The sequence below is a fragment of the Scyliorhinus torazame genome, chromosome 1 (genome assembly GCF_047496885.1).
Source record: "Scyliorhinus torazame isolate Kashiwa2021f chromosome 1, sScyTor2.1, whole genome shotgun sequence".
NCBI lineage: Eukaryota > Metazoa > Chordata > Chondrichthyes > Carcharhiniformes > Scyliorhinidae > Scyliorhinus > Scyliorhinus torazame.
Genome location: NC_092707.1, coordinates 287929771 through 288001600, shown reverse-complemented (window position 1 = coordinate 288001600; position 71830 = coordinate 287929771). Strand labels below are relative to the sequence as shown.

Sequence of the window (71830 nt, the reverse complement as noted above, 5' to 3'; positions counted from 1 at the left end):
TTTGGACTGTGGGAGGAAACCGGAGCATCCGGAGGAAACCCACGCAGACACTGGGAGAGCGTGCAAGCTCAGCACAGATCCGAGCCGGGAATTGAACCTGGGACCCTGGAACTGTGCTGCATCTGTGCTAACCACTGTGCTACCATGCCGTCGAGGACTCTGGCTGAGCAGGGAGACAATGCAACATATCTGCCAGATGATTGCACACCTGGCACCACGGGGGTATGGGAGAGGACACCTGCTCCCGGTAGCCATCAAGGTGACGGTCACCCTGAACTTTTACGCCACGGGGTCCTTCCAGGTGCTGAGTGGGGTCCTGTCCAGCATCTCACAGACTTCGGTGCACAGGTGCATGCGCGCAGTCACAGAGGCCCTGTATGCCCAGGCGGCTCATTACATCCATTTCAATGTGGACTGAGCCCATCAGGATGCCCAGGCAGCGGGATTCACCACCATAGACAGGATGCCCGGGTACAGGGGGTCATCGACGGGATGCATGTCGCCCAATGAGCACCTGCAGATGACAGGCCGCTCTACACAAACCACAAGGTGTGCTACTCGATGAACATGCAGCTGGCATGTGACCATCAGCTGCGCATCCAGCACATCTGTGCCCGATATACGGGCAGTGTGCACGCCGCCTTCATCCTGGCCATTCGATGATACCTCACATGTTTGAGATGCCCTCCTGGCTGGGGTTTGGCTCCTGGGTGACAGGGATTATGCCCTGCGGTTGTGGCTGATGACACCTATCTGGAGGCCACAGACCAACGTGGATAGTAAAACAATGCCCATACAGAAACCAGGAGCGTAATCGAGCGGTGCTTCGGGCTGCTGAAGATGCAGTTTAAGGTGCCTGGACCGCTCTGGGGGGGCCCTCCAGTATGATGCTGAGAGAGTCGCCCACAGCGTGGCGGCCTGCTGCATCCTCCACAACATCACACAACAGAGGGACATGGTGCTGGAGGAGGATGAACACCAGGCCTCCGACGAGGAGAATGCGGGGGAGAATGGGCAGGACATGGGGCCAGGCAGGCACGGAGGCCGCATGACATGTGCACCAGGGCCAACTTGCACAGGATGCTCTGATCGTCTCCAGTCTCTCCAACTGGGGGAGGGACTGGCCAGGGGCACGGACAGCACATCCCACCTCCACACACACTCTCCCCACCCCCCAGCCACCCCCTCACCTGCAACCCCCTCCGTGATACATACCTGATTATGGAGTGGAGGCCCTGGCTTGTCAATAAAGGGGAATGAAGGGGTTAAAATGGAGGAGGCAGGAGGGGCGAAGGGGAAAAAGCAGGGAGGGTGGGGTGGTTAGGTAGTTATTTATTTGTTATGAGGTTTCCTGCTGGTTCTTAATCTGGTTTTGGTTGTGCTTAATGTATATAAGAAATGCCTTAATAAAAAAATATATTTTTTAAAAGAAACCTGAAACCCATCTGGACGGCAGCTAGTCCCTGTGCTCGGTCCGCCCTCTGACCTTCCGTCCCCTCGGGTGTTCCTACCTCCACTTGCTGTACCGGAGCAGCTGTGTGGTGCGCACCAGGTAGTGTCCCAGGAGCGTCTTCACTAAAATGCCCAACCGAGGTGAGTGTCTCTGGGATGGTGGAGGGTGTTGGAGACAGCTGTGATGGAAAATCACTGTCATCCTCCGACCCGAGCTCCTGAGTCTCAGGCGAAGGGCTGGTGTACGAGCTGCTCTCCTTGTCAGTGCTCGGCTCACAGTGGGGGTGGGGGGGGGGGTGGGGTTGCTCCGGCTGTGGCACTGGCTGGGGGTGGGGGACAGCAGATGGGCTGTCCCATCAACGGCAGGTTCAGTAAGACACGAGAAGACGCGCAATTAGACCGCGGGGTGGGGGGAAAGAGTGGTGAGGGTGGCAATGAGGGCGGCTTGGGGGGTAGTGTGGGGATGAAAGTAGGGGTGGGGTGAGGGTGTTGTGGGGTTGAGGGGGGCATGAGTGTGGGTATGGGTGTGAGGGTGGCGATGAGGGCGGTTTGGGGATGGTATGGGGGTGAAGGTAGGGATGGGGTGAGGGGAGGGGTGAGGGTGTATTGGGGGTGCGGGTGTGAGGGTGGGGGTGAGGATGGTGTTGGGGTGAGGATGCTGTGGGGGTGAGGGTGGAGATTAAGGTAGCTTGGGGGAGGGGGGAGGGGGAGAGTGGTGTGAGGGAGTGGAGGAGGGGGGAGAGTGGTGTGGGGAGGGGGAGAGTGGTGTGAGGGTGATGGGGTGAGGGTGGTGTGGGGGTGGGGTGAGGGTGGTGTGGGGGTGGGGCGAGGGTTGTGTGGGGGTCGGGTGTGGGGGTGAGGGTGCTGTGGGGTGGGGCGAGGGTGGTGGGGTGGGGCGAGGGTTGTGTGGGGGTCGGGTGTGGGGGTGAGGGTGCTGTGGGGTGGGTCTTGTGGGGGTGGTGTGGGGTTGGTCTTGTGGGGGGGGGGGGGGCGGGGTTGACACATGTGTTGGGGAAACACAACTCAGCAGGGTCTTACGTCCTCGTCCATGGCCAAACTTCACTCGGCGACCTCATTTTCTTCTGGGCCTCTGCTCTCCCATGGTGAGGGGCCGCAGGTCCAGCGGACCCCCTCCTGCCTTCTCCCACTCCCTGCGGTTGTGGGCGGCCTTCTACTGGGGGGGGGGGGGGAAGCAAACAGAAAATGACGGTGTTGGACTGTCTGACTCATGCAGCCCAGCGGGTGGGTAACTGGGGGCCTCAGTGGCCAGGGCACCCGGCAGCGGCGGTCGGCATGTGGTGCAGGGTGGGGGTTCGCCAGCCCTCCGCAGGGTACTGTTACAGGTGTGTGGGATGGGGGTTGGTGCCAGGTTCACAGTGCTGCCTATTCACCCTGGCTGCCCTGAGGAGGTTGTGCAGTTTTTTCCGGCACTGCTGGCCGGTCTGGATGGTGTTGCCCACAGCGCTCACCGCTTCTGCCACCTGCGCCCAGGCACAGCAAATGGCGGAAGAGGGCAGCCTCCTTCCCGGGCTGGGGTACAGCGTCATCCACCTCTCTTCCACCGCGTCCAGGAGGGTCTCCAGCTCGGCATCTGTGAAGCGTGGGTCTGCGAGACTTGCTGCCATCTTGTTAGCTGGGGTGCAAAAGGCCAGCACGGAGGCACAGTGGGTTAGCCCTGCAGCCTCACAGCGCCGAGGTCCCAGGTTCGATCCCGGCTCTGGGTCACTGTCCGTGTGGAGTTTGCACATTCTCCCAGTGTTTGCGTGGGTTTCGCCCCCACAACCCAAAGATGTGCAGGTTAGGTGAATTGGCCACGCTAAACTGCACCTTAATTGGAAAACATTATTTGGGTACTCTATATTTATTACATTTTAAATGAATGCTTGCGTGGGGATGGAAAGGTCTCGGGGTGGGGCATTGGTGTCAACTCAACCGTGCTGCCTGGTGTATGTCGTTGACCTCCTTACGACACCATAGGCCGGTCCTCCTGGTCACGCTCACTGAGCTTATGTCCGCCGCCACTTCGTTCCAGGCGGCACTGGCTGCCCTGTAGGGCTCTCTCTCTGGGACACTCGGGGGAACAGGACATCCCTCCTGGCCTCCACTGCATCTCGGAGCCTCCCCAGCTCGGCATTGCCAAATCTTGGGGCCGGGTGTCTCGGCACCATGGCTGCGAGCTGGCTGGTGTTGGCTGAGCAAGCACTGCTTAAGTGCTGATTGACCTTGTTAGTGGGGTGTTGGCGAGCACCGTTCCGGCAAATCAGCTGGCAAGTCTCCATTTGCGGCGAGAAGCCCATGAGGCCTCGTTAAATGGACCAATTAACGTTGAATAGCGTCGCTGGGCCGAGCGCCAGAAAGCTCGCGGCAGTTCCTGCTCGCTACCACACTTAGAAATCTTTCCGCAGAATCGCGCCCAATTTCTAATAACGGCTTCAAACTGTACAAAAGCAGTGTGAAAATATAACAATACTGTCCTCTTGTGGTCAGAACTGGACATTCACTTGGCCCAATGCGTCCGATATATTTGCAGCTGGCATGTAAGAATTTCCTGACATAACTCAATGGGCTCCATGCTGCGTGCAAATTCACCTTTGGCATAGAGCATTTAAATGAGCTCCTTTTCCTCAACATGCTAATTGTAGAATCTGAAAATAGGTAATCTAATACGGCCGATTGCAAGCTGACCTTCGCTGTTTGTGTTGGGGTTTCTATAGTTCTATGATCTATAAGGTCTTATTGGCAACCTTGTAAATGGGGCCCAAGCCCTTCCCCCATCGTGCAAGCTTGATACTGAAATAGGGTCACATCAAAGCATAATGGCTACCCTGATCATATCTCATTGCTCGGTATATATCTCACAAACTCATGATAGGCCGAAAGCCACTACTTTTGGTCCTGAAAGGTGTCCAGTCTGCCTCATTACCCAGGTGTCTCAAACATTTGAGCAACAAGTGAAGCTAGCTGTTTTACACTGCTCCTATGCAGTAACAACACGAGTGGTATGCTCCACTAACCGGATGCTGCCGTCATCCAAAAAGACATTCTGGGGGGGATTCACCGTTGGCCATCGCCGGGATGCCCCGGGTCCAGGGGGTGATCGATGGCATGCATGTCGCGGATAACAGGCCTCTATACACTAACAGAAAGGGGTACCACTCCATGAACGTCCGGCTGGCTTGTGACCAACAGATGCGCATCATGCAGTTGGCGCCTGATACCCGGGCAGTGTGCACCATGCATTGATCTCGACACACTCGGTGATCCCCGACATGTTTGAGGAGCACTCCCCCGGCTGCGGCGGTTACCCTCTGCGGTCGTGGCTGATGACGCCTATCCGGAAGCCATTGACTGACGCGGGGACCTGATACAACGATGCCCATACAGCGACCAGGGCTGTGGTTCGAGTGGTGCATTAGAGTCCTGAAGATGCACCTCAGGTGCCTGGACTGCTCTGGAGGGGCCCTCCAGTACGAGGCTAGGAGGGTTGCCCACATCGTGGTGTCTGCTGCGTCATCCACAATATAGCCCAGCAGAGGGGCGATGTGCTGAAGGAGGATGAGGAGGAGCAAGGGCAGGCCTCGTCTGACCAGGAGGATGCGGGGGAGGGGGACAATGAGCGGGACATGGAGCCCGGGCAGGCACGGGAGGCTGCACGATGCCATCGCCAGGGCAGCGCGCACGGGGCACCCTCATCGCGACACGTTTCAACTACTGGGGGGGGGGGGGGTGGGGGTGTCTTGGAGGCCCACTCTGGTCTCGACCAAGGCCTGCATGTTCGGGGCCAAGGAGCACAGAGGGTGGACCATCTCCATCTGGGACTGTGCCACATCACACTGCGATTGTGCCCCCACCCTGAGGGTCTGTGCCACATCAGCCAGTGACTGGGCCACCTCCCTCTGGGACTGCACAATGCTGGCCAGCACCGCCGATGCTCTCAGCCATGGCCGGCTGTGATTGAGCCATGCTGAGGAGCGCCGCTGCAATTTCCAGGTGACTCTGCCACATGGCTGCCTGTGTGGGGGCAGCCCTGTCCTGGGCATCGACCCCCCCCCCCCCTGTACAGAATGCCCCTGACACTGGACACTCTGACCCATATCTGACACCGTCGCCCCATTGCCTCCACCGTGGGCTCCACCCGTGTGGTGTCGGCCTGGGTGGCACGCATGACTGGCACCATCCCCTGCTCCTGCACGCAGATGGACTCCTCCACCTGCACCCACAGGTGCTGGATGCTCGCCGTCATCCCCTCATGTAGTCCCTGGGTCTCTGACTGCATCTGCACTATGGGTGGGATTGGATGTTCCAGAAGCCCGGGACCCATCTGGATGGCAGCTGGTTCCTGGGGCTGGCCTGTGGTACGCACCAGATAGTGTCCCAGGAGCCTCTTCACTAATGTGCCCAATCAAGGTGATAGTCTCTGGGATGCTGGAGGATGTTGGGGGCAGCACGGTAGCATAGTGGGTAGCACTGTTGCTTCACAGCTCCAGGGTTCCAGGTTCGATGTCCGGCTTGGATCACCATCTGTGTGGAGTTTGCACATATAAAATTATGAAGGGAATAGATAGGATAGATGCGGGGAGGTTGTTTCCACTGGCGGGTGAAAGCAGAACTAGGGGGCATAGCCTCAAAATAACAGGAAGTAGATTTAGGACTGAGCTTAGGAGAACATCTTCACCCAAAGGGTTGTGAATCTCTGGAATTCCGTGCCCAGTGAAGCAGTTGAGGCTCCTTCATTAAATGTTTTTAAGATAAAGATAGATAGTTTTTTGAAGAATAAAGGGATTAAGGGTTATGGTGTTCGGGCCGGAAAGTGGAGCTGAGTCCACAAAAGATCAGCCGTGATCTCATTGAATGGCAGAGTAGGCTCGAAGGGCCAGATGGCCAACTCCTGCTCCTAGTTCTTAGGTATGTTCTTATGCTCCGGTTTCCTCCCACAAGTCCCGAAAGACGTGCTGTTAGGTAATTTGTACATTCTGAATTCTCCCTTTGTGTATCCAAACAGGCGCCGGAATGTGGTGACTTGGGACTTTTCACAGTAACTTCATTGCAGTGTTAATGTAAGCCTACTTGTGACAATAAAGATTATTCTTCTAAATTCAGTGACGCAAAGAACAAAGAACACTATAGCACAGGAAATGGCCCTTCGGCCCTCCAATCCTGTACGGGCCATGATACCAACCTTTGCTAAAAGCCCTCAGCACTTCCTTGTGTCGTATCCGTCTATACCCATCCGATCCATGTGTTTGTCAAGATGCCTTTTGAACGCTGTTAATGTATCTGCTTCCACAACCTCCCCTGGCAACGCATAGCAGGCACTCACCACCCTCTGTGTAAAAAATCTGCCTTGCACATCTCCTCTAAACTTTGCCCACAATCCTTAATCCTACGCCCCCTGGTGACTGACCACTCCAGCCTGGGAAAGAGTGCCTGCCCATCCACTCTATCTATGCCCCTCATAATCCTGTAGACCTCTATCAGGTCACCACTCAACCTCCGGCTTTCTAAGGAAACTAGTCCAAGTCTATTCAGCCTCTCCGCATAGCTAACACCCTCCAGACCAGGCAACATGCTGGTAAACCTGGCAAATCCGAGCCGAGCTCCGGGGTGTCCTGAGCCTCGGGCAGAGGGCTGGTGTTCGGGCTGCTCTCCCCGTCAGTGCTTGGCCTTCTGGGGGGCACTGGCTCCTGTACTGGCTGCAGGCAGGGGTCGCCGGATGGACTGGCCCCATCTCCGGCAGGTCCTGTAGGACACAAGACAACATGGATGGTTAGACAGCAGGCCTGGGGGGCGGGCTGTTTGGGGGTGAGAGGTTTGGGGGGGGGGGGGGGGGTAAGAGTGAGGGGGTGACAGGGGTGTGGGCTGAGGAAGGTGCGGGTTGAGGGGGGTGAGGGGGAGGGTGTCATGGAGATCCGCAAATAAGTGGGGTCTCACTTGCGTGCCCGCCGCCGACCTCCACCTCAGTGACCTCCCTTTCCTCCGGGCCGCCGACCACGACCAATGCCCTCTGCTCGGGTATGGTGAGGGGGCCTAAGGTCTGGTGGTCTCTCTCTGGTCTTCTAACGCTCCCGGCGGTTGTGTGCGGCTACCTCCTGAGGGGGAGGGTGCAAACACAAACAATGAGACTGTTAGAAGTTCCGACGCAGGCAGTTCAGGGATTGGGTAGATGATGGCATCAGTGGCCAGGGCACCCGGCCATTGCAGCTGGCATGGGTGGTGGCATGTGGGACAGGGTGGGGGTTCGGCCATTGCCTGGGGGAGTGAGGGGCGTGTTGCGGGTGTGTGGGTGGGGGGGCAGGTTTAGTGCCAGGGGCACAGCGCTGCCTACTCACTCTTGCTGCCCTGAGGAAGTCATGGAGTTTCATCCGGCACTGCTGGCTAGTCAGGGCGGCATTGCCCACAGCAATGACCGCCTCTGCCACCTGCGGTCAGGCACGGCGGCACCTCAAGACCTGCCTCCCGGGCTGGGGTACAGGGCCATTCTTCTCTCCTCCACGGCATCAAGGAGGGTGTCCAGCTCAGTGTCCCTGAACCGGCATAGAGATGACATTGGTTGTGCTAGCCTGGATGCTGTTGGGTGGGTATTTGGGGATGGTGTTGGTGGGTATTTGGGGATGGTGTTGGTGGGTAGTTGGGGATGGTGTTGGGTGGGTAGTTGGGGATGGTGTTGGGTGGGTAGTTGGTGATGGTGTTGGGTGGGTAGTTGGGGATGGTGTTGGGTGGGTAGTTGGGGATGGTGTTGGGTGGGTAGTTGGGGATGGTGTTGGGTGGGTAGTTGGGGATGGTGTTGGGTGGGTAGTTGGGGATGGTGTTGGGTGGGTAGTTGGGGATGGTGTTGGGTGGGTAGTTGGGGATGGTGTTGGTGGTTAGTTGGGGATGGTGTTGGGTGGGTAGTTGGTGATGGTGTTGGGTGGGTAGTTGGGGATGGTGTTGGGTGGGTAGTTGGGGATGGTGTTGGGTGGGTAGTTGGGGATGGTGTTGGGTGGGTAGTTGGGGATGGTGTTGGGTGGGTAGTTGGGGATGGTGTTGGGTGGGTAGTTGGGGATGGTGTTGGGTGGGTAGTTGGGGATGGTGTTGGTGGTTAGTTGGGGATGGTGTTGGGTGGGTAGTTGGGGATGGTGTTGGGTGGGTAGTTGGGGATAGTGTTGGGTGGGTTGTTGGGGATGGTGTTGGGTGGGTTGTTGGGGATGGTGTTGGGTGGGTAGTTGGGGATGGTGTTGGGTGGGTAGTTGGGGATGGTGTTGGGTGGGTAGTTGGGGATGGTGTTGGGTGGGTAGTTGGGGATGGTGTTGGGTGGGTAGTTGGGGATGGTGTTGGGTGGGTAGTTGGGGATGGTGTTGGGTGGGTAGTTGGGGATGGTGTTGGGTGGGTAGTTGGGGATAGTGTTGGGTGGGTTGTTGGGGATGGTGTTGGGTGGGTTGTTGGGGATGGTGTTGGGTGGGTTGTTGGAGATGGTGTTGGGTGGGTAGTTGGGGATGTTGTTGGTTATGTTGTTGGGGATGGTGTTGGTGGATAGTTGGGGATGGTGTTGGATGGGTAATTGGGGATGGTGTTGGTGGGTAGTTGGGGATGGTGTTGGTGGATAGTTGGGGATGGTGTTGAATGGCTTGTTGGGGATGGAGTTGGGTGGGTAGTTGGGGATGAGGTTGGATGGGTTGTTGGGGATGAGGTTGGGTGGGTAGTTGGGGATGGTGTTGGGTGGGTCGTTGGGGATGGTGTTGGGTGGGTAGTTGGGGATGGTGTTGGATGGGTTGTTGGGGATGAGGTTGGGTGGGTAGTTGGGGATGGTGTTGGGTGGGTAGTTGGGGATGGTGTTGGATGGGTTGTTGGGGATGAGGTTGGGTGGGTAGTTGGGGATGGTGTTGGATGGGTTGTTGGGGATGAGGTTGGGTGGGTAGTTGGGGATGGTGTTCGGTGGGTTGTTGAGAATGTTATTGGGTGGGTAGTTGGGGATGGTGTTGGATGGGTTGTTGGGGATGAGGCTGGGTGGGTAGTTGGGGATGTTGTTGGGTGGGTTGTTGAGAATGTTATTGGGTGGGTAGTTGGGGATGGTGTTGGATGGGTTGTTGAGAATGTTATTGGGTGGGTAGTTGGGGATGAGGTTGGGTGGGTGCAGGGTGGCAAGGGAGAGTTTGCTCTTAGTTAATTCATGGCAACCAAAACTCTTGAAGAAAATACAAACCCAGAAATATTTGCTCATTGAATATTTGACTGGTCTGCAAGAAAGCTAGTGGTTGCCATTGAGAAATTACATCATTCCATCGGACTAACAGATGCATTTGGCAGAGAGGTAACATTCAAAGTAACATATGAGCCATAATCCTGCCAGAAGTATCGCCTTGTGAAAGACAAGCATCTCTCCTGTACCTTATTAATGTGATTGGCAGTTGATCTGGTGTTTTATTTATTTCAAAATGGGAAAGTGAGGAGGTGATTCAATGAATTATTGATGGGTATTGACAGTGAATGTGAGTCTCCTGACTTTCGGATATGTGAGGAGATGGGAGAAACGATACGGTCATAGATAAATCGAACAATACATCCAGAGAAGGAGGCCATTTGGCCCATCCTGTCTGCTGGCTCTTTGACAGAGTTACCCAATTAATCCCACTCCTATCCCCTTTCCTCACATTTCTGCCATTGTTTCCCCTACAGATGTTTATCCAATTCCCAGTGAAAAGTAACGATTGAATTCATTTCCAACACCGACAGAAATGTTTGCAACCTGGGACGAAGTTACAATTGTATAGTACCGATCACATCCTCCGATTATTCAAAGTGCTTCATGTACAATCAATCACTTCTTTAAAGTGTAATGACTGTTGATATGTCATTCAAACTGGCAAAATGTGCACAGCAAGTGTGTGGGACAAGTGACTAGTTAATGGGCCGTTCATTCCAATGGAGTAGAATGTTAATGGGAATTTACATACATAATGTAGAATATCAATGGGATTGCCACTCCACTTGACGGTCCAGTCGATCCTATCCTGCCTGACCTTCTGACTCAGGCCAGGAAAGACCTGGACAGTGCAGTACGTCCCTGGGGCCTAGATCGAGGGCTGTATAGTCACGGGTAAGTAAAACATTGGAAGCATAAATCTTCTACAATCCCCTTTGCCGACAATAACTACAGATGTTCCTTGCAGCCAACTCAACATAGATCCAATCTTATGCTTTGAATCAAGAACCACACATCCTGAAACAAAAGCACCCAAATACTGTTCCTGCGGATCCTGCACAGGTGCTGACACATTGTGCTGGATCAGTAACGTGGGACGCCATTTCCTGGGGCCATTAAATTTCATGAGAGGGCCATAACGGGATTAGGGGCATAACGAGATTTGCGCCAGGGAGATCTTGGTTTGAGATCCTCCGTATCCCCGGCCGGTGACGTGATTAGGTTCACGGTAGCATTGTGGATAGCACAATTGCTTCACAGATCCTGGGTCCCAGGTTCGATTCCGGCTTGGGTCACTGTCTGTGCGGAGTCTGCACATCCTCCCCGTGTGTGCGTGGGTTTCCTCCGGGTGCTCCGGTTTCCTCTCACAGTCCAAAGATGTGCAGGTTAGGTGGATTGGCCATGATAAATTGCCGTTAGTGTCCAAAATTGCCCTTAGTGTTGGGTGAGATTACTGGGTTATGGGGATAGGGTGGAGGTGTTGACCTTGGGTAGGGTGCTCTTTCCAAGAGTCGGTCCAGACTCGATGGGCCGAATGGCCTCCTTCGGCACTGTAAATTCTATGATAATCCAGAAAGGAGGTGAACCTGATATCCATAAATTTAAATGCATTTAAGTATTATTAAACGGCGTTACGCCATAGTATCCAACCCTGTGGAATGCCCCCCCCCCCCCCCGCCCCCCCCCCCCCCCCCCCCCCCCCCGCCCCCGACCAGCTGCGTGACTTTACAGCAGTGCGATTCACTATTGCCAGGGGGCAGTGCCAGGAAACACTGCCGGGAGCACTGAGGTGAGCATTGTTATGCTATGTTATTGCTAGTAACATAAGCTGCCACTTGATGTCGGCTCTGCTGAAAGATGCTCCAGACTCGGGCATAGGTTTAATGTATTTATTGAACAATTAACAATTCTCCTAAATGAGTCTGACCCTCTGCTAATCTGCCTCTTTCACAACTCAGTCTATTCTGCTAACTATACATGCTTGTTCTTGACCACGTGCTAGGGTGTGATGTTGCTGTTCATCAACCCTGTCCTACTCTCTAGGTCTCTGATGGTGGAAGAGGCAGAGCCTGTGTGCCTTGTCCTTTTTATATGGGTCATGTAGTGCTCCTTGTGGTAATGCCACCTCTGCGTGTTCTGATTACCCATTGGTTGTGCCTGTTCCAATGACCCATGGTTGCATGTCTGCATATCATGACATCTCTGGTGCTCCCTCTAGTGGTTACTTAGTTGTAGTGTATTTACATTAACCCCTTGTGTATGTACAGTGATGCATATCACTACATCCCCCCTTTTTTCTTGTTACATATTTTCTGTACTTTGTTCAGGAAAATTGTACAAAACAGGTAGATAATTGATGAAATGTACAAGTTGTGATGATATTGATGACTATACAATACCAATTAATATTTATGAGTCCAAACTTTATGAATTTGTACAGTCGAGTGGCTTTCTTCTTTTGTTGTTGAAGTGGTGATGTTGATGTTGTCATTTCTTTGTGAACGTCGTCAATGTTCTTGTGTTTAAGTAACCAAGATGTCATCATGAGGTGTTCGAATGGTCGAATCACTTTGTTGTCTGATTGAGACTTTTTTTTCTGTGCTTGTGGTAACGATTCTGTATGTCATCTTTGTTGTCTGACCTGGACGTTTTCCTGTGCTTGCGGTATTGATTCTGCATGTCACTTTGTTGTCGTACTTGTTGCTTTTGTCGCGCTCAATGACTGTTCCGTGTGGATAATTCGAGTCATTCTCAAAGTTATTTGTGTCAGTGTCCTTTGTGGTATCTGATGTTTCATTGAGCGTTTCTTCTTGAGGATTGTGTGAATGATCTGACGTTGCATTGATCTTTGTGCCATCACTCCTTTGTGGTTGATGTGATTCCTCTTTGATTCCTCTTCTGGAGTCATTTCTGGTTCACTTGAATCATCATTGATGCCTTGGTGCTCCTTTTCTGGAGTCAAAATCTTCAAGGTTTCATTTTCTTGTGCTTAGGCTCGAGTGGATGAGGCTTTAATTGACGTGGTCTCACTGGACTCAAGTCGTTTCACTTTGATTATTGAGTGCCTCTGTACATACGAGCTGAGATCTGTCAATCTCGCTGTGATCTTGCACATATTGTATGGGAATTGTGATTTCTTCGTCACTTGTCTCACATACAGTGGGTAGACATTCAGTGTCTTCTCATTGGTTAAATGAACTGGGTAGACTTTCATAGTCTTCTTCTGGTGGCTCAAATAAGTCATAGCCTTTTACTTGTTCACGTGAGCTTGGTAGACTTTCATAGTCTGCTGTTGGTTGCTCAGATAAGGTTGATAGACCTTCATGGTCTTGTTCATGCACGGACTTCGCTATGGAGTCTTGAGTTGCTTCCATTGTGTAGTCTGTCAACGGGCTCCCTGTGGAGGCTTGTATCGCTCTCTCTGTGGAGTCTTTCATCGTTCCCTGTGTGAAGTTGTGCAGTGGTCTCACTGTGGAGTCGATCTGTGCGCTCTCAACGGAATCGTTCAGTTGCTTGTGTGTGGAGTCAGGGTCTTTTCGTGGTGCGTGGACCACTGGTTTGGCATCAGGCTGCAGCAGAATCCTGTACTCGTGGGTCAGGATGTCGTTGATGCTGGATTGAGGATCTGGATGAGACAGCGTTGTGGTGTAGACCCGTCAGATGAGGTTCAGTTGCTTGATGGCATGCGCACCTAGCGGGGACGCCCTATCTGGCTGAACAATCTCGAACCGTGGGCTTGTCTGTATGTGTCGGTTGGTCACTTCAAGTGGCAGGACCCCAGTGCCATAATTGCGTTGCCAGTGTAGTCCTGGAGTTTGCAGGCGGCCGGAAGGAGCTTGAGAGCCTTCTTGATTCTCGTGAAGTCCGACTGCGAGATCAGGTTGGCGGAGGCACCTGTGTGCAGTTTGAACTGCATGGGGCATTGGTTGACATCCATCACTGCATTCCATTCGTCCTCGAAATCCACGGCAAGGATTGACAGGACTTGTGATGTGCCCGATGTGGCGTATTCGCACTTCGTGATGATGCCTATTTGGCATGCGTTATCCAGGTAGTCATCATCTGGATCTGTAGCATTGCCTTGTTCCAGGGTGCTGCAGAGGTTATTTCCAACTGCTGGTAGAAGTTCAGGCATTGTTCTGTCTTTGGAGGTGAAAGAATTGTGTTCTGTGGCTTTAAAACTCTTCTTTTGATTTTCGGACATTTCCCCTTGAAGTGGGCGTGGTCCAGGGCCTCTGACATCATGATGTCATGACACTCGTGATGTCATGCGTAGGACTCAATTGCGCATGCGCACGCCGAGGTTCCTTTACTGTGCGCTCTTTTCGCAACTGCGCATGCGCGGCTTCTCGCATGCGCAAAACACCTTTTTGCCGGTTTGGCGTCTTTTAGGGAAGTGCGCATGTGTGGACAGGTCAGACTGCGCAAGATGGCTGCCATTCAAAACTGCCGTCTTCTTCTTCAACCCTGCCTCTGCCTCGTGGTGAGTATTCATGCCATTCTTACCTATTTTGTTCGTGTCCACCTCGCAGTGGTTGTCGAATTTGTCCAGGATGGTCTGGAATCTCGTTTTGTTCTGCCCTTCGGAGTACTGAAATGAGTTGCAGATCTCTATCGCATATTCACCCGCGATGGTGAGTAGAAGAGCTATCTTGCGAGCATCGGCCGCGCCATTCGGGTCGGATGCTTCCATGTATAGTTGGAATTTCTGTTTGAACTAACGCCAGTTAGCACTAAGATTGCTGGTGGTCCTGAGTTGATGAGGAACCTGAATCTTGTCCATTGTGCCTGGATTCGGTTGCCGTTTGTCTCTAACCTTGCTGAGTTGAACTAGGGAGATTGAGCAGTCACTCCTGTATCATGTTGTGTTATGTTACCTCGAGTAACATAAGCTGCCACTTGATGTAGGCTCTGCTGAAAGATGCTCCAGACTCGGGCATAGGTTTAACGTATTTATTGAACGATTAACAATTCTCCGAAATGAGTTCGACACTCTGCTAATCTGTCTCTCTAGTAACGCAGTCTATTCCGCTAACTATACAAGCTTGCTCTTGACCACGTGCTTGGGTGTGATGTTGCTGTTCATCAACCCTGTCCCACTCTTTAGGTCTCTGAAGGTGGAAGAGGCAGAGCCTGTGTGCCTTGTCCTTTTTATATGGGTTGTGTAGTGCCCCCTTGTGGTAATGCCACCTCTGGGTGTCCTGATTACCCATTGGTTGTGCCTGTTCTAATGACCCATTGGTTGCGTGTCTGCATATCATGACTCTGGTGCTCCCTCTAATGGTTACTTAGTTGTAGTGTATTTACATTAACCCCTTGTGTATGTACAGTGATGCATATCACTGCAGGCATAGCCAGGGGTATCCTTCCTCCATTGGGGGAGGAGGACCCTTATGTGTGGTGTGGGGGAGAGGGGTGCATGCTAACGAATGCACAGGGGGAGAGGGAGAACAGTGCCCCTAATGCTTCATTTGGGGAGTTGGGGGTCTCCCCAAAGCTTGAGGGGGTGGGGTCCCCTCTGGGCGTGGGAGGTTGATTCGCTTTCTCGCCCTTTAAAGATGGTGCCTCGATTTCTGTGTAGCTGGGCTTGTCAGTTCTATTAAGCCCTGTCCCAGCAGGAGATGTAGTCAGAAAACCTGGCTGCGTTTGGAGGGAAACACACCGGTTTTCAGTCAGAACCTGACACTGCCATCTCTTTGGAAATTTCCGCCCATGTACTGCCACAGGCTGCAACATGGGGTACATACAGGCGACTGTGGGAGGTGACACAATCTAGTCCGTTTGAATCTGAACAGCAGGGATTTGTATAATGGATGTTATCTTCTACAATACCACATTGTTACTGAAAAACTAACTTGCAGATCTATGGAATGCTGAGTTATTGAAATTCCTAATTACTCCTACAAAATACTGCAGTGTGTAGGACTGTTTAGCAATTCTAATGGTTAAATTTTGAATAATGCGGGCAGCACGGTGGCGCAGTGGGTTAGCCCTGCTGCCTCACGGCGCCGAGGTCCCAGGTTCGATCCCGGCTCTGGGTCACTGTCCGTGTGGAGTTTGCACATTCTCCCCGTGTTTGCGGGGGTTTCGCCCCCACAACCCAAAGATGTGCAGGGTAGGTGGACTGGCCACGCTAAATTGCCCCTTAATTGGAAAAAAATGAATTGGGTACTCTAAATTTATATTTAAATTTTTTTTAAAAATTTGGAATAATGTTTAGATTTGTTGCATGTTTAAAGGTCCAAACATATAGGTAGCTTTTGTCCAACTCCATTGAAGAGTATAACATGTTCAACATGCAGCCAGTGAGACTGAGAGTTACAATAACAAGAAATGACAGTTACTTGATATCAGCAGATAAAAATGTTAAGTGTTTATATGATCATTTTTCCTCCTCTATTTAAATTGAGGCTGTCAACAATTTAAGTAAACAATTTCATACCTTTGTTAATGCAGTGAGTTGGTCAAACAGTCCAGGCGGGATTCTCCCTCGGCCGAAACCTTAATCGGGAAATGCAATTGGGCGGAGAATTGGTTCTGATGCCAAATAAAATGATGAAGGTCGAGCAGTGGATGTGGTATATATGGATTTCAGTAATGCATTTGATAAGGTTCCCCATGGTAGGCTCTTTCAGAAAGTCAAGGGGTATGGGATGCAGGGAAATTTGGCTGTCTGGATACAGAATTGGCTGGCCAAAAAAAGACAGCGCCGTGTCCAGGAGGATCTCCAGCTCGGTTTCCTAAATCGTGGAGCTGCTCTCCTTGCTGCCATCTTGTTGGCTGGGATGGTGTGTGTGGGGAGTGAAGTGTGTATATGCGGCTGCAGCTTGTCAGCCTCCTGAGTGTCAATCATGAATCTGATGAATCCGGCACCGTTTCTCACTGGAATCGATTGTGTTCCACGTGGCATCAGTGCTAGCCCCTTGACAGTCGCCGAATCAGTCCAGGTGTTGCACCAGTTTTGCTGTCATGGAACTCTACAAATCCTCCACTGGCGTCAACACTTCGCCTCAGGAAAGGAGAATACAGCCCTCCTTGATTTCTTCCTCAGATCTTTCTATCTAGGGCAGCACGGTGGCACAGTGGCTAGCACTGCTGCCTCACGGCGCTGAGGTCCCAGGTTCGATCCCGACCCTGAGTCATTGTCCGTGTGGAGTTTGCACATTCTCCCCGTGTTTGCGTGGGTTTTGCCCCCACAACCCAAAGATGTGCAGGCTAGGTGGATTGGCCACGCCTAATTGCCCCTTAATTGGAAAAAATGAATTGAGTATTCTAAATTTATACAAAAACAAGAAATGTTTTGGTTGCATCGCACCCTAAATCTGGGAACCGGAGGCCTGGGTGAGCTCAAGTGGTCCCAGGTCGAAGAGGGTATGGAAGGCCTGGGGGCTGTGAGAGGGGCAATGGGGGTCTCAGTGGAGAGGCCAGATGGTGGGAGGTCCAGAGGCACTGGACCTTAAGATGGGAGCGCCTGACTTCATAAGGGGGCTTCTGGTGGTGGTTCCCTCCCACTCACACCACCCCCGAGATGTAACTTTGTTGTTTTTTGACCTACCCCCCCCACAGAGGTTCAATCTTTCCGCCAGCCTAGAGGTTGAGGCCATGGGGTAATGGCCCTCGTGTGGCCATTAACTGGCCAGTTAAGGCCCTCAATTGGGGCAAGGTCGGGCTTCCTGTCCAAGGCATTGTCTGCCCCAGCATACGATTGCTGTGTGGTCAGAGCAGACGGGAACCCGGAAGGAATTCCATCAATTTCATGTTCCTCAGGGCAGCATGGTGGCACAGTGGTTAGCACTGGGGCTGTGGCGCTGAGGACAAAGGTTTGAATCCCAACCCTGAGTCACTGTCCGTGTGGAGTTTGCACATTTTCCACATGTCTGCGTGGGTTTCACCCGCACAACACAAAAGATGTGCAGGTTATGTAGACTGGCCACGCTAAATTGCTCCTTAATTGGAAAAAAAACCTAATTGGGTACTCTAAATTTATTTTTTTAAATGTCATGTTCCTCTCTGCCTCAAAACCTGCCGGTGTTGTTGGAGCGTGAAATTCTGGCCTATTTAATTTGTCAAAAAAATGTTTCAAGGGTGAATAATTGTTTCCTCTGTGATGTAAACCCGGAACAAGTGAGGAAAATCTTAAAATTAGAGCAAAGTCACTTAGGAGTGAAATAAACCAGTCATGCTTTACAAGTGGCCCTGTCTGACTGAGTGTGCTTAGTTATGTACCTTGAAACCTTTCACTTTCTTCAAGGTGCTATATAAATGCAGGATGTTGTTGTTGTTCACAGCCTGTTTTGCGACAGTTGGAGAGATGTACTCAGGAGATCATAGAAACCAGCAAGCAGCACAGGGGTTTATGGGCCCAGGTCATGCCTGGGTGTAACTTTGTGGAGTAAAGGAATTTAGATGCAGAATTGTAACCAAGATTCTCCCAGTGAGACCCTTGTCCTGGAAGGACATTTTAATGGCTCCAGCCTCTGACTGAAAGCTGAGTTCTGGTTTTCTATCCCTCACTAATGGCCTGTCTGCTTCATGCCCCGTGCATCGCCACATCCAAATCACTCACCTTGAAATATAGGAGATATACTTACTGAGACAATTCAGTAGCAGATACAGAGTTGCAATGGTACACATTGCCAACCGACAGTGTAAGGTTCTTACTAGATACATTTACAGAAAAGATTTTGATGAAGCAATGTATCTTTGTGTAAAATTGTACGATACACAAATATCTTAATGATGATGAGGAATTTTAATTTTGGGTATTCCTATTCAGTCTTTGATTGCAGATCCATTACTGCTTAAACCAGGACAGGGATTTGTAAAATGCATATTATATACTACAACATCTAACTTGCAGATCTATGAAATGCTTTCAAGCAGAGATAAGAGCAGCTTTCATATTATGCGCAGAAATAGCAACACATCATTATTTCTTGATATGGGCTGGTAAATTGAGACATATGGACAGTTTATATCTGTACAGCCTATTAGATTAATCGCCGAGTTAGATAGATTAAGTTACTTCCCTGCAGTTTGTTTTGATAGCGAATTAACATGAGTGGTTTAACACTGATCCCAATGAGGCCTCTGACCCATTTGTACCAGTTATTGATCTGTGTATTAGCAGAGAAGTGTGAGGTGATGTATTTTGGTAGAACGGATAAGGAGAGGAAATATAGAATGAATGCAGAGTTCTAAAGAGTATGCAGGAGCAGAGGGACCTGGCGGTGCTTGGGATTCGATCTTTTGGAGGTAGCTGGACAATTGCGACAATGGTTTGGGGCAGCACGGTAGCACAGTGGTTAGCACTGTGGCTTCACAGCATCAGGGTCCCTGATTAGATTCCCGGCTTGGGTCACTGTCTGTGCGGAGTCTGCACGTCCTCCCTGTGGCTGTGTGGGTTTCCTCCGGGTGCTCCGGTCTCCTCCCACAAGTCCCGAAAGACGTGCTTGTTAGGTGAATTGGACATACTGAATTCTCCCTCTGCGTACTCGAACAGGCGCCAGAGTGTGGCGACTAGGGGCTTTTCACAGTAACTACATTGCAGTGTTAATGTAAGCCTACTTGTGACAATAAAGATTGTTACGTTATGAAGCATTTGGGATCTCCAGCTTCATAAATAGAGAGGGATCCTCCGTGTCACCGCGCCCGTTGGAAATTCCTTCAAAAAGATCCAGTTTTAAATCACTAACAACATCAAATGAATGTACATGTACACTAAAAACTAAAACCATAGCTGGGTAGTTATTGAATAAAATGATGAATATGTTTATCCTAATTCCTCTGATTCTGCTTTGAAATTTACAGTCCATTAGGAAACACGAGGAGCGAGATTCTACTGGTCGTGTTGGACCAGAAAAGCAGTGCGACACAACCGCTAGATGCTGGGACATCCCACATCCGGATCTACCCGGCTTGCCACACCTCATGACATCGCACTAGATCTCGCGAGACGTCATGATGTGAATCCTGTCCATTGTGGGCAGGATCACTTTCTGGCAAATCTGCATATTAGAGTGAGACAGATAGTGCTCACCCTCCAATAGTGTAGCATTCCCTTAGTACTGACTCTCTGACAGTGCAGCGTTCCCTTAGTCAATGACCCTCTGACAGTGCGGTACTCCCTCAGTGCTCACCTTCTGAGAGTGCAGCTTTCTCTCAGTACTGACCCTCTAACAGTGCAGCACTCGCTCAGTGCTCGCCCTCTAACAGTGCAGAACTCCCTCAGTGCTCACCCTCTGACAGTGCAGCTTTCCCTCGTACTGACCCGCTGACAGTGCAACACTCCCTCAGTGCTCACCCTCTGACAGTGCAGCTTTCCCTCGTACTGACCTGCTGACAGTGCAGCACTCGCTCAGTACTGACCGTCTGACAGTGCAGCACTTACTCAGTACTGACCCTCTGACAGTGCCGCATTCACTCAGTACCGACTCTGACAGTGCAGCACTTGCTCAGTACTGACCCTCTGACAGTGCAGCACTCGCTCAGTACTGACCCTCTGACACTGCAGCACTCCCTCAGTATTCATCCTCTTTCAGTGCAGCATTCGCTCAATACTGGCCCTCTGACAGTGCAGCACTCCCTCAGTACTGACCCTCTGACAATGCAGCACTCCCTCAGTGCTCACCCCCTTCAAGTGCAGCATTCCTACAGTACTGACCCTCTGACAGTGCAACGCTCCCTCAGTGCACACCCTCTGACAGTGCAGCACTCCCTCAGTGCTCACCCTCTGAAAGTGCAGCATTCCCCAGGACTGACCCCATGACAGTGCGGCATTCCCTCAGTACTGACCCTGTGACAGTGTAGCTCTCCTTCAGTACTAACCCTGTGACAGTGTAGCACTCCCTCAATACTGACCCTCTGACAGTACAACATTTCCTCAGTACTGACCCTCCAACAGTGCTGCATTCCCTCAGTACTGACCCTTAGACAGTGCAGCGCTGACTTGGTGCTCACCTACAGACAATGCAGCAGTCCCTCAGTACTACCCTCCAACAGTGCTGCATTCCTTCAGCGCTGACCCTCCAATTGTGCTGCAATCCCTCAGTACTGACCCTCAGACAGTGTAGCAGACTCCGAGTACTGACCCTCGGACAGTGCAGCACTCTTTCAGTACTGACCCTCAGATAGTGCAGTACTCCCTCAGTACTGACCCTCGGACAGTACAGCACTCTTTCAGTACTGACCCTCAGATAGTGCAGTACTCTCGCAATACTGACCCTCGGATAGTGCAGTACTTTCTCAGTATTGAGCCTCTGACAGTGCAGCACTCTCTCAGTACTGACTCCCTGACAGGCAGCACTCCCTCAGTACTGACTCTCCAACAGTGCAGCATTCCCTCAGTGCTGACCCTCTGACGATGCAGCACTCCCTCAGTACTGATCCTCTGACAGTGCAGCACTCCCTCAGGACTGACCCTCTGACAGTGCAGCACTCCCTCAGGACTGACCCTCTGACAGTGCAGCATTCCCTCAGTACTGACCCACTGACAGTGCAGCACTCCCTCAGTACTGAATCCCTGACAGGCAGCACTCCCTCAGTACTGACCCTCTGACAGTGCAGCACTCCCTCAGGACTGACCCTCTGACAGTGCAGCACTCCCTCAGTACTGACTCCCTGACAGGCAGCACTCCCTCAGTACTGACTCCCTGACAGTGCAGCACTCCCTCAGTACTGACCCTCTGACGGTGCAGCGCTCACTCAGCACTGACCCTCTGACAGTGCAGAACTCCCTCAGTACTGAATCCCTGACAGGCAGCATTCCCTCAGTACTGACCCTCTGACAGTGCAGCACTCCCTCAGTACTGACGCCCTGACAGTGCAGCACTCCCTCAGTACTGACCCTCTGACAGTGCCGCACTCCCTCAGTACTGACCCTCTGACAGTGCTGCACTCCCTCAGTACTGACCCTCTGACAGTGCAGCACTCCCTCAGTACTGACTCTCTGACAGTACAGCACTCCCTCAGTGCTGACCCTCTGACAGGCAGCACTCCCTCAGTAGTGACTCCCTGACAGGCAGCACTCCCTCAGTACTGACCCTCTGACAGGCAGCACTCCCTCAGTACTGACCCTCTGACAGTGCAGCACGCCCTCAGTACTGACCCTCTGACAGTGCAGCACTCCCTCAGTACTGACCCTCTGACAGTGCAGCACCCCCTCAGTACCGACTCTGACAGTGCAGCACTCCCTCAGTACTGACTCCCTGACAGGCAGCACTCCCTCAGTACTGACTCCCTGACAGGCAGCACTCCCTCAGTACTGACTCCCTGACAGGCAGCACTCCCTCAGTACTGACTCCCTGACAGTGCTGCACTCCCTCAGTACTGACTCCCTGACAGGCAGCACTCCCTCAGTATTGACCCTTTGACAGTGCAGCATTCCCTCAGGATTTCTCAGATTGTTGGCCGGGATTATGTGCTCTGATCCTACAGCCTTCTGACTCGGAGTTAGGTGAGAGTGTATCAACTGGTTGACAGATCAAGGATGTATGTTGTGCTGCTCTTCCATCCTTCCTCATCATAGATTACGCAGTGCAGGATGTGGTTCTTTGGCCCTTTGTGTCTGCGCTATTTCAAAGAGATATCGAATGAAACACCCATTAACTGTTGGAGCCGACATCAGTAATTCCTGTTCCTGTCATTTATCCAATTTCCTTGTGAAAATGAAGATTGAATCTGTTCTGGTTACGACCGGAAGCCCCATCCTGTGTGATTCTATTTTCCCGCAGGCAACGCACCCCTGCCCATGGGCTTTCCGGCAGCGTGGGGTGGCTTCAATTGGAAATCCATTGAAGCGAACAGCGCGCTGTCGGGCAACACAAGGCTGGGGAACAGGAGAATCCAGCCCAATATTTCAGATTGTTCACTTCCTGGGGGACTCTCCTGCCCTTTTTGGTTTTGTCAATCTCTTTAAATCCGAACAAGGGCGGCAAGGTGGCGCAGTGGTTAGCACTGCTGCCTCACGGCGGTGAGGACCTGGGTTCGATCCCGGCCCTGGGTCACTGTCCGTGTGGAGTTTGCACATTCTCCCCATGCCTGCGTGGGTTTCGCCCCCACAATCCAAAGATGTGTAGGGTAGGTGAATTGGCCATGCTAAATGGCCCCTTAATTGGAAAAAAGGAATTGGATACTCTAAATTTGAATCTGAGTTAATTCTAGCAGAGGCCGTTAGAACACAGAACAGTACAGCACAGAACAGGCCCTTTGGCCCTTGATGTTGTGCTGAGCTTTGTCCGAAACCAAGATCAAGCTATCCCACTCCCTGTCATTCTGGTGTGCTCCATGTGCCTATCCAATAACCGCTTGAAAGTTCCTAAAGTGTCCAACTCCACTGTCACAGCAGGCAGTCCATTCCAAATCCCAACCACTCTCTGAGTAAAGAACCTACCTTGGACATCCCTCCTATTTCTCCCACCCTGAACCTTATAGTTATGCCCCCTTGTAACAGCTACATCCACCCGAGGAAATAGTCTCTGAACGTCCACTCCTCTATCCCCCTCATCATCTTATAAACCTCTATTAAGTCGCCTCTCATCCTCCTCCTCTCCAAAGAGAAAAGCCCTAGCTCCCTCAACCTTTCCTCATAGGACCTACCCTCCAAACCAGGCAGCATCCTGGTAAATCTCCTTTGCACCCTTTCCAATGCTTCCACATCCCTCCTATAGTGAGGTGACCAGAACTGCATACAATACTCCAAATGTGAATTCTGTGAGCACAAGTCAGTCATCAATATCCAGGCTGCTCACTGCTCAGGGTGCACTGGACAGGATGCGGGGATTGTCGTGTTGGGTGTTCCGCTGTACAGACGAACCAACACGGTTGCAGATGGTACAACTCTGTTTTAGTACTATCAATAACATTGGTAAACTTATGACTGTGGTTCATTCTTTACCCTTTAACCTGTGGACCCAGCCCTAACACTATCTTAGAGAGGCACTCAGCACATGGTGTATGTCTGAGTGGCTTGCTGTGAGCTCTGTGCCCTGAGCTGTCTCCTGCTGGAATGAGCGGGAACTGTGGTGTTCCCCGTTTTATAGTGCGTGTGCTCTTGCTTGTGATTGGCTGTGATGTTGCATGTGTGTTGATTGGTCCGTTGATCTGTCCATCAATGTGTATGTGTGTTTGCACCATGATGTTTATCTGAATATCTGACATCCCCCTTTTTTTACAAGAATATGTGCCTATGTGGTAATAAATATAGATGTGTACTGAGTGCAGCTGAATGTATGTGTGCAATATCTACAACATGTACATGAGGCATAGGAATGAGGCATATACATAGGAAGGTGTCAGGTGCAACATCGCAATAAAGTTGTACCATAAACAAAACAAGTGTAATCATCAAACATCAAAAATGAACTCCTGTAACGACAAAAAGAGAAACATATTAACATTGTGGCATAACACTTTAGTGAGTCCAATGTTCAAACAGGCTCATAAGTCCAGCCTAGTAGGTGGGCGACGAATTCGGGTTGACCGCGTCAAGGGTGGGTCAGGATCCACCGGCTGAGGAATGGGACTGGCCACAGGCGACAGAGGAATAGGCATGGTGGCAGGAAGCTCCACGAAGTCGATTTCAGGAACAACAGGAGGGCGTGGCACTGGTGTATGATCACGTAGCGAGCATGGAAGCAGGCGAAGAGCCCGGTGATTACGCCGGCTAATGGAGCCATCAGGCATGCGAACCAGGAACGAACGGGGAGCCACGCGTTGGAGAACTTCGGCAGTTGCCAACCAGCCACCCTCTGGTAGGTGGATGCGGACGTTGTCTCCAGGCGCCAAGGCAGGAAGATCAGTTGCCTGAGTGTCATGTGCCACCTTCTGCTGAGCACGCTGCTGTCGCATCCTTTGCAGTACTGGAGCATGGTCGGGTGTAGGAACAAGAATGGATGGCACAGTGGTCCTGAGGGCGCGACCCATCAACAGCTGGGCTGGTGAGAGGCCAGTGGATAGTGGGGCCGAGCGATAGGTCAGCAGGGCTAAGCAGAAATCCGATCCGGCATCAGCAGCCTTGCAGAGGAGCCGCTTGATGATATGGACTCCCTTTTCTGCCTTGCCATTTGACTGGGGATGCAGAAGGCTGGACATCACGTGTGTGAAGCCATACGAAGCAGCAAAAGACGACCATTCTCGGCTTGCAAAACAGGGCCCATTGTCCGACATGACAGTAAGCGGAATGCCATAGCGAGCGAAGGTTTCTTTGCATGCCCTGATGACAGTGGACGATGTCAAATCGTGGAGGCGTATGACCTCTGGATAATTCGAAAAGTAATCTATAATGATGACGTAGTCCCTGCTGAGCGCATGAAAAAGGTCCACACCCACCTTCGCCCAGGGAGACGTTACCAACTCATGGGGCTGAAGCGTCTCAGGGGGTTGCACCGGCTGAAACCTTTGGCAGGTGGGGCAGTTGAGCACCATGTTGGCAATGTTGTCGCTGATGCCCGGCCAGAATACAGCTTCTCGGGCCCTCCATCTGCACTTCTCAACCCCGAGATGGCCTTCGTGTAATTGTTCGAGGACCAGCCTGTGCATGCTGTGTGGAATCACAATCCGGTCCAACTTTAGGAGGACACCGTCAATGACAGCCAAGTCGCCCCGACATTGTAGAATTGCGGGCACTGTCCTTTGAGCCACCCTTCCATCATGTGGCGCATCACACGTTGTAGAAGGGGGTCAGCCGCAGTCTCCCGGCGAATAAGGGCCAGACTTGCATCATTAGCTGGCAGATTGGCTGATGTGAAGGCCATATGCGCTTTGACCTGACATACGAACCCCCCCAATTCGGGCGGTGTGCTCACTGCTCTGGACTGGGCATCCGTGATGATGAAGTCCTTTCACGGCGTGTAGACCAGTTGGAAGTCGTACCTCCGGAGCTTGAGCAGAATGCGCTGGAGGCGAGGGGTCATCTCATTCAGGTCCTTTTGTATGATGCTGACCAGGGGGCGATGGTCGGTTTCCACGGTGAACTGAGGGAGACCATACACGTAGTCGTGGAACTTATCAATGCCGGTTAACAAACCTAGGCACTCCTTCTCGATTTGCGCATAGCGCTGTTCTGTGGGGGTCATGGCCCGCGAGGCATAGGCGACCGGGGCCCATGATGCAGTGTCGTCCCGTTGCAGGAGTACCGCCCCAATGCCGGACTGGCTGGCATCAGTCGACATCTTCGTATCTTGAGAGGTGTCGAAGAACGCCAATACGGGGCTGTGGTGAGCTTAATCTTGAGCTCCTCCCATTCCTTCTGGTGTGCAGGCAGCCACTGGAACTCCGTGGTCTTCTTCACTAGGTGGCGAAGAGCCGTTGTGTGGGAGGCAAGGTTGGGAATGAACTTCCCCAGGAAGTTGATCATCCCGAGAAAGCGTAGCACTGCCTTCTTGTCTGCCGGCTGCGGCATGGCTGTAATGGTGCTCACTTTGTCTGCATCCGGACGCACTCCTGACCGGGAGATGTGGTCCCCCAGAAACTTTAGCTCAGTTTGGCCAAAAGAACACTTGGCTCGGTTGAGACGCAGGCCGTGTTCTCGTATCCGAGCAAAGACACGCTGGAGACGACTGATGTGCTCCTGTGGTGTGGTGGACCAGATGATGACGTTGTCCACATAGACGCGCACCCCTTCGATGCCCTTCATCATCTGTTCCATGATTCTATGAAATACCTCTGATGCCGAGATGATGCCAAATGGCATTCTGTTGTAGCAGTACCTGCCAAAGGGAGTGTTGAAGGTGCACAGCTTCCTGCTGGACTGATCCAGTTGAATCTGCCAAAAACCCTTTGAGGCATCAAGCTTTGTAAAACTTTTAGCCCGGGCCATTTCGCTCGTGATTTTTTCCCGTTTGGGTATGGGGTAGTGTTCCCTCATGATGTTGTTGTTCAGGTCTTTCGGGTCGATGCAGATCCGGAGTTCGCCAGAGGGCTTTTTTACGCACACCATGGAGCTGACCCATGGCGTGGGCTCCATGACCCGGGAAAGCACTCCTTGGTCCTGGAGAATCCTGCAGCTGCTGCTTGAGGTGGTCTTTGAGTGGTGCTGGGACTCTACGAGGTGCGTGAATGACCGGCGTGGCGTCCGGTTTGAGCCGTATTCTGTAAGTGTAGGGCAGTGTGCCCATGCCCTTGAAAGCCTCCTGGTTGTGGGCGAGGAGCGAGTTGAGCTGTGCCCTAAATTCTGCAACCAGGAAGTCGGACGTGCCTTCTGGAGACAGAGTGTGTACCCGCTGAACGAGGTGGAGAACCTTGCACGCCTGTGCGCCTAACAGAGAGTCCTTCGAGGATCCAACTATCTCAAAGGACAGTGTGGCTGTGTATGCATTGTGTGTGACCTCGAGCTGGCAGGATCCCATGGCCGGGATAACATTTCCGTTGTAATCGACCATCTGACAGCGGGATGGCCGAATTGGTGGTTTGACCTTCAAGGTGTGGAAGGCTGACCATGCAATAAGGTTGACGGAGGCACCAGTGTCTAAACGGAATGTGATTGGTGATCGGTTGACCGTTAGGGTGGCACACCATTCATCACCCAGATTAACGCTGTTCACTGGCATCGGCTGGTGGGTCCTGCTTGGGGACATCCGGTTCCTGTCAATGACCGCCACGCGGAAGGCTTCCCGGTCGTCGGTGTCACCGGTCTGTACATCGTCAGGGTATGACTCGGTGTATGGAGGCTAAATGGCCCGCACGTCCCTGTGAGGCTGGCGGAATTGGGGAGCGTTGGCAGGTTGAGCTGCTCGACAGCAGGCAGCGTAGTGGCCCATCTTGCCACAGCGGAGGCATTGTCGATTCTTTGCTGGACATTGCCGCTTTAAATGTGCAGATCCACAGTTGCCGCACATCGTGACGTCATGGCGTTCGTTGCGCCACCGCGCATGCGCAATTCGGTCCTGCGTAGAGCGCGCCTGCGCGTCGCGTCCCTCTGCGTCGATGTCTCTTTTGGCGCGTACAAGCGCGGGAGGCCTCGGAAAGCGCGCAAAATGGCTGCCCTTGTCCGGGCCGCGGGCCGGGAGGAACTCGATCGACTGGACACGCTCGGCCTCGTTGGACCTCTGCCGTGCCGATTCGGCCACCTGGAAATGGGAGTACCGGCTGGTCGCGTTTTCATGGAGGACGCAGTCTTCGATGGCGGTGGTTAAGATGAGGCTCTTAATTTTGAGGAGCTGCTGGCGTAGGGTGCCTGAGGTGACCCCAAAAGCAATCTGGTCCCGAATCATGGAATCGGAGTTGGCCTCATAACCGCTGGACTGCGCGAGGATACGGAGGTGTGTCAGGAAAGATTAAAAAGGCTCATCCTTACCCTGCAGACGCTGCTGGAAGAGGTACCTCTCGAAGCTCTCGTTCCCCTCGACGCTGAAGTGCTGCTCGAGTTTAAGAAGGACCGTCTTGTACTTTGTCTTGTCCTCACCGTCCGCGAACACCAGGGAGTTGTAGATGTGGATGGCGTGTTGCCCTGCCGTGGAGAGGAGGAGGGCGATTTTTTTTGGTGTCCGAAGCATTCTCCCTTTCTGTGGCTTCTAGGAAGAGCTGGAAGCGCTGTTTAAACAGCTTCCAGTTGACGCCGAGGTTTCCAGCGATTTGGAGCGGCTGCGGCGGGCTGATGGTGTCCATGGCGCAGGATGGCGGATTCCTGAAGATGTGTAGGTAGGTCTCACAGTTGCTGGGTTCCGATCCTGGTACTATGTCGTATTGGGTGTTCCGCTATACAGCCGAACCAACACGGTTGCAGATGGTACAACTCTGTTTTATTACTATCAATAACAACATCTGTAAACTTATGACTGTGGTTCGTTCTTTACCCTTTAACCTGTGGACCCGGCCCTAACACTATCTTAGAGAGGCAATCAGCACATGGTGTATGTCTGAGTGGCTTGCTGTGAGCTCTGTGCCCTGAGCTGTCTCTTGCTGGAATGAGCGGGAACTGTGGGGCTCCCTGTTTTATAGTGCGTGTGCTCTCACTGGTGATTGGCTGTGATGTTGCGTGTGTGTTGATTGGTCCGTTGATCTGTCCATCAATGTGTATGTGTGTTTGCACCATGATGTTTATCTGAATATCATGACAGGGATCACGGATAGGTTTGACTCCAGGCTGGGGGGTGAGGTGGGGAGGGGTCACTTGCAGGCCTTACCTGCCCTTTGGGGCACCCCTTGCTTTAAAGGGGTGTGAAGGCTGGCATTGCAGGCATCGCTTCCTGTGTCCTCCTCACTGGGCTTATGCCGGTGAGGGAGTGCCCGTCCTTAGTGGGAGTTTAAAAGTGGATGGGAGGAGATGAATAGAGAGGGTGAGCACTGAGGGAGACTGTGAGGTTCTGGGGATTCCCAATACCAGTGCCTGCACCATGCAGTTGAAGCCTTGCACCAGGGATCTCATGCCCTCAGCCATGGAGGTCTTGAGCTGAATCATGGAGCGGACATCATTCAGCATAGAGTGCACATCCTGCACCAAGGTCTCCACTGCGGACAGCACCCTCGCAGTGCTGGCCTCGTTGAACAGGAGTAGCAGTACCATCTTCTCAGACAGAAGTCAATGGGACTGCAAGATAGGCCTTGCAGTCCAAGTAGAGATGCTGTCATCCCTTCCTGATGCTCAGGACTCTGCCTTTGCAGCAGCTCTGTGATGGCTGGACCAAGGGGAATGTCATTGGGGCTCAGCAGAATCCTGGGCTCCGGCATCCTTCTGAGTGCCAGTTCCCGGGGACGTCCTTGCTCCCAGCTGCTGTAGATCATCATCGTAATAATAATCACATATTGTCACCAGTAGGCTTCAATGAAGTTACTGTGAAAAGCTCCGAGTCGCCACATTCCGGTGCCTGTTCGGGGAGGCTGGAACGGGAATTGAACCCGCACCGTGGCCTTGTTCTGCATTACAAGCCAGCTGTTTAGCCCACTGTGCTACACCAGCCTCCTCATCTGTGAGGTGCTCACCAGTAAGTGACCCAGAAGCTTGTCCACTAATTAATCCCACCAAGGTGTATCTGCGCTGGTGGAAGGTGTGGGTGACAGATGTGAAGTCTCTGTCCTCGGCACAAACGCGGTCTTGCTCCTCCCTGGCCAGCTCAAGGGCACTTTCCTCAAAGGGAGTGAGGCACCTGAGCTTGCACATGACTCCGGGTAGCTGTTCCCGCTCACGCCTGCTCGCATGTGTTCTGCAATGAGGCAGATTGGGAGACTGTAGGCGGGAATCCTGCCAGGCCAGATGATGATGAGGTGTGACATATGTGGGGCTTGAGTGGGAGCGGGGGTGTGAGGAGCAGATACTGGCGATTGGGGTGGGGGAACAGGGCCTTGTGACAGGTGCTGGCTTCCTGGCAGCCATATCCCCTCCTCGACTGGATCTAACCCTAACCCTATCTCCAGTATCTGCTCCTCACACCCCCGCTCCCACTCAAGCCCCACATATGTCACACCTCATCACCATCTGACCCGGCAGGATTCCCGCCTACAGTCTCCCAATCTGCCTCATTGCAGAACACATTGATGCCACGCACCCTGTACATCCATGCTTTTGGCGCAAAATCATGGAGGAGTGATTCCTCCATTTTCTAGCTGTGAGCAAGCAAGACAACAGGGCTGAAAGAACTGAAGATGGATCATTTTGTTAAGAGAGGGCTAGTATCTCACAACTGAATCTGCTCAAGAGAGCTGCACAGGAGAGTCCACAGTGGGACATGACAGTGCTAGTGTTACTCTGTACAGATCTCCAGGGCCTCTCGTGAACAGCTCACAAAGAGTAAACTGAAATCAAGAACAAAGCAAAATAAAGATCATGGGCAGGATTCTCCATTAGTTGACGGCGAAATTGCAAAACACGGTTGGGCAGAGAATAGGTTCTAACGTCAAAATTTTGGCGGGTACCGATTTGACGTCAAATCGCAATTCTCTGTCACCTCGATAATGGTGTCAATGTGGTCCGGAATGTACGTACCGTGATGCACGATCAATGACCACTAAAGCGAGGTTGTAGTCCAACTGAAGGCTTTAATAAGCTAGATGTTTCCCCCAGCAGCTCAGGTACAGAAAGAAGGCTGCTGGGGTGGCACGGGTTCTTATACCCTGCCTTGCAGGGCGGAGCTACCATACAGCTAGACCAATGGGAAACATACAATATCTACCAATGGTGTTCCAGCATTACTAGGTACCGTAATACCTCTACACAGACTACCACATTCACCCCCTGATATAAAAGAGTCCGGTGGGGGTGGTGGCTTGGTATTACAACGTGGTAACGTGGTAGAAGTTATAGTTATGGAGGTACCGTAATACCTCCGTACAGCGTTTTGTCTTATTGTGGTAACTATTTACAGTTTCACAATTAACTATATACACTTTAAGATGAAGCAATCAGAGATCGGGGGCCCTGGTCGTCCTCTGTGATCGTCGAAGCTTTGGTGGTGACGCCGGTGGAGCGTAGCCTCAATCTCTGTGGCAGCTTCAACACCCCTAGACGGCGCTGGTGGGGAAGCCGATTCACCTGGGAAGGGAGCGTCTGTGGGGTGCGTCGGTGGGCGGGGGGGCCTAGACGGGGCCGGCGGAAGAACCGATCCTCCTGGGAAGGGGGCGGCTATAAGGTGCAACGGTGGGAGGGAGGGTGGGACTGGTGGCTGGGGTGTGCGTGGGGATCCAGCGGGCGCCAGGTCTCGGAGGGAGACCGTATCTTGTTGGCCATCGGGGTACGCCACGTAGGCGTACTGGGGGTTAGCGTGGAGAAGATGGACAGTCTCGACCAATGGGTCCGACTTGTGTGCCCGCACGTGTTTTCGGAGCAGGATGGGTCCGGGAGCTGCCAGCCAGGTCGGGAGCGAGGTCCCAGAGGAGGACTTCCTGGGGAAGATAAGGAGACGTTTGTGAGGTGTTTGGTTGGTCCTGGTACAAAGCAGTGACCGGATGGAGTGGAGGGCATTCGGGAGGACTTCCTGCCAGCGGGAGACTGGGAGATTCCTGGACCGTAGGGCCAGTAGGACGGTCTTCCAGACCGTTCTGTTCTCCCTCTCTCCCTGTCCACTACCCCGGGGGTTGTATCTGGTCGTCCTGCTCGAGGCAATGCCCTTGCTGAGCAGGAATTGACGCAGTTCGACGCTCATAAAGGAGGACCCCCTATCACTATGTATGTAAGCGGGGAACCCGAACAGCGTAAAGATGCTGTGGAGGGACTTGATGGCGGTGGTTGCGGTCATGTCGGGGCAGGGGATGGCGAATGGAAACCGGGAGTATTTGTCAATCACGTTCAGGAAGTACGTGTTGTGGTCGGTGGAGGGGAGGGGGCCTTTGAAGTCCACACTGAGGCGTTCAAAGGGACGGGAAGCCTTTATCAGGTGCGCTTTCTCTGGCCTGTAGAAGTGCGGTTTGCACTCCGCGCAGATCTGGCAGTCCCTGGTGGCTGTCCTGACCTCCTCGATGGAGTAGGGCAGGTTGCGGGCCTTGATAAAATGGAAAAAGCGAGTGACCCCCGGGTGACAGAGGTCCTCGTGGAGGGCTCGGAGACGGTCCACTTGTGCGTTGGCACATGTGCTGTGGGACAGGGCATCAGGAGGCTCGTTTAGCTTCCCAGGACGATACAAGATCTCGTAGTTATAGGTGGAGAGTTTGATCCTCCACCGTAAGATCGTATCGTTTTTTATCTTACCCCGCTGTGCATTATCAAACATGAAGGCGACCGACCGTTGGTCAGTGAGGAGAGTGAATCTCCTGCCGGCCAGGTAATGCCTCCAATGTCGCACTGCTTCTACTATGGCCTGGGCCTCCTTTTCGACTGAGGAGTGGCGGATTTCAGAAGCATGGAGGGTACGTGAGAAGGCGGCCACGGGTCTGCCCGCTTGGTTGAGGGTGGCCGCCAGAGCTACGTCGGACACGTCGCTCTCGATCTGGAAGGGGAGGGACTCGTCGATGGCATGCATCGTGGCCTTTGCAATGTCTGCTTTGATGCCGTAATACCTCTACACAGACTACCACATACAGTAAACACCATTTGTAGGTTAAGAGTGGGCCCGACAGGTATTATTCGGGGCCTCCGCGATTCTCTGCCTTGGATGGGCCGAGCTCCCGATGGTTCACTTGTGCTTTTAAAAATCGCGAGACCGGCATCGTGGCTGATGAGGGAGAGAGAGGAGGTGGGACATGGAAAGGCGCAACTGTGGGCTGCCAGTCCGGACACTGGCCGGGCTTATGGGATGGGGAGGGCCCTGCCAGGGCCGGAGGATGGGAGGTGATGGGGGAACAGGCCGAGTGGCCGCAGTGACTCCCCATGGGACCGGGGTTGTGTCCAGTCATGGACCGCCAATGTCATGGACCGCCAATTGTTCTGCAGAGTGACACCGACACCATTGGGTGCACCCAACCCTCCACCATACTCCACACCCCCGCACCGGCTGGGACCCCCGCCTGGAGGCCCACCCAGGGCAACGCCCTCTGTTGCCACTATGGGCGGGGATTGCAGAGTGTACAGCTGGCATGGGCAGTGCCAGCCGACAGTACCCCTGGCATCAGGGACTGGTGCCAGGGCCAGAGGCCCTTGTGGTGCCAGGCAACAGTGGGACCAGGGGTGCAGAGGTGGGGGGGGGGGACATCTGGGGACAGCATAGAGCCCGGTGGACCTGGTTGTTCACGGGGATACGCACCATGCTAACATGTTGGCCTTTCACCCCCTTCAGACAATGGATATTGGAATTCAACCAGCAATGGTGGCCTTCCTCCTAGTCAGCGCAGCCCTGGGGGAGGACACCTGCTCCCGGTGGGCGTCAAGGTGATGGTGGACCTGAACGTTTATGTAACGGGGTCTTTTCAGGTGCTGAGTGGGGACCTGTCTGGGATCTCTCAGACCTCGGTGCACAGGTGCATCCGCACCGTCACGGAAGGCCTACATGTCCAGACAGCTCAATACAATCATTTCAATGTGGACAGAGCCCACCAGGATGCACGAGCAGCAGGGTTTGCTGCCATCGACAGGATGCCTCAGATCCAGGGCCAACGCGCACGGGGACGCTCTGATCGCCTCCAGGTTCACCAACTGTGGGGGGGACTGGCCAGGGGCACGAAGACCGTATCCCACCCCTACACACTTTCCCCCTCCCCCGGCCACCCCATCGCGTACAACCCCCTCTGTGACACATATCTGCTGCACTACGGGGTGGGGGCCATGGATTGGCAGTAACAGTGGGTCTGGTCCATGGGATGGAGGATGATGACAACCAGTCCTCGATGAGCTCTGGTGCTCTGCATCGTCTGCCAATGTCTGACACCTGCCCACGGTAGCACTTTCCACCGTCCACGTGGGTGACCCCTGCATGCGAGCTGGCCATTCCATCACACGGTGCCATTGAACCTCTGGGGAGATGGTGGTGGGAACGGTCAGGGAGTAAGGCGGAGCCCAAGCCATCCACAACGTACTCCTATTCTCCCCCCCCCCCCCAACCTTGGCCAGCTCAGACTAGCCCACCCCTCACACCCATCTGACAGAGCACCGAGACAGGTTGTAACAGTGTGAACAGATGTTTAATGTAACAGTGTACAAACTAGCCCCTTTAACTAAACTTCCCTGCACCCGTGCCAACTTAACTAGTGTCTAACTTTCTGACCTTATGGGCCCTAACACTATGTCTTGGTGGAGTCCCAGATGATACATCAGGAGTGAAGGCTGTCTGTTGTGATTCCCGCCCTGCAAACTGGGTCCCTGCGGCTGATGGCCGTCTTCTAGAGCACCTGGGCCTGGATGGGCCCGGCTGCTGCTTGGGCGTCCTCGGTGACGTGGTGCTGCCCTGTTCTGCCCGCTGCCCACCGGATGCCCCAGGGACAGGAGACAGGGGGAGGGTCCTAGGTGCTGCGGTGCTCTGGCACCTCCCCTGCAGCAGTCACCGGTATGGACCCCATTACCTCCTACTCCCTCGGGGTGCCTGATGGCCCCTGGGTTACTTCAAGTGCGGGGTGTGAGCGGAGCTATCCCCTGAGGCTCCCACGCCACCTAGTTCAGGCAGTCCTGGAGGTCCGCTCTGGTCTCGAACAGGGTCTGCTCGCTCCCGGCCATGGAGCACAGCGAATGGACCATCTCCGCCTAGGACTGCGCCACATCTCGCTGCACCTGTGCCACCGCCTTCTGGATTTGTGTCACATCAGCCACTGACTGTGCCATGTCCCTCTGGGACTGATTTGATTTTGATTTGATTTGTTGTCACATGTACAGTGAAAAGTATTTTTCTGCAGCCAAGGGAACATACACAGTACGTACATAATAGACAAAAAAAAGAATAATCGAGTACATTGTGTCATGTGAGAGTACCTTGAAGAAATGGATGTTTAAGCAATGTACCTTTAAGAAATGGAGCTGATCATATTTACTGAAGTGATGTCAGAGGGTTGGGGGGAGGTGAGCTCACTTCTGCTTTTTTCAGTTTCAGTTTGAGAAGGCAGCTGGGAGTGTCTGTGTGTTTTGCTGAGAGCTGCAGGAAGAAACACAGAGCTGGTCTGTTGATTTCTGAAATCCAAAGACTATAAATATATTGAATGTAACTTAATGTGTTATTATTTTTGAAGGTTTGAAGTCTTTTGGATATTTAAAGGAACAGTTTGAAGGATTATTTAGTGTTGTAGTCTTTTGGGGTTATCTTTGAAGTAATGGGTGTTAAGATATTCAATGTTTGCTTTTAAAAGGTTAACTTGAGTTCATAGAATAAACATTGTTTTGTTTTAAAAACCATTTGTCCATCTCTGCTGTATCACACCTGGAGGGCACGCCGTGTGCTTCCCACACCACGATCTATTAAAAGTTGTGGGTCGGTTGAACTCCATGAAACACTTTGGGGTTCTGTAAACTCGGGCCCATAACAATTGACAAATGGTACATCGACAAAACAGTGATTGGTTACAGTGCGAAACAAGGGGCTAAACAAAGGAAATACATGAGCAAGAGCAGCATAGGGCTTCGTGAATAGTGTTCTTACAGGGAACAGATCAGTCCGAGGGGGAGTCGTTGGGGAGTCTTGTAGTTGTGGGGAAGAAGCTGTTCCAGTGTCTGGATGTGCGGGTCTTCAGACTTCTGTACCTTATGCCTGATGGGTCTGGAAGAAGGCAATGCCTGGATGGGAGGGGTCTCTGATAATGCTGTCTGCCTTCCTGAGGCAGTGGGAGGTGTATACAGAATCAATTTGGGGTTGCCCAGTAGCGCCTCTACTTCCTACGGAAGCTAAAGATGTGCGATAGAGAGCATCCTATCCGGCTGCATCACAGCCTGGTATGGCAACTGCTCGGTCCAAGATCGCAAAAAACTGCAGAGTGTGGTGAACTCAGCCCAATGCATCATACAAGCTTGCCACCCTCACATGCAGCCCAGGGGATAGGTAGCTGGTGGTCTCAGTGGCCAGGATGTCAGCATGTGATGCAGATTGAGGATTCTGTCGCCTTCCGGGTTGGGGGGGTTAGGATTACGGGAGTGTGGGACAGGGGTTATTGCCAGGGGCATAGTGCTGACACTCATCCTGGCCGCCCTGAGGTCATGCAGTTTTTTCCGGCACTGCTGGTCGGTCTGGACAATGTTGCCCACTGCACCCACCATCTCTGCCACCTGCCAGCCACCTTCCCAGGCCGGGATACAGGATCATCGGCCTCTCCTCCACCGCGTCTAGGAGGATCTCCAGCTTGGCATCTGTGAAGCGTGGGTCTGCGTGTCTTGCTGCCATTTTGTTCGTTGGGATGGTGTGTGGGGGGAGTGAAATGTGCATATGCGGCTGCAGCTTGTCAGCCTCCTGTCAATCGCAAAACCGGCGAATCCGACACTGTCTCTCATTCGAATCGATTCTGTTCAATGTGGCACCGGTGCTAGCCCTTTAACAGGAGCTGAATCGGTCCAGGTATGGTGCCAGTTTTGCTGTTGTGGAGTTCCACGTCAACACTTAGTCTCAGAAACGGAGAATTCCTGTCGCTATACGCGGATGACCTGCTGCTGTACGTGGCGGACCCAATGGAGGGGATGGTGGAGTCATGCAGACTCTGAGGGAGTTTGGGGAGTTCTCGGGCTATAAGCTCAATGTAGGGAAGAGTGAGCTCTTTGTATTACCGGCAGGGGACCAAGAAATAGGGATAGGGGACCTACCGCTGAGGAGGGCATGGGGAGTTTTTGGTATCTGGGGATCCAGATAGCCAGGAGTTGGGGGGCCCGACACAAATTGAATCTGACGAGGTTGGTGGACCAAATGGAGGTGGACTTCAAAAGATGGGACATGTTGCCGCTCTCGTTGGCGGGTAGAGTGCAGTCGGTCAAAATGGTGGTCCTTCCGAGGTTTTTGTTTGTGTTTCAGTGCCTACCCATCGTGATCACCAAGGGCTTTTTCAAGAGAGTAGGTAGGAGTATTATGGGGTTTGTGTGGGCGAATAAGACCCCGAGGGTAAGGAGAGGGTTCCTGGAACGCAGTAGGGACCGAGGAGGGTTGGCGCTGCCAAACCTAGGGAGCTACTACTGGGCAGCAAATGTGGCGATGATCCGCAAGTGGGCTATGGAGGGAGAGGGGGCGGCATGGAAGAGGATGGAGATGGCGTCCTGGAAAGGAACGAGCTTGGGGGCGTTAGTGACGGCACCGCTGCCGTTCTCGCCATCAAAGTATACCACGAGCCCGGTGGTGGTGGCGGCAACGTTAAGGATCTGGGGCCAGTGGAGATGGCACAGGGGTGCAGTGGGAGCCTCGGTGTGGTCCCCGATCAGGGGTAACCACCGGTTTGTCCCGGGGAAGATGGACGGGCTGTTCCAGGGCTGGCATCGGGCGGGGATTAGAAGAATGGGGGACCTGTTCATTGACGGGACATTTGCAAGCCTAGGGGCACTGGAGGAGAAGTTTGAGTTACCCCCGGGAAATGCATTTAGATAATTGCAGGTGAGGGCTTTTGTGAGGCGACCGGTCAGGGAATTCCCGTTGCTCCCGGCACAAGAAATTCAAGACAGGGTGATCTCGGGTGTATGGGTCGGGGAGGGCAAGGTTTTGGCAATACACCAAGAGACGAAAGACGAGGGGGAAGCCCTAGCAGAAGAGTTGAAGGGTAAATGGGAGGAGGAGCTGGGGGAGGAGATCGAGGAAGGTTTGTGGGCTGATGCCCTGGGTAGGGTTAATTCCTCCTCCTCATGTGCCAGGCTCAGCCTGATACAATTTAAGGTGGTTCACAGAGCGCACTTGATGGGAGCGAGGTTGAGTAGGTTCTTTGGGGTAGAGGACAGATGTGGAAGGTGTTCAGGGAATCCGGCGAACCATGTCCACATGTTTTGGTCATGCCCGGCACTGGAGGGGTTCTGGAGAGGAGTGGCGGGAGCAATATCTCAGGTGGTGAAAGTCCGGGTCAAGCCAAGCTGGGGGTTAGCAATATTCTGAGTAGGGGATGAGCCAGGAGTGCAGGAAGCGAAAGAGGCCGGAATTCTGGCCTTTGCGTCCCTAGTAGCCCGTCGAAGGATCTTGCTATTGTGGAAGGAGGCGAAGCCCCCCAGCGTGGAGGCCTGGATAAACGACATGGCTGGGTTCATAAAGTTGGAGAGGATTAAGTTTGCCTTGAGAGGGTCTGCGCAGGGGTTCTACAGGCGGTGGCAACTGTTCCTAGACTACCTTGCGGAGCGTTAGAGGAAGGTCGGAGGGAAGGGGGAACGAGAGATTGTTTGAGGGGATAGATGAGCAGGAGATAACATGGAGGATGGGAGAAACTGGCACGTGCGGGCGAGAGCCAGTGTATAAAGCTATGTAAATATACCATTTTGCCATGTATATATCTTGCTCAGTGCGATTTTGTGTTATTTTGTTACGGGGGGTGGGTGGGGGGGGGTTATTGTTTGTAAGGGGAAAAAATTGTGTTGTTAAAAAACTTTAATAAATATATTTTTTTAAAAAAGAAACAGAGAATTCCGCCCCATTGCGTGATGTATGGCTTTGTTAATTGTAAGAAGTCTTACAACACCAGGTTAAAGTCCAACAGGTTTGTTTCAAACACTAGCGTTCGGAGCGCTGCTCCTTCCTCAGGTGAATGAAGAGGTATGTAACATACCTCTTCATTCACCTGAGGAAGGAGCAGTGCTCCGAAAGCTAGTGTTTGAAGCAAACCTGTTGGACTTTAACCTGGTGTTGTAAGACTTCTTACTGTGCTCACCCCAGTCCAACGCCGGCATCTCCACATCTTTGTTAATTGTGCCAATGCAAATCAGGATGCAAAGCCCATGTGTGTTATGTGCAGGGAAGTACTGACAAATGTGAGTTTAAAACTCTCAGAACTTCAAAGGCATTTGAAGATTAAGCTTAGCAGTTTGAGGACAAACGTCTTGATTTTTTTCAAAGAGAACTTAAATCATCAGCAGACCTTTGCAGAAATGTAACATTGAATGACAAAGCAAGCGAGATTGTGAGAACCAAGAGATTGTGAGACCTGTCGCATTAAAGGTAAGCAAAAATGGTGGGTTGCAAAGGTCGGCCGGCGAGGGTCCCGAAGGTCGACTGGTGAGCGTTGTGAAGGTCGGCCAGACAGGGTCCCAAAGGACGGCCAGCGAGCGTTGTGAAGGTCAACCAGCGAGGATCCTGAAGGTCGGCCGGCGAGGGTCGCGAAGGTCGGCCGGCCGGCGAGGGTCGCGAAGGTCGGCCGGCGAGGGTCGCGAAGGTTGGCCGGACAGGGTCATGAAGATCGGCCAGTTGGGAAAATAAGTTTGAAAAACATTGTTTTAAATCAGTTTTTCCAGTTTAGCTCATGGATTTTCTGATACGGGGGCTGGGTTGGCGCCTGGGGGTGGGACGGGGTTGGCGCCGGGGGGTGGGACGGGGTTGGCGCCGGGGGCGGGGTTGGTGCCGGGGGCGGGGCGGGGTTGGCGCCTGGGGGTGGGACGGGGTTGGCGCCGGGGGGTGGGACGGGGTTGGCGCCGGGGGCGGGGTTGGTGCCGGGGGCGGGGCGGGGTTGGCGCCTGGGGGTGGGATGGGGCAGCGCCGGGGGCGGGGTTGGCGCCTGGGGGCGGCGTCGGGGGCGGGATGGGGTTGGCGCCGGGGGCGGGGCGGGGTCGGCGCCGGTCGGCGCCGGGGGCGGGGTTGGCGCCTGGGGGCGGCGTCGGGGGCGGGGTTGGCGCCGGGGCGGGACGGGGTGCGCTGCGGGTGCCGCCTCCACGTAAATCCCGGGCAGATCCCGCAGCCTTTCCCGGTTTCGGTGCAAGATGGCAACAAATAAGGAGCGAACCGTGAGTGTGAGGCGCCGGCCGCCGCGGAATCTGCTCCATTCCCCGCTCACCGGGAGGGAGCCGTGCGGGTCCCGGGGATCGGCTCAGAAACAGGCGGATCCCGGCACTGGAATATTCCGGGAGGGGCCTGGGCTCGGAGTGCAGGTGGAGTCCGGGTCTTGCTGCTCCTGCTCCGGGACTGCCGCCTCCGATTGATCCCGGAGCTGCTCCGGGGGAATTTCCTGGGGGAGCGGATTCCTCTCCCGCCAACTTCTCAGATCCGCCTCAATTGCTGCGATTGATGGAAGGGAATTGGGAATGATCGAGTGGGATCCGGAGCCCAGACTCTGCTCGAGTGGGATCCGGAGCCCAGACTCTGCTCCCTGCTCCAGAATATTAACAATAACTCGCAGTTAACACTGGCAGGAAAATTGTTTTAATTGCTCCTAATTTTCTATTTCATTCTTGTTTTAGACGGAGGACGGACCGCACCTCAATAACTCGCTCAGTTCCCCAGAGGCAGAAGACTGTCCCCGCTTGGTAAAAGAAAATGCACCTTTTTTATTCTTACCTTTTTTTTAAAAATGACCTTGCATGTGATTGCTCATTTAATCGCGTGTAATTCAACCCTATTCTGAGAGTTATAACAACCAATTCCTTACTTTCTTTAAGACTGTTCCTTTTGGTGGTGCCATCAAAGGAGGAATGAAACCTGGGAAGAAGATCATTGTGATGGGAATAGTAGATCCCAGCCCTGCCAGGTACTCCAATATTTGTTTCTTCGCTGTCTCGACCACTATTTGTTGCCCATCCCTAGTTGCCCTTTAGAAGGTGGCGGTGAGCTGCCTTCTTGAACCAATGCAGCTCCTGTGCTGTAGGTACACCCACAGTGCTGTTAGGAGGGAGTTCAAGGATTTTGACCCAGAGATAATAAAGGATCAGCAATATATTTCCAAGTCAGGATGGTGAGTGGCTTGGAGGGGAAACTGCAGATGGTGGGGTTCCTATGTGTCTGTTGCCCTTGTCCTTCTAGATGGCGGAGATCATGGGTTTGGAAGGTGTTGTCAAAGGAGCCTTGGTGAGGTCCTGCAGTACATCCTGTAGATGGTACACATGGCTGCTACCGCTCATCAGTGGTGGAGGGATGGAATGCTTGTGGAAGGGGTGCCAATCAAGTGAACGTTTTTGTCCTGGATGGTGTTGAGTTTTTTGAGTGTTGTTGGAGCTGCACTCATCCAGGCAAGTGGGGAGTATTCCACCACGCTCCTGACTTGTGCCTTTTAGATGGTGGGCAGGCTTTGGGGAGTCGGGAGGTGAGTTACTCGCTGCAGGATTCTCAGTCTCTGACCTGTTCTTGTAACCACAGTATTTTGATGGCTTGTTCAGTTTTTGGTAAATGGTAACCCCCAGGATGTTGATAGTGGGAGATTCAATGATGGTAATGCCGTTGAATGTCAAGGCACGTTGGTTAGATCTCTTGTTGGAGATGGTCATTGCCTGTCACTTGTGTGATGCGAATGTAACTTGCCACTTGTCAGCCCAAGCCTGGATATTGTCTAGATTTTGCTGCAGTTGGACATAGACTCAACAATAAATACTTTCATTTAATAATCAGGGGTGCAAAGTCCAAAATGAAATGGAGTGGAATTATTGGCAAAATTGGAATAATCTCCAACACCATTTTCATCTGCAACTCAAAAATTGTGGCTTTCGTCTGGATGAATGGAGACAATTTGATATAGCTTTCAATGTGTAATGTTGAAAAGGAAGGTTGAAACTGGAAAATTAGCAAAGAATGGCATGATGCATATTTTGGTGTTTACAGTGATATGATTTTGGAGAATTACTATCCAGGAGGAGTTAATGGGCCTAATATTGGAACGATTTAGTGAGGTATGTTAATCATTGTGATTTTAAGCTTCTGTTGTCTGACGGGCTCTTTCAGAGCAAGTCATAAACAGTTGCCAGCAAAACTTTGCAAGCATGGTACAAATAGTTCCATTTCCAGTTTCTAATCAGTAAGTACAAAATTGTTTGTTTGTTGCTCAATACAAGGACCCAGTGCCAATAGTCTGAATTAATTTAAATTTGAGCTGATCTCAAAGTTATTTGAGTAATATCTCATATGCAACCAGAAAATGAATTATCTCCAGCAATTATTCTGTTCATGCTGTTTATGTGAGTACACAAAATTAAATGCAAACAGCATTTGTAGGTGGTGAATATGCCACTTTTGTCACTTGACCGTTTAACAAGCCTGGTAAGTGTGGTTTAAAAATTTAGTGATGGTCATGTTTGAGATGTTATCGGCCACATTAACTTGTTGCTTCAATGTGTTTTTAAAAACACCTTTTTGTTGATCAGAGGTTGAAACATTACTGTATAACTTTTTATATGGCATCGCCTCCATTTAAAATACTCCTCCGCAACTCTCCGAGATAATCCCAGTCCTGACCTCTTGTGCATCCCCAAATATAATTAAAACAAAGTGCTGGAGAAACCCAGCAGGTCTGGCAGCATCTGTGTAGAGAGGAGCAGAGTTCATGTTACATTAACTCTGTTTCTCTCTCTACGGATGCTGCCAGGCCAACTGAGTTTATTTCCCAGCATTTTCTGTTTTAATTTCTGGCCTCCAAAATCCTCTGTATTTTAGGTCACAATTTTAATTGTGTCTTATGAAACTTCTAAGTGGCTTGTTGTCCTGCTTTGTTTGATGATGTTTCTCTGAAGCATCATACGACATTTTATTACGTCAAAGGCACTATTCAAATATAACTATGTTGATAATCGTTCCACCTGTTGCTGTGTATTTGCTATCTGGTCCCTAAGGTCTTCAATTCCCTCTCTCCACCTCCTCGCTCCTGTAAGATTCTCCTTGACCTAACTTTTTTTCTCCTGATCTAACATCTGTCTCGATGCAAAATTTTGTTTGATAATGCCCCTCGCTATATTTTAAAAGCGCTACACAAATGTAAGATGTTAGGGCAGCACGGTGGTGCAGTGGTTAGCACTGCTGCCTCACGGCGCCGAGGTCCCGGGTTCAATCCCAGCTCTGGGTCGCTGTCTGTGTGGAATTTTCACATCCTCCCCGTGTTTGTGTGGGTATGGGCCCCACAACCCAAAAAGATGTGCAGGGTAGGTGGATTGGCCACGCTGAATTGCCCCTTAATTGGAAAAAAATGAATTGGATATTCTAAATTTAAAAACAAATGCAAGTTTGTGTTGATACAGACAGTTGCTTCATTTAGAGCCTAGGTAGGTTAAATGACAATTTGTTTGTGACTGAGTTTAATTTCTTGCTACCTTTGCTGAAGCTTTGAAATCAGTCTGTGCTGTGGAGACTCGGACGTGTCGCCGGCTGATGTTGCCCTGGAGCTGCAGGCGAGTTTTCCCGATCAGTTTGTCAGGAATGCTTTTCTCTCTGGAGAATGGGGAGAAGAGGAAACATCCATTCCCTACTTCCCCTTCATCCCAGACCAGCCGTTTAGGGTGAGTAACTATTTTGAGCACATTGGGGTGGGGCGCTCTGCACAGTTCTGGTCTGCATATTGTAAAAATAAGAATCGAGGCAGTGGAGAAAATGCAAAGCGGATTAGCGGGGGGATGATACCGGAACTGAAAGGTTACAACTATTGAGGAAAGAATGGACGTGCTGGCGTTACTGAGCAGTCAGCAGATGGGAGTTGTTCAGAACGAAGAGAGGATTTGATGGGGTGCATAACCCAGGGTCCATTAATATAAGAAAATCATCAAATTAAAAGTGAATTCACAAGAGATGTCTTTGTAGTGTTTAAAGGTTCTGAAAGGGTTAAAGGACATCCATCAACTGTCATAATTGGTGTATTGTTTTATTTGGTGCAGTTTAGTTAAATTGTAACAGGTTTTGCTTTTTAAAATGTGAGTTTTATCACCTTCGACTATCAGATTTTGACACTTAAACAACATGGATACAGTTATTCCTTATGACACAAGATCGTTATGAACGGTGGATAACATTCAGTCAACAATTGCCCTAAAGTCTCTCCAACACCATATTCAGTGGCTTCACAAACAAGTTTTCACCTCGCCAGCCTTGCTTGGGGCCTTTACTTGGATGAAATGATGAGAAAATGCCACCTGCTGATTTTTGAGAGGAAGCATTTTGTTGTGAATTGATATCCTCAAACTAATTTTGCAACAACCTTGGCTGTATCGGTGTTGGGCAGTAATAAAATATGTCTGGTGATAGATTAGTGAAAACCCATTCTCCCCAGTGCAGTGGCTAATACAAGAAGATTTATCAAGCTGATTGGCAAAAGATGTGGAGATGCCGGCGTTGGACTGGGTAGACACAGTAAGAAGTCTTACAACACCAGGTTACAGTCCAACAGGTTTATTTGGAATCACTAGCTTTTGGAGCGCAGCTCTTTCTTCAGTGAACTCACCTGAGGAAGGAGCTGCGCTCCGAAAGCTAGTGATTCCAAATAAACCTGTTGGACTTCAACCTGGTGTTGTAAGACTTCATATGGGCAAAAGAACCAGATATGACATGAGAAAAGTTTCCCAGCGAGTTGTTGTGATCTAAAAAGGTAATCATGGCAGCACAGTGGTGTAGTGGCTAAGCCCTGCTGCTTCATGGCGCCGAGGTCCCAGGTTCGATCCCGGCTCTGGGTCACTGTGTGGAGTTTGCACATTCTCCCCGTGTTTGTGTGGGTTTCGCCCCCCCACAACCGAAAGATGTGCAGGGTAGTTGGATTAGCCACGCTAAATTGCCCCTTAATTGGAAAAAATGAATTGGGTACTCTAAAATTTAATCATAGAATTCCTACAGTGCAGTACTGTAGGAGGCCATTCAGCCCATCAAGTTTTCACCAGCCCTTGGACAGAGCACCCTACTTGCCTCCACCCTATCCCTATAACCCAGTAACCCCACCTAACCTTTTGGACACTAAGGGGCAATTTAGCTGGCCAATCAACCTAACCTGCACATCTTTGGACTGTGGGAGGAAACCCACATAGACACGGGGAGAACGTGCAAACTTCACACAGTCATCCGAGGCCGGAATTGAACCGAGGTCCCTGGAGCTGTGAGGCAGCAATGCTGCCCACTGTGCCACCAAAGCAGATCCTTGGAAAGGGCATTGGATAAATATGGGGTTGGGGGGGGGGGGGGGGCGGGGGGAGGGAGAGAATTACAGGGCCGTGGGGAAAGAGTAGGGAATGTGTTGAATGGTCTTTCAGAGCCAGCACAGGCATGATGGGCAGAATGACCTCTTTGGGCTGTCCTGTTCTATGTAATAATTGATGGAAACTTTCTCTGTCCAAGGAATCTCGCTCTCCTTCACACCCTGACTCTACATTTGCCTGACCCCTTCAGCAATTATGTGAGCAAGTTTGTCAATACGACAGTGATTCATTATTTTGTGAACTCATTATTTTAGACTTGGGTGAAGATGGAGTGAGTGGTGGAGAGCTGCAGAGTTAAAATTGGGACATAGCAATGAGAATCATGCACAAATTGATTACCATCTATGAGAAGTCTTGTAATAGAGGATTATTGAAACTGGAAAACTTTTGAACAACTTGGGAGTAATGACTGTAAGCAACAGCGTAGAAGTTATATTCTTCATACTTTTCTCCTGTTCAAATATTGATTCTGTTTCATATCAACATTCGAATTCCTTTTTTTTTTAATGTTACTTTATTCATTCTCAACTAGGAGACTTGGAAAGTCATGAGACATGTATTAGATTTATCAATAATTAAGAACAGAGTTACTGTATAACATGTTAATGTATGGGCTATCTAACAGGAATCAGAACTAACTTTACTGAGTGACTGTGCCCTTCCCAAGTATTTACAAAACCCACAATGTCAAAACCTTACTAGTCAGTTGGCACCAGAAGGTTGGTGTGACATGGCACACACACCCCGTCACCATCACTTGCGTGACTTTGCAATTTAATAAACTCAAGTGTTGCTAATGCAGAGAAAACTGGTGATTTATTCATTATGGCGGCTGCCTTTGAAAGAATGTAAAAAAAAAAAAAGAAATATACATTTATCAAATGTGTTTATTATAGTTCTAAATTACTGTCAAAAATGACTGGTTTACAGGTTAAGGACAGAAAGCAGGATACATTATTTGATCTTTTGAGTATGGAATATAGAAAACCATTGTATTTTGGGAAGGGGAAATATATTAAAACAAAATTTGTTGCTATTTATTGACCTTGAAGAAATTCTTGTCGCTTTTCCATGTTTTCATGCCTCCACTCTTTCTATATTGGAAGCTCGCTGGTACCTCGCCCACTTGACTATTGTTCATATCAGTCTAGCTAGTCTGTATCGATCAGCTATTCAACTGTGGAAAGCATCACTGCTTTGTCTGATGTGTCTCTCACTCTGCATCCACATGCCTGAATGATCCAGTATGGGTCACTGATTGCAATCAGGAGCAGGGATCATAGGTAGACTAGATGATTCAGACTTGGTATGTTCCTCGTCTGTATGGCTGAGCCCCATAGGCTTCCGTGACTGTTCTGAAAAGAAAGTTTACAGTTGTTGCTGTAGATGGTGTACCAGTACTGGATTAAAACAGAGCCTGAAATGTAGAGCCAGGCTCCTTTTGAGTGAAGTTAGAAAATCCTTTTCCACACAAACATGATAGAAGTTTGGAACTCTCTTCTACAAAAGGCAGTCAACGCAAGATCAATTCTGAAGATGAAATCAGAGCTTTATGTTATCAAAAAATATTAAAGGATATGAGGCTGAGGTGGGAAATGGAGTTGGGTCACAGATCAGTCATAATCTCACAGAATAGCAGGATAAGTTGGTGGAGAGAAATGGCTGTTCTATATGAACTCCTGGGTAGGAGCATCTTTTTAATATTCTTGAGTAAATGTGATATATTTTAAAAATTGTTTTGATAATTACATTTTTCCCAAAAATGTATTTATTTTCCTGATTTACAGCTTGAGATCCACTGTGAATATCAACGATTCCGCATATTCATCGATGGGCACCAGCTTTTTGATTTTCACCATCGAGTCCTAGATTTATCAGCAATTAATGTGATAAAAATCTTTGGCGATCTGCAGCTGACCAAACTTGGTTAAGTGTATTTGGGATTGTCCAGAGGAACTGTGACCTTGCTGATGGGTCAAAGACTCACCATCGACACATGTGAGGCAGTACCAGCTGGGTGTGAGCTGCCTCACTGCCAGGCTCCATTGTTCACTCTTATGAAAGGAAGAATGGGACTGTTGTTTGGACATTGACAATGTAACGGATTCGGGGAATTGGCCATTTTAGGGAGCAATTGGGGGGGCGGGGAAATAGCTTATGATGGAAAATAAAATCCAATTAATGACGGTTCTGATACTGCCAGGATGATTTATTCTAAAGGTTAACATGCCTGGAACATCTACACAACGGGTGGGGAGGGGGGGCAAAGGGTAGTGAATAAAGTAATTTTTTGTGTTGTTTACACCGTGCACCATCCGGTGTTCCTGCACTGAAATGACAGCACAAATAATTAACAAATTATATTTTAAAAAAGGACATGAATAGTCAGGGTACTGTCTAGACTGTAAATAGTTTTTGTAGAGTGTAATACGGATGGTGTGGTTTGTGTTATTTATGACACTGGATACTTATTTATATACATCATGCCTTTTAATCTGAAAGAATTAGGTAAACATCAGAATGTTAGCAAATGAATGTACCAGATATTTAGACTGTTTCTGTAAATTAAAGGTGTATTTCTTGAAATTCGTAGCCTATTAATTTTATAAGCAATAAAACTGTAGGCATTCTGATCATTACAACAAAGAATCATTTCAAAAAGAAAATAATATAATCCATAATGCTTGTCCTAAAACTCTTAAATTTAAATAGATTTTCTGGTACTATATGATTCAATATGTTTTAGATTAACCTGCTAATCTGAACTCTTATTCAGAGCAATTGGTATCAGTGGGAACTGCTTTTTCTATTAGTTATTGTACCTAAAATAATATTTCACAATGAAACATTTTCTAATTGTAAAAGAAACTAATTTAAAAGGAAACTAGAATATCTGATATTGTACACATGTTCGGTGAACAGAGTTGTTGTACAAAGTTTATTAAATGTTGTTATTGTTTGTCAGTATAAAGACAGACTTAGAGAAATGATAGATCGAATCGGACAGTTGAGTGATTGTGTTTAACATCAAATTACTTTGTGTCAGACTATTGAGATATTGTATAACTTGTGGGCGGCATGGTGGCGCAGTGGTTAATACTGCTGACTCACTGCGCCGAGAACCAGGGTTCGATCCCAGCTCTGGGTCACTGTCCGTGTGGGGTTTGCACACTTTCCCGTGTGTGCGTGGGTCTCTTCCCCCCCCCCACAACCCAGTGATGTGCAGGGTAGGTGGATTGGCCAAGCTAAATTGCCCCTTTTAATTGGAAAAGAAATTGACTTGGGTACTTTAAAATAAAAAAAAATAATTAATATTGTAAAAATTGTGTCAGAAGCTGGCACATTAATTTTGTCAGCATTGCATTCAGGTTCTTAGCATGCCTGCCAATTGGGCAGAAATATTTTTGTGTTTTCCACTCAATCTTCCAGTTTGTATGTTGCTGCACTTGTCAAACTCTTTCACAAACTCTGTGTAATGGGTATCCGCCCCTCGCATTTACTGCAGCAGAATGACCTGAACATTGGCAGTACATTGGTCCCATTTCAGGAGATAGCAATATCATGGAAGTGCTGGTTATGTGAGGGTAATATGGTGACGCCAGCAGAGCATGCTGTGTAATTCTGAATATCTCATTATTTTCTACATCTCTAAAACTATGATGTACTTGGTGGATGCTTTGACAAATGTATTGATTAATTTATTTTTAACCTGTAAATAACTGTAATTTACATTTGGAAAGGCATTTATGTTTGATAATGCTGTTACCAATATCAGGCATTTAACTTTGTTAAGATCAATCTTTAGTTAAATTAAAAAATATTTATAATTTCCCCATATTTTTTTTCTTTTCACATTTCCATAATTTTTTTCTTTTCACATTTCCTCCCCTATCAGTTCAGACATCATCTTCCATCCAGTCCTCCCTGTGCAATGGGCAGAGGGAAACTTCATCACCAATTTGTTTCTCGTGTTTGATGTGTTCTGGAAGTTCAGTTGGATGATGCAGGAGTGGTGCCCCACCAGACCAGTTGCCTCTCCAAATGGCTCCATAGCACCACAACGGCAGTGTTAGACCAATCTTTTGACATGGACAGGGGTAATCCGTGCCTCAATTGCCAGCCTGTTTGCCTTGGAGTCAGATGTTTAATGATTTCACCTTTTTAAGATGGGCGTACGGTCAGGGAAAATGCCAGAAATACTCAACAGATCAGACAGCATCTGTAGAGAGGAAATTGGGCACAACAGTGACCTCAACGTGCCCGACTTAGAACAAGGTCGTTAAATCTTGTGAGAGGCCTTCTGCGCAATTCGCAATGCTCGCTGTCTTGTGAGATTCAAAAGAATCTTGAGATGCTGCGATTTGAATAACGCCCTCATAGAGGACTCTGGTTCAATCCCAACCCCGGGTCACTGTCCGTGTGGAGTTTGCACATTCTGCTCTGTAGCCAATGAATAGGAGTCTGATGTAGGAGTTCTTGTTGTCGAGATGCTCCAAGGATGAGTGTAGGGCCAGGGAGACAGTGTCTGCTGTGGACCGGTTGAGGCAGTCTGTGAATTGCAGTGGATCAAGGCATTCTGGAAGAATGGAGTTGATGTCTCATTACCAACCTCTCGAAGCACTTCATAATGATAGATTCAGGACCACTAGACAGTAATTGTTGAGACACATTGCCTAGTTCTTCTTTGGCACTGGTATGATAGCGGTCTTCTTGAAGCAGGTGGGAATCTCGGAACTGAGTAGGGAACCTCGCAACGGGAGCGCCGCACAGTTGGAGGGTTAGTTCTGAGGGAGTGTGGGGCAACACGGTGGCACAGTGGTTAGCACTGCTGTCACATGGCACCAAGGACCCAGGTTCAATCCTGGCCCTGGGTCACTGTCCATGTGGAGTTTGCACATTCTCCATGTGTCTGCCTGGGTCTCACCCCCACAACCCAAAAAGATGTGCAGGTTAGGTGGATTGACCATATCTTTTTTATTAGAACAGTAAAAAATATATACAAGGCCAAATGGTACAAACACTAATTTTGTGTTTGAGAAACAGGGTACCCTCCCCTCAGTGCCAACGTATGGGGAGGGGAGGGGTGGTAGGATACTCTGATTATTAAAACAATTCACAACACCGTTGGACAAAAAACAAACGGTACAAGCACTAAACATTGTGCTGGAGAGACCAGATACCCTCGTCTCTGTACCAGAGAGGGGAATAGGTGGACGGGCCATGCTAAATTGCCCCTTAATTGGGAAAAAATAATTGGGTACTCTAAATTAAAAAGAAAAGATTCATCTCTTGCAACTATCCAAGTTTCCCCCTCTCTGCCTTAGTGTTTGCTGACCCTCCTGTGAAGCACCTTGGGATGTTTTTACTTTTTTAGAGGTGCTATATGTAATAATCCCCTTGAGACCCATGGGGATACCCCAATTGATCTCCCCGTGGGACTCGTGAAATATAATGTCCCTCGCTAGTGGGCAGTGACCCTTCAGCTGGGGTTCATGGAAATCGCCCTATAAAAGCCAGCCCGGACTGGGACCGGCTAGAACAGTCCTGTTTGGGACATTGGGACGATAAGCCAAGGCAGCAGGGTGGTGCAGTGGTCAGCATTGCTGCCTCACAGCGCTGAAGACCCAGGTTCGATCCCGGCCCGGGGTCACTGTCCGTGTGGAGTTTGCACCCTTGTCTGCCTGAGTCCCACAAACCAAAGATGCGTCTAGGTAGGTGGATTGACCACGCTAAATTGTCCCTTAATTGGGGGGGGGGGAAATTGTATACTATAAATTTATTTAAAAGGACTGTATGCCACTTTGCAGCCTTTACTTTTGTCGTTGAATTAAACCTCTTTTGGATTTACCTTCTCTGGCCTCCTGAGCTTTTACACTCTAAAAATGAAATTCATCAAGTGTAACGGTCACTAGCAGTCGGATCAGTCTGTGACATTGGGCTACATCCGTTCTCTGTATGGCGTCTGTGTCTTTCCCGTCGTAGTGAGAAAATAAGCATTTTTCATTCATGAATTCAATACCTTTGTCTACAGTCGATTAAATCCATTAGTTTTTTTTCGCTTTGTGACCTTTCTGGGATATTTCTCCCTCTGCTGGATTGCATTTCTACTGGATAAGGTGGGAGAAAGCTGAGACACTAACACCACATCATCATCAACGGTACTGCTGCTGGTGTTTTGTCATTGGTTTATTTATGTTCACCGTGCTGGAAAGGCACTGGGGAGTTCATGAATTAAAAAAAAAAAACACTTCCTCTTATATTGGAAAGGGAGAAACTCTACTGAAGCTTTTCATCTTGCACCAACCAGGACAAAGAGAAGTGACAAATTTTGACTAATCAACCAATCAGCAGCCTTTTCCCCTGCGCTATAAATTGTTGTGATACATTTGAACTCTGGCGTCCTTGAATTTGACCTGATGAGTGCAAAATGGTTCTCAACATGTCAATATCGCCTGTATTATCAAGCGACATCCTTGAATGTGTAGGAGGTCTTATTCTCTTACTCTCTGTGGAATTGGAGTAGACACATCCACTTCTCTCCTTTGAAAGTTTCATAAATAGTTTTGAGTTTGATTTTTACCATCATCTTTGGGTTGCCTAATTGGGACCAGATGAGAATCCTGTATCCACACATGCTGAGAGTGGGCCGCGCTCAGCGATTTTACACAAAGTGGTCCCCTAATTTTGTGTGTCCAGGTCCACCATCTGGTTAAGGAAGTTCTCTAGGAGAGTTTTGATACTTCAGCAACACCCGGTTGTGCCCCTGGCTCCCTCTTTGGGCCATGGAGCCTCTGGCCCGGATGGTTCCTTCTTTAAGCTCGCTGGCTGCTTTGGTGAAACTGGTGACATTCCCAGGGAGTGGTTACTCCACCATCGGCCAAATAGTAGCATCCCCATCAAATGGTCTAAATATGGCTCCTAGTCGCTGCGGAGTGTGCAGCCAATCGGGTCCTAGTCCCTGCCGAGTGTGCAGCCAATCGGCACCTCGACCCGATGGGCAGCACGGTAGCATTGTGGATAGCACAATTGCTTCATAGCTCCAGGGTCCCAGGTTCGATTCCGACTTGGGTCACTGACTGTGCGGAGTCTGCACATCCTCCCCGTGTGTGCGTGGGTTTCCTCCGGGTGCTCCGGTTTCCTCCCACAGTCCAAAGATGTGCAGGTTAGGTGGATTGGCCATGATAAATTGCCCTTAGTGTCCAAAATTTCCCTTAGTGTTGGGTGGGGTTACTGGGTTATGGGGATAGGGTGGAGGTGTGGACCTTGGGTAGGGTGCTCTTTCCAAGAGCCGGTGCAGATTCGATGGGCCGAATGGCCTCCTTCTGCACTCTAAATTCTATGATGACCCGGCGGAGTGGGCAGTCAATCAACTTGTAAGAGATGTAATGGAGGGACGATTTCAAGGAAAAATAGGAAGGAAGAGAATGGAAATGGCTTGAGAATTGAAGGAAGTTATTGGAGAATGAAAAAATAAAGGCGGCATGGTGGTGCAGTGGTTAGCACTACTGCCTCACGCCGCCGAGGACCTGGGTTCGGTCTCGGGTCAATTTCCATGTGGAGTTTGAACATTCTCCCCGTGTCTGTGTGGGTTTCACCCCCAGAACCCAAAGATGTTCAGGGTAGGTGGATTGGCCACGCTAAATTGCCCCTTAAATGGAAAAAGTTTTTAAAAATGAAAAGATTGACTCCGAACTGAGACATGAAGAGGACAATGAGACACATCAGGATCGTGATTGAGATTGGGGAGCGCGAGGGTCTGGGGTGAATATCAAACTTTTTCACCGTTACTTTCCTGCATATGTGATAATGCAGTGGTCAGCAGGGGGTTTTGTTGCCTCATTTCCCACCAGCCCAAGGCTGTTGATGCCACTTTCAGTGCATTTGCCCCATTTTGACCAGGATTAACTGTTTGTTCAGCCAACAGCGATGGAATCTGGGGGTGAGCTGGTCTGTATTGCTGAATTACCCACAGTCGGTGTCTGCCAATTCTGTCACGAGGAACGTTAGGATATTCAGCAAGAAAAAGATGTTACATCACAGCCCTGTGCCATCTAAAGCACTTCCCTTCCAATTAATTATTTTCAAATATTGCCACTTTGTTAAGTAGGCAAACTCATCAACCAATTGTACACAGCAACATCACCAAACTGGCCGCGATTTTCCGGGGCTTGTTTGCTGTGGGTACAAATCCCGTTATGCCCGCTAACTCTCACAAGAGGACTAAACGGGATTTGCACTGGGGCGATCTCCGAATGCAGTCTTGCACGTTCCCCCATCGCCGATGAAATAAGATTCACGCCCAATGAGGGCATGAACCTGATTACCATCAACTTGCATGGATTGAAATATTCCTAAATGGCATAATGCCATAGCTTCCAGGGAGGGGGTCAGATGCTCACCGGGATGAGTTACTGCTGCTATCCAGCAATCAAGACGACCATGCAATGGGGTGGGGTTAGGGGGCAGGGAGACTGGGGGAAGATTTCCGGCGAGATAGATTGCCGGGGGGGGGGGGGGGGGGGGGGGATTTCTAGCTGGACCCTGATGTTCATGTGTCTCTTATCTTTGAGATCGGTGTGCCCTTTTTAAAGGGCACCCTAATCTCTATGGAGCCGGGATGGTCGGCGTCGCCAGGCCCCGCCCCTCAAGAATGATGGTGCAAAACACGTCCCCGGCTATTTTTTCACAAAGTGACAGAACATCTGGAGAGGCTGTTACTCTGGGGAGAAAAAAGCCAATTTTCAGTCAGAGCCTGACACTTTACTATTTTGGGGGAAAACTCCACCCTGTAAATGAGGTGAATAACCAGTTAATCTTTTTGGTGGCGCCTGAGGAATAAATATTGGTCGAAACATGGGGAAAATTCCCCAGCTCTCTATCAAATAGGGATGTGCAGTCTTTTACATCGAATTCAACAGGCTGGTATGGACATCAAATTAACCTGAATGGTGATACCTCCCACAATGTTCTTTGGAACTCCAAAGCAGAACCTAATCTTGTGACAATAAGTGATGATGATTATTATTATTATTAATGACTCACAGAGAGTGGTGAATTGAGCCATGCTGCTTCACAAACATACTTTCCTAACTTAAATAAGCATAGTACTGCAGATGTTGGAACCTGAAACAAACAAAATGCTGGAAAAACCCAGCAGGTCAGGCAGCGTCTGTCGGAAGTGAGAACCGAGAACGGTGCGATTTTACAGCCTGTTTGCCATGATCGAGAACCGCGACGTGGATGCAAAATCTTGTGAGAATCGGGAAACGCAATTCTTGTCAGAGAGGTCACGTCTCCCGTTTATCCACGCTCCTCGCTGGTGACATAACAAGGTTTCTGCCTGGAAATGGTGGGGAGCTCATTTAAATACATTTGAATAAATTTGCATTTGCTTAAAGCTCTTTCCCCTCACAAAATATTGAAACCTTGTGGACGTGACGTGGCAACAGGTTTGCGAAGACAGGAAACAGTCAAGGGGGCTCTGCCAGGGACCCCAAGGTAAGTTTAGCCTCTGGTGGGAGAGGGACTTGCACGGGCAATGCCCAGACACAGGTTAGCACTACCAATGCATTGCCAGGACAATGCTGGGGTGGCCCCTCTGGGATGCCCGATGGGTTGGGTTCCCCTTCTGTGTGTTGGAGAGGGCTGTTGCCTGTCCGGGGGGGGGGGGGGGGGGGGGAGCGTCCCCAAGACTGCGATGGGGGGGGGGGGGGGAAGGAGGGAGCCCAGAAACTGCGGTTGTCTGTGTGTGTGGGGGGCAATGCCCCCAAGATTGTGGTTGTGTGGAGCGATGAGGGGGGGGGGGGGGGGGGGGGGTGGTGAATGCTCAAAGCCTACAGTGGAAGGGGGGCAGAGAGTGCCCCGAGACTGCAGTTGTGTGCAATTGCGGGCGGGGGGGGGGGAGAGAGTGCCACGAAGACTGCAGTGGTGGGGGGAGAGAAGGGGGGAGATTGCCCCTGAGACTCCGGTGGTGGGAGAACCCCAATGCCTGTGAAAGGGAGGGGAGAGAGAGCAGTACCCCAATGCCTGCGAAGGGGGGAAGGTAACAGAAATCAGAAAATTCTGCCCAACATTTTAAGTGCGTATGATGTAGAACTTAGAAACTGATGACCTATGCCCCCCACCCCGTATGATGTAGAACTTACAAACTGATGACCTATGCCCCCCACCCCCCAAGTCTCACAGAGTCATAGAGTACAGCACAGAAAGAGGTCCTTTGGCCTATCGTGCCTGTGACGGCCATCATCTTTATTATTGTCACAAGTCGGCTTACATTAACACTGCAATGAAGTTACTGTGAAAATCCCCTAGTCGCCACACTCCGGCGCCTGTTCAGGTACACGGAGGGAGAATTCAGAATGTCCAATTCACCTAACAAGAACGTGTTTCGGGGAGGAAACCGGAGCACCCGGAGGAAACCCACGCAGACACGGGGAGAATGTGCAGACTCCGCATAGACAGTGACCCAAGCGGGAATTGAACCTGGGTCCCTGGTGCTGTGAAGCATCAGTGCTAACCACTGTTGTTCTGAGCTTCTATATTTTAAGTCACTGACTGATAATTGTATTGCCAACAGGCCAAATCCAGTTACGTTTTCTCCAGACACTCTCCATACTGGTTTGACTGGTTCCTTTGCTGGGTGGGGCGTTTTGAGAGTGGCTTCTGTTGGTTGCAAAACCTAGTGTGTATCTGCAGAGCAAAACTCTGCTCAACTCCTCAATCCAAGATTGATGTATTTTGGAATAGATCTGTTTGACTGCTGAAACACAAAACAGGCAAACATCTCGACCACCATAATTTAGCTATAAAATACTTCCCCAGAACGAAGAGATGCTGGGAGAGATGGAAGCATAAACTATGAGAGAGAGAGAGATGAAATTGAAAGAGAAGGGGAAGGAGTCACAGAAGAAACGAAAGATGAAACTGAGAAAGATACGTCATTTTTTTTTTACTAGACCCTGAAAGGCAGGTTATTCTTGAGCTTGAACACATTTTGCCAGTTTGCTGGGATCTGCTTCGGGATAACAATTTACGTGGCAAGTTTTGAACATCTGTCACGCATCAGTGACAGAAGATTGGCAGAGGCTGGATAAGGTGTACCGACATGAAAATCAGGCTCGCGCGTCACTCTCAACAATTCATTACCTATCCAATGATTAACTTAGTGGGAAATTTTCCCTCTGGCACTAAGGATGAAGGATCTATGTATATTGATGTGGAGAAAAACAAGTACATGCAAATCAATGCTGTTCATCTAAACTAAGGGCGGGATATTCCTCCCGTGTTTTGCAGGGGTGGATGGTGGCTCACCAGTAGCTGGTGGCAGGATCCGCTCCAGTCCTCGTCACCGCGAAAGCCACGGAAGGGATGCACTGTCATTGGCCAAAAAATCCCACCCTAAATCTGAAGGATGAGTCAGATCGTTCTCCTGTTGAATGTTTTAAAGTGTCATTAAAAATAAGCTGGTCATTTGTTCGTACAGAACTTAATTATTGCTATTAAAAAAATCCATTACGTCAAAGCTTTTCATCTTGCACTCATCAGGACAATCAGAAAAATATTAATGGCAGGGGAAACAATGACTCTATACTGCATGAGAAGTTGGTGCTGATTGGTTGGCAAGTGGATTCTGATTGGTGGAGGTATTTTCATGGAGAATGCAACAGTTGATGGTGGCTGATGGTTAACTGCTAAGCATTGTTTGAAATTTACACCAAGCAGTGTGACTCTGATTGGTCAAGGCATGGCTCTTGAACCAACGAATGGCTATCATTTATTTTGTTTAGCTGAAACAGGTTAGACATGTACACACATTGCCCGGGTGTCCCCAAAATCCATCTTACTGCATTCAAACCCAAAAAGTGTCTCAGAATCCGTACAGTACAGATGGAGGCTGCTCGGCCCATTGAGTCTGCACCGAACCTCTGAAGGAACACCCTACCTGGGCCCACTCCCCTGCCCTATCCCCGTAACACCACCTAACCGTTGGACATTAAGGGACGATTTAGCACGGCCAACCCACCTAACCTGCACATCTTTGGACTGTGGGAGAAATCCGGAGCACCCGGAGGAAACCCACACAGACACGGGGAGAATATGCAAACTGTAGCCACCTGGGATGGCCACTTCCCGATTACAAAATGGACACTTTGCAAAGATTGCAGGGAAAATGGACAATACTGAGAAAACAAGCAGGTTCAGGGTCTGTCTGTTCATTGGAGCCGCAGCTCCCAGACAAGACCAAAACTACAAGCCGATTAGCATACTAATGGGCCAGTTCCAGGGACAAAAGAGTAACATTTAAGTAAACGATACGAAGGCAGACACCTTGGCGCCAGAGGAGACCAGAACAAAGCAGGCCAACGGCCACCTAGGACATGCCCAGCCATCAGGGCACCCACCCCGTTATTGGAGGAAATCGATAGGAACGATTGAGAAACGGCCCAATTAATTGGGGCCAAGTTCAAGGCCCGCCCAAAAGCGCGCGAAGCCCCTTTTGGGTATAAGAAGGATCCCCCAAGAGAGAATCGTTCTCTTGGCTCCGGCACTCACCGAGGAGAGACCTGCCCAAAAGCTGCACCAGACCAAGTAAGTCCAAGGTCAACGCACCAGACAGACGTCCTTAGCTGTTATCCCGTACCAGTTCCACCCCAGCAGCCTCAGAACCGAACAACGGCCATTGTTCCTCTGACTGAGTGGGCGCCCAAAGCTAAGTACAGGCTTTAGCAGTGATAGTTTAGTCTGTAGTATTTGTGCATGATTATAATTAACTGTGTGTGTATATAAATAAGCATTTGACTTTGAACTAACTAACTGGTGTATCGAGTCTTTGATCAGTATTCGGCTTGAACCTTGTGGCGGTATCGAAAGATACCTGGCGACTCTAGAGCAAAACATGATTAGAATTAAGGAATATTGACCGCCATATTCAGAGCCAAATAAAGAGAGAAACACAATTAGCAACATTTACTGGTGACTCTGATGCGATTCGACTTAGAACTGGCCTAGTCACTCCGAGAGAACCCAAATTTGAATTGGAATCCAATTGGAAACAGAAAAACCACAAGTGTGAGAACGATACTGATCAAACCTCCGAGATTTGGAAGTGTGTTAATGCATGCGTACTAACAGGGATATAATGTAAACCTGAGAGATTTTGTTGCGTCAAGCTGTCGGGAGTTTTGTAGGCCGGAAAATAGCGTAAGTCGTACTCGTGTTTACATCACCACTTTATCACCCCCTGTTCCAAATTCAGTAGAGAACCTATAGATAGAGAAAATGGCAATGAAGGCAATGGAACACCTTATGAACCCCCAGGAATTCGAGGTCACAGCGACCAGTAGAGTAGGACAGTGTCCCGTATGGGAAGAGGAAATCAGAAAGTATCTCAAAGGGAAAGGATGGCCCCTTTGGAGCGAATTCTGCGATAATGAGGAAACAGGTCCCAGGAGTATTGGACATACTTGGTGGGAGAACCTGTCAGAGATCCACAAGAAGAGCTTAGGGCAAGCTTGCAAGCCGATGGCAATCGTGTCCTGCTTGGCACAATTGCGAGGCACAGAGGAGGTCGTTAGGACGCTCCGTAGAGAGATAGAGGAGAGAGACAGAAATAGCGAGGGAGATGTGAGCGAATTTGAGAAGGAGAATAAAGATTTGAGAGAACAGTTAGCAGCGAGGGACAGAGAGGTGGATGATGCCAAGTGGACACACCAGTCTTGTCTCGCCCATTTGAGTAGTTTTCAGACCCAATATGATAAGGCCTACCAGGACACGCAACGTGCGGTCTTGGTAAGGCAAGAAACCGAGCAACAGGTAGAGAAATTGCAGAAACAGTGCAATGATTTGAAATCAGCCCTACGAGCACTCCACACTTCCACGACGGAACAAAGGCAGAGCTCAGTAGATCACGCAAAGTGCCGGAAGCAAATTGCAGAATTGCAATCTCTGCTTTCCGTTCATAATGAGTTTCAAAGTACGTTTGGACCTCAATTAGACCAGGAAAAGGCCCCGATTGGCAGGAGCTAAATGAAACTGCCCACAGATACGTACATGGGACATGTACGTAAGAAAAACCCCAGAAGAGAAAAGCACCCCAACCCCCGACTGAACAGGCAGAACACACCCCCATGAACCCTGTAACCACACACCGCAGGGCCGCAGCAGAAGGAAACGCAGATTTCCTATATACAACCCTGTTAACCGTGACCCAATTACGGGACGCGTGTGGAAAAATTACACCGTTCCTTCCCACATCAGACCCCCACCAGTTTTTTGCTAGAGTTAAACAGCAGGCTACCATGTACGGCCTGGATGAAAAGGAGCAAGTGAAGCTCACAGTTTTAAGCCTCGACCCTTCAGTCGGGGCAGCCCTTCCCGACCCACAGAATGTAGGAGGAGGCATACTCCAAGAGATGCACACAGCGATCCTAGATGCGATCGGCTTTAACAGAGGAGACCCCGTAGAAGGCCTAAACAAGTGCAAAAACAGAGCACCCCACAGCGTTTGCTTGGCACTTGTGGATACATTTTACAGCGGTATTCGGAGAGTTAACCCGCGCCCATTTGTCCGCGGATAATATGGCCAAATGGACTCGAATCCTAGTCTCTCATGCGACAGAGGCAGGACAGAGAGCTTGCGCAAATTACGACCCCTCAAACGAGGCCCACAACGAGAAATGGGTTTTGAAGAGATTGTCCCCCGCTTGGGAACAATTCGTCCAAGGCAAAACCACATTTGCAAAACCCGAGGAAGAGCAGGCAGACATGAATCCAGTTAAAGCGCACCAGAACCCCGCATGGGTAAATGAGGGCAGGAACCGCCCACCCCAGCCCAAAGCCCAGGAATGTTACAACTGTGGACAATTGGGACACTTTGCACGAGAATGTCAAGCGCCCCAAAAGCAGCAGAGAAACCAACAGACAGGCACCCTAAATAAGAATAGGGTAAAGCCAATCTATAGCGTTAGCGCCTGTCCAGAGAACATAGACATGAACGGCACCAACTGACGTAGTTCGGGCTCCCCAACTTGGATCTGCGACACCCTTTGGGACAAGTCCGGTAGACCGGTCGTAGCGGGCAAAGTCCGGGGACACCCCGTAGAATTTCTTTGGGTCACAGGAGGGTTCCGCACCATGCTCAATTCCTCCACGATGTTTCAACGAGACACATGGCCCACAACAGACACCATCACACTCAGCGGCTTTACAGGTCATTTACAACAGGGACACATCACAGCCCCTGTAGTGATACAAATAGGGAGCATTACAACTAAACACCCCTAGTTTTGGTCGATCTACCCCAGACAGCTGAACACATCCTAGGAATCGATTTTATGAGCTCCCACAACCTCTCTTTTGATCCAGTTAATATATGTGTATGGAGAATGGCTAAGGCAGCAGAAGCCCCCGCCACGCTCACAGTTGGAGACTATGAAAACAGGATTAGCTCAGTAGGAGACTTCTGGTTCGACCCCCGAGCCATTAGTCAAGACAGACAGGTCAGGGAAGTTCTGCAGCAACACAAAGCAGCATTTGCACAGCACAAACATGACTGTGGCAAAATAGCTGGCTTGGTAAATATTACAGGCCCCGACCCCAGACCCCAAAAGCAGTATGGTTTTCCCCAAGAGGCAGAGGGAGAAATCTCCAAAGTAATAGAGAGTTTGTGTGATCAAGGCGTACTCAGATCAGTAGCCTCCACAAATAACGCACCAATTTGGCCCGTCAGGAAACACGATGGATCATGGCAACTGACCATTGGTTACCGGGAACTGAACAAAGTAACCCCAGTAGCAGCCCCCACCGTAGCCACGGGTCAGAAGACCAAGCTCAAACAGGGACTCCAGTCAAATTATTTTTCGGTTTTGGACATTAGCAACGGCTTTTGGTCTATTCCATTGGATAAAGCGTGCCAGTACAAATTCGCCTTTACATTCCAGGGACAACAATAAACGTGGATGTGCCTTCCACAAGGCTTCCACAACTCCCATTCCATTTTCCACCGACAGCTGGCAAATGGACTAGCAAAATCTTCCTGACCCGATTGTCTGGTCCAGTATGTAGATGACTTGCTACTACAGACAGACACAAAGGGAGAGCACATTTCACTTCTCGCCGAACTCCTAGGACTCATAAAAGAAATTGGATGTAAAGTCAACCCCAAGAAGGCCCAGATTTTGCAGGAAAAAGTGATTTGAAAAAAAAAAAAATTTGGTAAAATTTACTTGGGTACAGTAATCACACATGGTAAACGCGAGATCGAGCAAAAGAGAATTGACTCAATCGTCAAATTGCCCCTTCCCCATAATGTCTCAGCCCTCCGATCATTTTTAGGACTGGTTGGCTACTGCCGAAACCATATCGATGGTTTCGCCACAAAAGCAGCGCCCCTATCCGAACATCTCAAGAAGCAGGCACCTTGGGAATGGCTTCCACAGCACACGGTGCCGTGGATGCTTTAAAAAGAGCCCTCAGCACAGCCCCCGCATAACAGGTCCCAGATCCACTTTCCCCGTATGCAATTGAGGTTGCAACTTTCAATATTGAATTCTTTACCCGTCAGTCTGGCCTCAATAAAACTCGAGATGGATTTGTAGGTATAGTATTATTTATTTTAACCAACTTGCAAGGCTAACTCGCTTCACAGAGACTCAGAACACAGAAGCTTTTTCCTGGACCCCTCGAAACAAATGAGGTCGGAGACAAAGATATCTCTGCAAATACATTCCAATGGCATCAAGTTTCACATACACGATTCCCATAGGTCATCCTATACCCCTCCTGACCTGACCATACATCCTGATTGGCTCACTTAACATTCCTTAACCGAACCCTTTCGGCCGTACTCCTCCAGGAACGCCATGACCAATTACGCCCCGTGGCATACGCCTCACGCGTGTTAGATCCTGTCAAGCAAGGATTTTCTGACTGTGAAAGGCACCTGCTCGCAGTTTTTTGGGCAGTGCAATACTTTGCCTACATTACAGGACTCAACCCCATCACCATTCTCACTGAACACACCCCAACACAGCTATTATTAGACGGTCGACTTAAAGATGGCACAGTCAGCCAAATCCACGCAGCCCGTTGGACCCTTCTTTTACAGGGACGGGACATTACAGTTAAAAGAACCAATACCCACGCTTTCCTAGCCGACAATTTGCAATATGCAGGTACCCCACATGAGTGTGAGATCATCACCACAAAACACAACACAGGCCCATTTATACCTAAGTCAGCTCCCAGGAAAGCAGGTAATACACCCCAGAGATCTCAGCCCACAGACACCTGAAAATTTATGTGGATGGCTCCTCCACAGTTTTGAATGGAAAGAGAATCACAGGTTGCGGCATTTACATAGAGGACGCGCAGGGACGTGCCCCAGATGAGATTTCACTAAAGTTGCCAGGACATCTAGGCTCGCAGGCAGCAGAACAAGCAGCCATAGTGTACATTGTAGACCACCCCGACTCGTTTCCGACCCCAGCAGACATCTATTCGGACAGTTTATATGTCTGTAATAGTTTAACAGAATTCCTACCCCTGTGGGAAAGAACAATGAACAAAGAACAAAGAAATGTACAACACAGGAACAGGCCCTTCGGCCCTCCAAGCCTGTGCCGACCATGCTGCCCGACTAAACTACAATCTTCTACACTTCCTGGGTCCGTATCCCTCTATTCCCATCCTATTCATGTATTTGTCAAGATGCCCCTTAAATGTCCCTATCGTCCCTGCTTCCACCACCTCCTCCGGTAGCGAGTTCCAGGCACCCACTACCCTCTGCGTAAAAAACTTGCCTCGTACATCTACTCTAAACCTTGCCCCGCTCACCTTAAACCTATGCCCCCTAGTAATTGACCCCTCTACCCCGGGGAAAAGCCTCTGACTATCCACTCTGTCTATGCCCCTCATAATTTTGTAGACCTCTATCAGGTCGCCCCTCAACCTCCTTCGTTCCAGTGAGAACAAACTGAGTTTATTCAACCGCTCCTCATAGCTAATGCCCTCCATACCAGGCAACATTCTGGTAAATCTCTTCTGCACCCTCTCTAAAGCCTCCACATCCTTCTGGTAGTGTGGCAACCAGAATTGAACACTATACTCCAAGTGTGGCCTAACTAAGGTTCTATACAGCTGCAACATGACTTGCCAATTCTTATACTCAATGCCCCGGCCAATGAAGGCAAGCATGCCGTATGCCTTCTTGACTACCTTCTCCACGTGTGTTGCCCCTTTCAGTGACCTGTGGACCTGTACTCCTCGATCTCTTTGACTTTCAATACTCTTGAGGGTTCTACCATTCACTGTATATTCCCTACCTGCATTAGACCTTCCAAAATGCATTACCTCACATTTGTCCGGATTAAACTCCATCTGCCATCTCTCCGCCCAAGTCTCCAAACAATCTAAATCCTGCTGTATCCTCTGACAGTCCTCATCGCTATCCGCAATTCCACCAACCTTTGTGTCGTCTGCAAACTTACTAATCAGACCAGTTACATTTTCCTCCCAATCATTTATATATACTACAAACAGCAAAAGTCCCAGCACTGATCCCTGTGGAACACCACTGGTCACAGCCCTCCAATTAGAAAAGCATCCTTCCATTGCTACTCTCTGCCTTCTATGACCTAGCCAGTTCTGTATCCACCTTGCCAGCTCACCCCTGATCCCGTGTGACTTCACCTTTTGTACTAGTCTACCATGAGGGACCTTGTCAAAGGCCTTACTGAAGTCCATATAGACAACATCCACTGCCCTACCTGCATCAATCATCTTAGTGACCTCCTCGAAAAACTCTATCAAGTTAGTGAGACACGACCTCCCCTTCACAAAACCATGCTGCCTCTCACTAATACGTCCATTTGCTTCCAAATGGGAGTAGATCCTGTCTCGAAGAATTATCTCCAGTAATTTCCCTACCACTGAAGTAAGGCTCACCGGCCTGTAGTTCCCTGGATTATCCTTGCTACCCTTCTTAAACAGAGGAACAACATTGGCTATTCTCCAGTCCTCCGGGACATCCCCTGAAGACAGTGAGGATCCAAAGATTTCTGTCAAGGCCTCAGCAATTTCCTCTCCAGCCGCCTTCAGTATTCTGGGGTAGATCCCATCAGGCCCTAGGGACTTATCTACCTTAATATTTTTTAAGACACCCAACACCTCGTGTTTTTGGATCTCAATGTGACCCAGGCTATCTACACACCCTTCTCCAGACTCAACATCTACCAATTTCTTCTCTTTGGTGAATACTGATGCAAAGTATTCATTTAGTACCTCGCCCATTTCCTCTGGCTCCACACATAGATTCCCTTGCCTATCCTTCAGTGGGCCAACCCTTTCCCTGGCTACCCTCTTGCTTTTTATGTACATGTAAAAAGCCTTGGGATTTTCCTTAACCCTATTTGCCAATGACTTTTCGTGACCCCTTCTAGCCCTCCTGACTCCTTGCTTAAGTTCCTTCCTACTTTCCTTATATTCCATGCAGGCTTCGTCTGTTCCCAGCCTTTTAGCCCTGACAAATGCCTCCTTTTTCTTTTTGACGAGGCCTACAATATCTCTCGTTATCCAAGGTTCCCGAAAATTGCCGTATTTATCCTTCTTCCTCACAGGAACATGCCGGTCCTGAATTCCTTTCAACTGACACTTGAAAGCCTCCCACATGTCAGATGTTGATTTGCCCTCAAACATCCGCCCCCAATCTATGTTCTTCAGTTCCCGCCTAATATTGTTATAATTAGCCTTCCCCCAATTTAGCACATTCATCCTAGGACCACTCTTATCCTTGTCCACCAGCACTTTAAAACTTACTGAATTGTGGTCACTGTTACCGAAATGCTCCCCGAAACTAGAGGATTTGTTTCCGCAGACAGAAAATCCCTACCCTCAGCCCCATTACTCCGACATATCCTAGAGATAGGCAAAGATAGGAAATATGGCATAATTAAGGTTCGCAGTCATCACCGTTCTTCCCCCCCAGGTAACATTAAAGCAGATGCCCTAGCGAAGGCAGGTTCCAGGCATGGTTGCTTTTGGACCCCCCCCCCCCCCCCCCCCCCGCCCCCCGAGAGCACCCCAGTACACGCGGTTCTGGTCTCACAGCCCAACATTCAGGATCTGGCAAAAGCCCAGAAGGAAGATGAAAAACTTAGGGAAGTTTTAAAAGGAACCTTCCCAGCCCCGTAGAGGGAGAAATCCTAAAGGTCATAGAAAGCTTATTAGAGCAGGGCGTCCTAAGATCGGTAGCCTCAACTAATAATGCCCCGATTTGGCCAGTAAGGAAACCCGACGGATCATGGCGCTTGACCATTGATTATCAGGAACTCAATAAAGTCACCCCCGCAGCAGCCCCCACCATTGCAACAAGTCCCGAGACCATGCTCAAACAGGGACTCCACGCCCGATATTTCACGGTTTTGGACGTTAGTAATGGGTTCTGGTCCATTCCATTGGCAAAGGCGTGCCAGTATAAATTTGCCTTCACTGTCAGAGCGCAGCAGTACACGTAGACATGCCTGCCACAAGGCTTCCACAACTCCCCGTCCATTTTCCACCGACAGCTGGCAAATGGACTAGCAAAATTTTCTCGCCACGAATGCCTGGTACAGTATGTAGACGACCTACTACTGCAGACAGACACAAAGGAAGAGCACATTGAGCTTCTGTCCGAACTCCTGGAGTTACTACACTCCATTGGCTGTAAAGTAAACACCAAAAAGGCCCAGATATTGGAAGAAAAAGTGGTATATTTGGGTACAATTATCACACACGGCAAACGCGAGATCGAGCACAAAAGAATTGACTCGGTCGCTAAGTTGCCCCTTCCCCAACACGTTTCAGCCCTCCGGTCGTTTTTAGGACTGGTTGGCTACTGCCGAAACCACATTGACGGTTTTGCCAGCAAGGCAGCACCCCTCTCAGACCTCCTAAAGGAAGGAACCCCCTGGGAATGGCTTCCGCAGCATACGGATGCTGTGGAATCATTAAAACAGGCGCTCATAGCCGCCCCCGCACTACAAGTTCCCGACCCGCTTTCCCCTTGCGCCATAGAGGTAGCGACCACAGACCACACCCTTTCAGCCGTGCTCCTGCAGGAACGGCACGACCAGCTAAGACCCGTGGCTTATGCCTCCCGGATTTTACATGCTGTGGAGCAGGGATTCTCAGCCTGTGAGAGGCACCTGCTCGCAGTTTTCTGGGCAGTCCAGTACTTTTCATACATTACCGGACTGAACCCTATCACCATTTTGACCGAGCACACCCCCACCCAACTTTTACTAGACGGACGACTTAAAGACGGTACCGTCAGCCAAATCCGCGCTGCTAGGTGGACCCTTCTCTTACAAGGACGGGACATCACAGTAAAACGGACAAAGACTCACACATACTTAGCGGACAATCTACAGTACCCCGGAACCCCCCATGAGTGTGAAATCATTCCGCCCCACCATAATACAGGCCCCTTTATAGCTAAAACACCCCCCGAAAACTAGCCACTCCATCTCAGAACCCCCCTCACCCGGACACGTGTGACCCCATTAGGATTTATGTGGATGGATCTCAGATACTATGCTTGTATTACAGAACTCCAGAAGCTCCAGGACCGGAGTGTAGCGCACAAAGACTCCATGAGACGAATAGAGTGAAGTCGATGAGGCTTTATTAAGCGTGTCTGTTCCCCAGCAGCTCGATAGTAAACTGGCCTGCGGGGGAAGACTCCGGCTTCTTATACTCCGCCTTCAGGGCGGAGCTTGAGGTCAACGGCCAACCAGGACCCGGGATCTGTCAGCCAATGACATTAGGGCTTCCAGTCCCACATGACCCCCAATACATACTACCACACGGAGAAAAACAGAGAACACAGAGAAAGAAAAGAAAGAGGACAACCATGAGGACTTCTGTCATCGTGCTCAACATCTTTTTGGACATTTGGTTGCGCGGGAACGCGGACCCCATTACTCCAAACCTCCCTGCCGTTAATGTTTCACTGCCTCGCAGTACCGAGGGCCCAGTCACCAGCCACGCTGCATTATCCTGGTGTGCCAAGTTCATAACTTGGTACTCCCTGTCGTACGTTATTGAGGCACTGTTAGCATTGGCCATACTCTGCTGTGCAGTACAGACCATGCGCCTCCGCAAGTGGAAAAGGAGAGCGTACCACGCTCGAATCCCGGCATATCGGATCCGATCCCCTATATTCGGTTATGACCAGAACCCAGACCCCCGAGACCTATGAAACCAGAATAATAAAACATGCACTTGCGTTTTTTTCCTGTCAATAAAAAGAAATGTATGATCCTGAGCTTGACTGCCAAGCCAGGAAAGAATATATGGAATATTTTGAGTGTTGTTTTATGTTTTAGGAAGATAGTATAATGCAATGTTTATGGAGTATAGTGTATTAAGGTAAAAATTAGAGGTTCCTAGTTTAATTGTTAATACATGCCCCTGCCTGACATAGCGCCCTCAAGAATTGTTTAGGTAAATTTTTGTGCATAGCTAGGGTCAGAGTAGTGGCCATGTAGGAGGTGTTTCCCCCCCCCCCCCCCCCCCCCCGGTCAGGGAACGGAAAGGACAACATTTATGTGATCCTTCATGCTTCGCATTAGGATCACAAGGAGGAAAACTGTAGCCACCTAAAATGGCTGATTCCCTATTAATTTGGCCAAAACCCGATTTAAAATGGCTCACCGAAAAGGCTGATGGGAAAAGCAGCCAACAGGACACAAACGGACAGCTGCAGACAGAATAGCATATTCGGTTCTGGGGAAGTCGGCCCAGATCGATACTCAAGACCATTAGCAGCACATCAACCCAGACATCTGCAGTTTAATCGGCTATCCCCAGGAACAATTGCAACATATTAGCAATTTCCTTGTCTCGGTCTCCTTCTATAGTCTTGAGCCCTGTTCGTAGCCATACGATTTCGCCATCCTGTTAGTAGTGTATCTTCCATATTCTGCCTTATTGCAGGCAGACCTATTTGGGTCATCAGAGCCATCGGAATCGAATGTTTCCCCAGAAACTTTTGTAAAGCTTTTGTCATCTGTTCGAATAAGGTATCCTTATCAGTAAACTGAACTCCTGTCAAAACCAGGAGACTATCCATGTTGCTCGCTCTAGCACAGTCAAGTAATTTAAAGGCCAACACAGACTGTGGAAATTCCAGGTTATGTTTCTGCAGCCTTTTATATAGTCTGCCAAGTTCCATTATATAGTCTTCCATGGAGATATCCTCCATTTTCCGGAACTTATCAAAATCCGACCATGCTTCATACGCACTTAACAAGTCATCTTTCTTCTAAATCTTATCCATATAATGTAATAAAGTCTCCAGAACTTCTTCTGAGTCTAACTCTTCCAATTCCAGCTCAGAAAGCACTTTGTTTCGAATTTTACTGCCATATGGTAGAGAAAGAGCCAATGCCATACCTTGTTTTCTCTTTCCCAAAGCAGTTACCTTTGTCCACATAACTACTGCGCTTCTCCATTGGTCGTACGATTCCCTTTCAGAAAATAAGGGAGGATAGTCATATCCAGCCATCTGTATCCTCGGTTCAGCCATATATCCCTTTTTTTCTTTTCTCACTCACTCCTTGGTTTGATCTGGAAAAGTTGTATCTTTCAACCCTTCACATTTACACAGCAACCATCCTCTGCTACCAATTGTTAGACGTTTTAGTTGCTGTGATATGAAGAGTTTAAAGTTCTGTTCCTTTTTCACCAACACACATTTATTTCATTCCAACAGACTTTGCACAAAACTCTAACCACACATCACCTGACAGAGGCCACCTGAAGCCCCTTTACATATTAGTGTCAATTAATGGATACTTAACATAAGTGAGACAACTAATTGCAATGTCTCTTAACCCATTACTTAACAACGTGCACCATGTTTGTTGTATGTTTGTTCGTTTAATGTACTTGTTTGTTGTTTGTGAATTTGAAAGTTTTTCATGGCCCCACGCCACCACCCTTTTGACGCCCAGAGGCTGTTAGAGGAACTAGTTTGTCGGCAGACACCACTCATAGCTACTCTCCTGATTCGATCATGAGAGGCAGCCCCCCACGACGACCACATTCTTACCCATTCTTGCCGGTCGCTCAGGCAGTGGAGCAATGGCACTGGTCCCCACCCTGCCTGAGGACCCCCCTCTGGTCAGCTACACTCGGGTAGAGCACATACGGCACTGATCACCGTCCTACCCGGGGATTCCACCCATTTCTTACCCGCCGTGGCCCATACGCACCCCATTTTGGCACTTTCAGTCAAAATTCTTTTGTTTGTTTTTGGCAACCCTTAGGTTGCTTCCGTATGCTATTTACATCCTCAAACACTAGGATAGTAGATCGCACAGGCTGCGAGACGGCTCGCACTGTGTTAGTATTTTTCTTGGATGTCTCGACCCAAATATTTGGTTTTAAAAAAGTGAGGGAGTCACAGATGGTGACCAATCATAATGGGTAATTGGCAGCAAAGGACAGACAGACAGACATACGAGATCTTAAGCAAGATAATGACAGATATTATGCTTGTGTCCATAGATCTCCGGAACCTCAGGAACCCCAGAGGAAGAAAAAGAAGACAGAAAGATGAAGACAACCTTCATGCTGTTCACCTGGATCTTAGTGGGATCCCTTCAGTTGCACGCGGACGCTACCCCCCTGACCCCTACCACACAGGCCATGAATGATTCCCACCCCTACCATACACTACACCCCGAGACAGTTAACCCCAAGACAGTTACCGACACCCCGACCTGGTGTGACAAGTTCATAACCTGGTATTCACTATCTTACATAGTAGAATCACTCTTAGTCCTGGCGATACACTGCAGTGTCGTGTGGACACTTAGACTCAGAAAATGGCGAAGGAGAGCCTACCGCTCTCGCACCCCAGTATACACGTTTAGGTCCCCTATTTTCAGACTTCACCAAACCCCTCGAATGAATTAAAGTGCATCCGTTTTTCTTTGTGTGTGTTTGTTCAATAAAGAAATGTCAACCTCTGTGCTTGACTGCCAAGCCAGAGAAACTTGTGTTGCTGCTATTTGTACATTTTAAAGTGTTGTAGATTATTTTTGATTGTTTGAGTGAGGATAGTTTATTGAGGATAGTTAGAGGTTCCAGTTTTTAATTTTGTAATGCATGCCTGAATGTCATAGCGCCACGTAGTGTTTTATACTGATGTATGTAAATAAAATGATTAGAGGTAAAAATTGCATTTCATAGGATAGGGCAGTGTAGAGCCCGTGAAGTGCTTATGGGTGCCCGCTTGGTCAGAGAACGAAGATGATGCGGTAATGTGATCCTTCACGCTTCGTGTTGAGGATCGCAAGGAGGGAGTGTAGCCATCTGGGATGGCCACTTCCCGATTACAAAATGGACACTTTGAAAAGATTGCAGGGAAAATGGACAATACTGAGAAAACAAGCAGGTTCAGGGTTTGTCTGTTGATTGGAGCTGCAGCTCCCAGACAAGACCAAAACTACAAGCCCATTAGCATACTAATGGGTCATCTCCGGGGACAAAAGAGTAACATTTAAGTAAACGATACTAAGGCAGACACCCCGGCGCCAGAGGAGACCAGAACAAAGCAGGCCAACGGCCACCTAGGACACGCCCAGCCATCAGGGCACCCACCCCTTTTGTTGGAGGGAATCGATAGGAACGATTGAGAAACGGCCCAATTAATTGGGGCCAAGTTCAAGGCCCGCCCAAAAGCGTGCAAAGCCCCTTTTGGGTATAAGAAGGATCCCCCAAGAGAGAATCGCTCTCTTGGCTCCGGCTCTCACCGAGGAGAGACCTGCCCAAAAGCTGCACCAGACCAAGTAGGTCCAAGGTCAACGCACCAGACAGACGTCCTTAGCTGTTATCCCGTACCAGTTCCACCCCAGCAGCCTCAGAACCGAACAACGGCCATTGTTCCTCTGACTGAGTGGGCGCCCGAAGCTAAGTATAGGCTTTAGCAGTAGTGATAGTTTAGTCTGTAGTATTTGTGCATGATTATATTTAACTGTGTGTGTAATTGTAGCGCACAAAGACTCACGAGAGACGAATAGAGATGAAGTCGATGAGGCTTTATTAAGCATGACTTGTTCCCCGCAGTTCAGTAACAGACTGGCCTGCGGGGGAGAACTCCTGGTTCTTATACTCCGCCTTCAGGGCGGAGCTAGAGGTCAACAGCCAACCAGGACCCGGGATCTGTCAGCCAATGACATCACGGCTTCACAGTCCCACATGACCCCTAATGCATACTACCACATTCACCCCTTGTTAAAAATGAATCCGGCGGGGTGGTGCTTCGCATGGTGGTAGAGGTTTACAAGGCTGGTCCTGGGAGGAAAAACTTTTGCATGTCATCACAGTATGTACAGGGTTTTTTTTTGTTTTGAACTATTTACAGTATTCGTAAGAGGGAAAAGGGGGGAAAAAAAATTCTCGTTAAAGTCCACAACATTCTAGTGTTACACCGATGCCACAAGTCGGTCGGGCGGTCTGGTCGTCCTTGTCGATCGCCTCAGCCCTGGTGGTGGTGGTGCTTGTTCCAGTGTTGTCATCTCCGGGAGCTTTACGGTTTCTGCTTCAGCTTCACTTCTGGTCGGACCTGGGAGGAGGACCGATCCTCCCGGGAAGGGGGCTGTTGCGGGGTGCGCCGGTGGCAGGGAGGGGGTAATTGGTGTCGGGGGGGTGTGCGTGTTGCCGGCGGGCGCCAGATCTCGCAGGGAGACCGTGTCCCGTCGGCCGTCGGGGTACTCCACGTAGGCGTACTGCGGGTTCGCGTGGAGGAGGTGAACCCTCTCGACCAACGGGTCCGACTTGTGCGCCCGCACATGTTTCCGGAGCAAGATGGGTCCTGGGGCCGCCAGCCAGGTCGGCAGCGACGT

At 50.0% G+C, this 71830-nt stretch overlaps 1 protein-coding gene across 2 annotated transcripts; it reads left to right on the top strand.

Moving 5' to 3' along the window:
* The first annotated feature begins 39673 nt into the window (after positions 1 to 39673).
* LOC140422100 (galectin-related protein-like) lies at positions 39674 to 71574 on the top strand. 2 transcript variants are annotated; one of them, XM_072507117.1, is made up of 5 exons: positions 39674 to 39794; positions 40248 to 40313; positions 40446 to 40534; positions 43088 to 43262; positions 69489 to 71574. In XM_072507117.1, exons 1-5 carry the CDS (start codon positions 39771 to 39773, stop codon positions 69897 to 69899), a joined length of 765 nt encoding a protein of 254 aa, XP_072363218.1. In that variant the 5' UTR covers positions 39674 to 39770; the 3' UTR covers positions 69900 to 71574. The 2 variants fall into 2 exon arrangements, with proteins under 2 accessions (XP_072363218.1, XP_072363219.1); XM_072507118.1 differs by lacking the exon at positions 69489 to 71574 and adding an exon at positions 46727 to 48770.
* Positions 71575 to 71830: the final 256 nt, after the last annotated feature.

Coding starts and splice junctions, on each gene's coding strand:
- LOC140422100 (XM_072507117.1), top strand. CDS start 39,771: ATGGCAACAAATAAGGAGCGAACC. Junction 39,795..40,247: donor CAACAAATAAGGAGCGAACC/GTGAGTGTGAGG, acceptor TTCTTGTTTTAG/ACGGAGGACGGACCGCACCT. Junction 40,535..43,087: donor GTAGATCCCAGCCCTGCCAG/GTACTCCAATAT, acceptor CCTTTGCTGAAG/CTTTGAAATCAGTCTGTGCT.